Genomic DNA, 72,089 nt, shown 5'->3' with positions numbered 1-72,089 from the left:
CAAGTGAGACCTTATTGTAAAGTGTTACCGATACAACAAATACTATCAAATACTACCATACGTACAAATGTACTCTACAATTTAAATAATAAGGGGATGAAAATACTGCCTTTAATGCAAAAAAAAATGAAAAAATAAAAACCTTCATTTTCTTTATGCAAAATATAAGATTGTGGACATTTCCTGACAGTTCTCACCCATCTAGAATGTCAAATGCATGCTGACATCCGTAACATAACGCAGGGGGTTTGAGTTGGTGCAAGTTTACACTTTTTTAAAGTGTGAATTCGAAACGCTGTACGTGTTCACGCCAAAAACGCCATTTTCATATTAAATTTTTGGCACCAGACAATAAAACATTTTTGTAAAGCACAAAGATGAATCTCGTAAAACATCTTAAATGTGCTGATTTGTCAGTAAAGTCCTCTGCAGATTTATAACAGTCCTCTTGAGAAGTTTACTTGAATGCTAAACTTATTTTTAGTACAATTTCCCTACAAGCAAGGAAAGAAAAACATTTTACGATTGACATTATCAAAACACAAGACCATTGGTCTCTAAACCAACTCTGAGTTGCCCAAGAGAAGGGGATTTTTCCCAGACAGCATAGAAAAATATGAGAGGAGGTACTGGACTTGGTCCAAGCTTAAAACATACAACGTATGTCTTCTGATTTTATAATGCATAATACCTACAGTCCCAAACGTTTAGCTGCCAAGAGCAATGCCTTTATTGTCATAACAGACCAGAAACGTTTAAAGCCAAACCTGTGTGGCCTGAAAGTGCTGTGAAACCATCTTTGGATTTCCCGATTATTCCTTCTCGACTCAACAATGAGTTCAAGAAGAGTAACGCGTGTACTAGAACCTTCCGAAATCGCTGCTGTGTTTTGAGCCTCTATCCACACAGTCTAATACCTTTTGGAATGTTCTCAAAAATTAAACAGACTAACAAACACACACACACACACACACACACACACACACACACACACACACTAAAAAAAAAAATAAGTCAAACCACCGAGAACAGGCGATTTTGCTTGCTTATGCCAAGATTGGGAAAGACTGACCGCAGGACCGGGAGCTCAGATGAGGGAAATGCGAACGGGAACGTTGGGGGAATCGGTCCTTTGCGGCGAGTGTTGACTCACCAGATGTTCTACCACCGTGTGCTTGGACATGTGCTTCATAAGGTAGGTCTCCTGGGAAGGGACGTTATATCACAAGATTAAAGATGTGCATGAAAAACAATGATTGCATATATTGCTAGAAGACTATAAACTGCCTGAACATGTTCACTAGATCCTAAAAGAGTTGATTTAATTGGAAATGACACATCCCGTTGGTTCTCAAACTGTGGTACTGTGGACATTTAAATACATATATTTAAAATACCAATTGTCAAATAATAAATTGTCGCACTTTTTATTTTACATTTCTAATTCTTGATCTATTTAAAAAAAAAAAAAAAAATTAACATCCCAGCGCATCTCAACCTGTGGTACTACTTGGGAAGTTTAAAATAAACTTTAAATAAATAAGATATTTAAATAAATAAAAAACATTTCATTTAAATGGTCACATTTTATTTTACATAATCACATTTCTATTTGTTCTGAAACTGTTAAAATAGCTTTACATTTTTAATAAATAATGATGATAATAAAAATCTCAATCTTATTATATATATATATATATATATGAACTGCATTTACTATAACTGTTCACCATTTCATTTTCCCCCCATCATTTTAATAACCTTTATGCATAGACTTTTTTTTATTTTATTTTTTTTATGATCCTGCATTTTTTAATCTCTCAAATAATGTTAGGTCATAAATGCTGCATGAATATTAATTATAAAAGCATTTTTTGCGCATCCAGCATGTCACATGTTCTTGGTCTGCGAGTTTGAGAACGCTGAAGATGATGAGGAAAGATGATGTACTCACAGAGGTGTAGGCTCGACCGCACATGCTGCAACAGTACGCCTTGGCGTTTTTGATAGCGTGAGCCGACAGGTGGATTTGGAGGGAGGCGGAGTCAGAGTAAGCGCGGTAACAGTTGGAGCACTTGTAAGGCTTGTCTTTATTATGTGATCTCTGGTGGGACTGCAGAAACACAACGCTCTTGTTATACACCAACACACACACACTCACACAGACAGATGAAGGAATCCAGGTGGATTGAGGTCAGGGTAATTATAGTTAAAGTGAGTTCACCTAAAAATTTTAATTCTGTCATTATTTACTCTCCCGAGATCTTTCTGTCCCTCCATTGACAGTTACGCAACTACCACTTTGATGCTTCAAGGGGTTCATAAAGAGATCGTAAAACTAATCCATATGAATTGAGCGGTTTAGTACGAATTTTCTGAAGAGACTCGATCGCTTTATATGATGAACAGATTGAATTTAGGCTTTTATTTACATATAAACATTGATCAGCGGACTTAAACAGAAGCTCAACCGAACCGGCTTGACGCGCAAAAACAAACCTCATTGGTTCTTGCTGAAGCTCAAAAGTGCTGCGTAACACGAGAATGAACCTCATTGGTTCTTGCTGAAGCTCAAAAGTGCTGCGTAACACGAGAATGAACCTCATTGGTTCTTGCTGAAGCTCAAACGTGCTGCGTAACACGAGAATGAACCTCATTGGTTCTTGCTGAAGCTCAAACGTGCTGCGTAACACGAGAATGAACCTCATTGGTTCTTGCTGAAGTTCAAACGTGCTGCGTAACACGAGAATGAACCTCATTGGTTCTTGCTGAAGCTCAAACGTGCTGCGTAACACGAGAATGAACCTCATTGGTTCTTGCTGAAGCTCAAACGTGCTGCGTAACACGAGAATGAACCTCATTGGTTCTTGCTGAAGCTCAAACGTGCTGCGTAACACGAGAATGAACCTCATTGGTTCTTGCTGAAGCTCAAACGTGCTGCGTAACACGAGAATGAACCTCATTGGTTCTTGCTGAAGTTCAAACGTGCTGCGTAACACGAGAATGAACCTCATTGGTTCTTGCTGAAGCTCAAACGTGCTGCGTAACACGAGAATGAACCTCATTGGTTCTTGCTGAAGCTCAAACGTGCTGCGTAACACGAGAATGAACCTCATTGGTTCTTGCTGAAGCTCAAACGTGCTGCGTAACACGAGAATGAACCTCATTGGTTCTTGCTGAAGCTCAAACGTGCTGCGTAACACGAGAATGAACCTCATTGGTTCTTGCTGAAGCTCAAACGTGCTGCGTAACACGAGAATGAACCTCATTGGTTCTTGCTGAAGCTCAAACGTGCTGCGTAACACGAGAATGAACCTCATTGGTTCTTGCTGAAGCTCAAACGTGATGCGTAACACGAGAATGAACCTCATTGGTTCTCTCACATCTAACGAACATGATTGAGCTTCCGTTTACCACAAATGATGTGTGAGTTGATGAGTGTTTATATGTGAATAAAAGTCTAAATTCAATCTGTTCATCATATAAAGTGATCGAGTCTCTTCAGAAATATTTGGATTCAATTCATATGGATTAGTTTTACGATCTCTTTATGAACTTTTTGAAGCGTCAAAATGAAAGATCTTCATTCGTGTTCTGAAGATGAACGAAAGTCTTATGGGTTTGGAGTAATTAATGACAGAATTTTCATTTTTGTGTGAACTATCCCTTTAATGAAGTATGTGAACGATTACAAAAGAAGAGATAGTTGGGTCTTACTTGCAGATTGGAGAGCTGCGTGAAGGCCTTTTCACAGCCTGGATGGAGACATTTATACGGCCGATCACCTGTGTGGATTCTGTAGAATGCAAAACACAAACACAAGGTGATGGAAAATGTAAAAACACAAGATTAAATGTCTTACAATCTCGAAATATCCTTCTGGTAATACCATGCGATCGCTAGTTGTATTTGTACACATCACGCTTGTCAAGCTCTTACAGTACCTGGTGTGCTGCTGTAAGTGGGAGAGCTGGCGGAAGGATTTCTCGCAGTAGGAGCAGTGATAAGGCTTCACTCCCAGGTGAATGCGCAGGTGCTGAGACAGGTAGGACGCGTTGGCGAAGGACTTGGTGCAGTGAGGGCACTTGTGGGGCTTTGCTTCCGTGTGGGACTTGGAGTGTATCTGCATGTCCGACTTGGAGAAGAACGTCAGCGGACACACTTTACATCTGCAAAATGTGGAAAAAAATCTATTATTTTTTTTGAAAATGGTGGTATGTGGGGGACTCAGGAGAATTATTTATGTGGTTAGTACTGTTTGCAAATGGTATAAAAGCAATTTATGGAAGCTAATCTCTATAGATGACATATACTGCAGTTTGGAGCCATATATTACGGTGAAAAGACACTTGCAACGGAAGGGAATTCCATTCAATTTGGATTTGGACCAAGAGATCAAACCAAGATGAGACACACAAAAAATCAATGCTGTTTGATGTTCATCATCGTTATCATTCATCAATATTTACATCTAGGGCTGCAGGATTAAAACGGAATCACGACATTGGCTGATTATCAAATCAGATAAATATTAAATAAATATATGCACTGTGTTCACAGTAAATGCTGATCCACTCAAGCATTTAGCAACACAACATGTGCCAACCATCTTTCCAAACTTATAAACCGGCTGTTGTCAACAAAAGAGAAGCTTTAAGATCGTTCTGACTAAATAAAAGCTTGACGGTTTAACTTTTGAAAATAAAGAAATTAAAACAGCCATACAATTTTGAATTGTAATTTTGCAGTTGTATTGTACAATAGAATTATTATTATTTTTCTTAAATTAATTAAATTCAAATTAATTCATAACCACAAATTATTTGTGCAAAAAGACAACTATTTTAAATCGCTATAACACTGCTATTTAAATAACATTTATGAATTTGGCAGATGCTTTTATCTTTTATTTGCTCTTATTCAAAGTAAGCAATTTATCAGTTCATGCATTCCCTGGGAATCGAACCCATGACTTTGCACCTTTACTGTCTTGATGCACCACATCTCTATGCAAATGAAATGCATGCAATAAATATGAGAGCAATACTAGAGGAGAATATTTTGGGCCGAAGTGTTCCTTTAAACATAAATCATCATGAAATGCACCCTTCAACTTCTACCTGTATGTTTTGCCCTCTTTGGCAGGGATGCCAGATGATTGGTCGACTCCAGAGGCCAGGATCGGGTAGGGAACGACTAAGAGCGGCCCAGAGGAGTTTTCAGCTTTGATCTTTTTGCGACCTCGTCCTATGCTCTTGGGAGGTGGACCCAGCAGTCCTGCCAGTCCTCCGCTGTTTTTGAAAGCCTCCATCCCGGGCCCGCCGGCCAGTCCTGAGATGAGGTTTGGGGAAAGAGTCTGACTGCTGGTGGTTGGAGTGGTCGGGGTGGTCGGAGTCACGCTGTCTGACGTGTTGAGGTTGGCAGTTCGAGAAGACGTCAGTGACAGTCCTGAAAATATATCTCAATTAAAGAGGCCATATTATGCACTTTTACAAAGTCTTGATTTTATTTTTGGGCTCTACTACAACAGGTTTTCATTCTGAATGTTTATTGTTTTCACATATTCTCCATTGTTGCAGCACCTCTTTTCCCAGTCTGTCAGTAACACTCTGTTTAGTTCCTTTCTTTATGAAGCCCCTCCTTCCGAAAAAAGCACAATGTGCTCTGATTGGTCGGCTGGAACAGTGTGTTGTGATTGGTCGGCTGGACCAGACTGGTCAAGTGCTTCAAGTGTGTTTGGAAAATGTCCCGCCCCTTATCATAATCGTGAGTTTCAACACACTACTTACTAACTCAATCAAGCCCCGCCCCTTTAATTTGCATATGCCTCTACGGGAATTATTTGAATGAGGAATATTGTGACGTGTTCGTTCCCGGAAGAGAACTCAAGACTACAGGTTTCAGGGAGTTCAGAAACAGTGACACTGATATAGAGAATAACTCTCGCTGGAGGGACTTTGCAGACCTCAAACAGCAACATTACACACTAAAGAAAGTTGAATATGGAAAAAAAAGCATAATAGGTCCTCTATAAGTATATAATGGCAAAAACATAATTGCATTAAACAATTACAATATTTTACATGCACATACCTGAAAGATGATTGGCTCTGGATGGCTGGTCTATGATTTGCCGCAAATGCCAGTCTTCCCACAATCCCCTTGCTTTAATGGCAGTCTTATCGTCCAGGTTCAAGTTGACGTCACCCAGAATACGACCTGCCCGAGTGAAGAGCACAGTTAGCAGTGCGCACGCGTGTCAGTGAGCAGCTCTGCTCCATGCCGTGAGGGTTTACCTGCGACGGAGCTGGAGGCGGGTCGGGCGTGCAGGGCGATGTCGGGCTGGGAGCTGTTGTGCACGTGGAGTCCTGGCATCTGCTGCAGCTTGGGCGTCGATATATTGTGCTGCCCGCCTTCTGTGGACGTGGGTGGAACCAGCAAGGGCTGCTGGGAAGGGACAGAAGTGGGCGGCAGGTGTGGAGGTCTGATTTTCTCCGCCATCAGCTGTTCTTTGATCTTGTTGATCAGCACGAGATTATCCAGCTGGGAAAAAGTGAGATCAACCTGATGGTCCCGACATGATGAGAAGAACTCATGTTTAACCCCATGTTTAGCCTGCTGTATCATGTTTGATATGCATTTTTTTATGCATATTTTAGGCCTTTAAATGATCAACATAAAAAATCTACTACATGCCTTCTGTCGTCTGATTGATCATTTTTACTTTTTTAGCAAGTAAAACACCTTTTAGTATCATTCTAAAAACTTTTCTGTGAAATCTTTACTGATTCTTATGAAGTAAATGAAAGAATAACTTTTATATTGTTAGTAATATTTCAAGATAAATACCTACTGGACTGAAGAAGCTTAGGTTTACTTGATTATCCATACATCATTGTTTAGAAAATTAGAAAATGTGAATATCAAATATGACTCAGGCTTTTTCATTTGTACATCTCTTAATCATCATTGTATTGCCTTGTATTACATGTTTCCCTCCACAATAAAAACGAAGCATTCAAGTATCATCTTACCAAGACATATTGTGTGTGACAAATGACAAATGATATTTATATGCATTTTATAAAAGTAGTCTTTTATACCGTTATATCAGAATTCATCTTTCTTTTTGGCCACATAAATATCAGCAATTGCATATTTTTGCTCAGTTTGGGCCTTTGAATAAAATGAGGTGTTTTTCCTCCTATGAGCTTCATATATGAGTCATAAAACACTGATGTATCAAATATAATACTTAACAAAAAAATAAAAATTGTACTATTATTTCACACGTCAGTCTTTACGAGGTTAAGAGCATTTGCTGACTAGAGAAAGATCTGACTGTTATATAGTAATCGCACTCTTATCTGTTACTTAAGACAACTAGTAAACAACAATGATTCTGAAGACTGGTTGTCTAGAACTAAAGTAAATGAAAAAATATAAAGACAGGGATTAATTATGTCTGTCCATTGATGCACGTTCATTTTCCTTACCTGACCAGGAATAGAAGGTGGAGGAGGCCAGAAGTATGGATTATTAAATCTAGGTTCTGCCATTCTGAAACACACAAAGTCATGTTTGATTAATGATGCTTTATTTGAAGTCATTCACTATTACTTGCCCAATCCTAGGATAACAACCAACCAAATGGATCCTTTTTGGGATTGCATACATTTTGGACAGATAGATTCCCAGATTATGGCCTGGTTTCACAGACAAGGCTAAAATAGAGCCTTAGTTCAATAAGGACATTTAAGTAACATTACTGGTGTACATCTTGAGACAAAACAATGGCAGTGACATATTTCAAGATATGTCAGTGCAAGTTGCGTTCAGTTGAAACCGCTCAAACATGCATTTTAGTCTGGGACTAGACTTAAACCTTGTCTGTGAAACCAGGGGAAAGACAATACTATGAAAAGCAAACAAGGATTGTGGGATTGTTTACAAAATGTACAAATTCTCACTAAAGGCTCTCGGCTCATATGTGAATGAATGAAACTGAGGCGACTGAAATAAACAGGAAAATATGTATTGTATAGATTAGGTCTGACCTCCCCGGATTCTATATTGATAAGAAATACAGATCTAATCTAAGGAAAAAACTTCAATTAAACAGTATATCAGTTGAGAAACAACATTCACAACCCATTTAACTTCCATAAAGTGTCATATTTGAGAATAAAACAGGATGTTCAAGAAAATACTGATAACAGAACATGACCAGCAGGGACGTATATCAGAGGTTAGTTAAAAGATGTAATTCTGATTTAAATCAAACAGATCAAACACTAGGATCTGGCTTCATGTACAGAGTTATAGTAAAGCTTTATTACAGTGACATGGAATCACTCCCATTGTTCAAAAGATCTTTTTGTTGAAGACTTGCACTAATACTAACACATTAATTGTAGACTGTGCCTTTAAATGCATTGGTACATTACGTCATATTTTTCATGACACAGTGGTATTAATATCATACAACACGGAACAAGTATTTCGGGCAACATCACACTGTTTGTTCACACAGTTCACACACCTATAGCAGATTAATAAATAATGCCTCAACGTGACGCCCATTGGGAAAATCAAACAAATAACTTCTTAATGCAACACTTGAGGATTACGTGTTGGATTGATATGGCAAAATACAAATGCATTACATTTTTTTAGTAAATATGCTTTGCTGTGATGGTGCAAACTTCTTCAGATTATGTTAGTCTTATCACAACAATGTAAAAGATTTCAACCTATTTTAACTTGAAAACTTAAGTTCTGTTGCTGCCTTAAATTGTTAAGTACTCAAAATAGCGGTACAAGTCATTTCAACTTAAATCATATTAAACTAACCTTAAAAATTAAGTTGAGTCTCGTATTATTTAGAAAAAAATAATAAACAAAAAGCACTTTATTAAATCGATCTGAAAACTACATTGACTGCAAAGTGACAAAGAGAAAAGAAAATGATGATATTTGAGTCTCTGAGTGTTAAAACCTAAAAATGTCAACTGCAGCGTCTGATTCATATGGAAAAGTGAAAACTCTACCCCTCAGTTTTAGCAGGAAGTGAAACAGACACCCTTTCAGCATCATTAAGGAAATATTCAGCAGGGTCTGGACATATCGCTTTTATTATTTTTGGCTGCGGTAAATGAATTTCTCTGCAAGGCCCCTTAGTCAAACACTCTCAAGACCCATAAGCACTGCCAAAACATTCATAGCACGGTGTCATAGACGAAATGTATGAAAATGATACGCCTTAAGTAATCACACCGTATGGAAACGTTTCTAAAGGTCCAGAGTTCCCAACGGGCAAAACAGAGCAGGTAAAGATTGGGTTGAGCGGAAGGATGAGCGTCATTGTTCCTGTTTGTTCAATGCAACCACTTGAAGGAATCATTTTTCTATATAAAAATAAATTACTGTGGTGAGACCACGGTACAGTGCTGGATTGTTAGTTGTATGAATACTAGTATAAAGACATTAAAATGCATTGTTTTGTAAAAAAAACTTTCAGATACAAAATGGCTTATCTGCACTAACTAATTTATAATTAATTATTATGAAGATCTCAACTAATGTGGCACTGAAATTCATATCTGACAAGTATTTCCAAAAATATCATGGTATTACCATAGTAAATGTCCACCAAATAACAAACAAACAGGGAAGTACCATGTAACTGTACTTAGATTGGCATTAATCTGAGGTGCATTACAAAAATAGTTTTAAAATTGAGTCGAATGATTCATTTTAGGGTAACACTTTATTTTACAGTGCCATTGTTACAGATATGTTACATGTAGTTACTATAGTAATAATTATAAATTATACTTAATTACATGCAATGCAACTAACCCCATAGTAAGTATTTCGGTAACACTTTATTTTACAGTGTCCTTGTAACATGTACTTACCATAGTAATAACAGTAAATTATGCATAATTACATGCAACTAACCCTAAACCTAACCCTATAGTAAGTACATGTAGTTGATTAATATTACTCAGTACTTAAATGTATAATTACACGGTCACAAAGACACCTTAAAATAAAGTGAAACCCATTTTAGAATTAAATCGCAAAATACAAAGACTTCTTCCTATATCCCCAGTTTTCGTCTCATTTAAATGAAGCTGAGGTGAAGAAGTCTGTGAGTTACAGGCTGCCTATAACATTTAAAACTATTTAATACTCAAATAAGCACCTTTAAACAACATGTAAATATCAAATACACATTTTGGCGAGGAATGACACGCCTCTGAGTCTTTCATATAAACTGAGATAAAACTTACTCAACTTTTTCTTTTATTCTATCGGCATCCTTGAAATCATTCCCAATTAAAGCACGTCGTCTTTGATCAAACATCAAATTAAAAAGATCCGGAAAATCTCGCAAAATCGTGGCTCCAGAAAGTGCAGGTCCCCGGTGTCTGCCTCTCCCGCATTCTCAGACAGTTTTATTAAAAATTTCAGACAAAAGGAAAACAAAAATGGCAGCCTGTCTTATTTTTATAAGGACAGGGCGCCATATTCTGCAGATCCCAAATTTTTTAGCGACAAAAATAAAGCGCGTGAATTCAGATCAAAGGAGCGACGCGTAAAAACGCCGCATTATTTGCATTAAGTGTGTGAATGATTGTTTACTTAGATCTGCAGGTTTGAATAGCCCGGCTGGAGGAGGAAAAAAAAAAACAGAGGAGGAAAAAAAAAAACGAGAGACTTCCTACAACAATCATGCGATGCGAAAAACACACACAAATGGAAACAGACGCGCATCCCTCCCGCGAAAATGTAACATTTCTATCCTGACGTGTTTATGCAGAAGAGCGCAGAGGGAATATTGTTGCAACACGAAACTGCTTTTGATTTTTTTTTTCTTTTATTTGAACTTTTTTGCTCGCTCGAATGACTGTGGTAACTAGCATCGTTTCACTGCATCGTGCAAACGTCAAAAAATTCTATGCATTCGTGAATGTGAAAAGAGACACACAGACATACCTTACAGACCTCGACGGTGGATTTACTAGATTTATAGAAAGGTTGAGATGTTGTTTCGGCTTTGCCTTCGGAGGGAGTTCAGACCTTCCGGGTCGCCTGTCGTTCACTTCTGGTGCTGCAGACACAGCTAGAGGAGAAACCATGTATATGATCAAACATACAGCAGAGCACAAGCCAGAAAATCACACAAAATCAGGACTCGAGAACATTTCGTGTTCATTCCATTCCTCTGAGAAGTCCGGGAAGTGATTTACAGGCACTGAGATATGGATGAGATACTGAGATATGGATTGCCTGACTCATAACAGATCACACAGTCAGTCTCATGACCAACATATAATACGCATTTTTATAACATAATATGCATATACATATAATATCAACATTTATATGCATTAATTTGGGTAGGAACAGAATAGAGATATGATGTGCAGACAAAAACAACACAATATACTCTAATACTACCAGCCAAAAGTTGGATAACATTTACTAGTTATTATTGAGGCTACAATTTTCAACATCTAAATAAAGTCATCAGACCTATGAAATACCATTGTTATGAGAATTATGCAGTGACCTAAACATATGAAACAAACAACAACAAAAATGAAGGCATTTGAGCTTCTTTGTCAAGATTCCAGCTCTGCACACTCTGGATATTTTCTTAAAGGGATAGTACACCCCAAAATAAAACATTATCCCATGATTTACTTTCCCTTAAACCATAGGTGTATATGACTTTCTTCTTTCAGTCAAACACAATCTGAGTTATATTAAATAATATCCCGGCTTTTCCCAGCTTTATAATGGGAGTGAATGTTAGCTTATATTTTGAGGCCCAAAAAAGCGCATCCATCCATCATAAAAGTAATCCATACGGCTCCAGGGGTTAATAAAGACCTTCTGAAGCGAAGCGTTTGTGTAATAAAAATATCCATGTTTATAACTTCATAAACTATAATCACTGGCTTCTAGTAACAGCCGTACCAGAGTCTAGTTCTGGCGGAAGAGTGACCTCTGACCCGACGACACATGATGTATTGACGAACGCGGATTTAGAAATCTAAAATTATTATTTTTTAAAGAGAAATGTTGAAGAAGCTTGAGTTTGTTGCCCAGCTCTATTTGTTTGAGCCACGAGAGGCGTCTATTCTCACCTAAGCTTACACTACTCCTCACTACTCATGCGTCAGGTCAGAGGTCACTCGTCATGCGTCGGGTCAGAGGTCACTCGTCATGCGTCGGGTCAGAGGTCACTCGTCATGCGTCAGGTCAGAGGTCACTCGTCATGCGTCAGGTCAGAGGTCACTCTTCTGCCGGAACTTGACTCGCATACGGCCGTTAACGGAAGCCAGTGATGATAGTTTATAAAGTTACAAATATGGATATGTCTCTTACAAAAACACATCGCTTCTCTTCAGGACTTTATTAACCCCTGGAGCCGTATGGATTACTTTTATGATGGATGGATGCGCTTTTTTGGGCTTCAAAATATAAGCTAACATTCACTCCCATTATAAAGCGTGGAAGAGCCAGGGTATTTTTTTAATAAAACTCTGACTGTGTTCGACTGAAAGAAGGTCATATACACCTAGGATGGCTTGAGGGTGAGTAAATTATGGGATAATTTTCATTTTTGGGTGAATTACCACTTTTTAGGATGTCTTATCTTCATCTGTTCCAACTCATCCTTTTCAAAAAATATAGTTTACACCGTTTATAATCCGTGAACTCGATCTGTAATTGTCTGCAAAACCAATTTCAAGCATTTAAGAAGCACAAGACTTTAGATTAAAAGATTTTTATGATGAAGCGCAACATTGACATTTTTAAAGTAAATTTCCTTTCTTTAGTGTCTTAGTTGATTGTCATTCTCTTAACTGAACGATAGATGGCAGCGGGAGCACAGTCTGCTTCAGTCTGACCGTTCCAGGATTCACGGGTTTTAAAACACCCTTCAGTGTTCTTACAGGAGCTCTTTAGTGTTCGCACGCCGTCAGTGTTTCAAATAAAACTCAATGAACCGTGACGCGTGCTGTCAGTGTCACGAGATCTGCCTCACACATACACATCTGAACACTTGTGTTTGAGGAGGAAGCAGATGGACTGGTTTCTGTGAGATCTAGTCTAGCACTGACACTCCCACTGCACAGACACGTGCTTCTGAGTCCAGGTGAGAGCTTGACTGTTTAGACACGTCCCACCGGGGGGGGAGGGTGAAGAGAAATGCACACACACACTCTGAAAAACTCACAAAGAATGAGTGAGTGCTGCTGTGTTCGGTGTCTCCTAAGTGCCTTGGCTAATGTTCCTCCAGCTCCTTTGCTAGAGCTTCACTGGGATCTGTGGTTTCAGCGCTGCATCACGTGAAGAACCTCAGATCTCACAGGCTTTGCTGCATCACTTCATCTCTGCGTTCTGGTGAGTGAGGAATCAGCTCGGACTGGCCCTGGAATTATGGCATTGCAATTGACCAAATGCTCTTGATTTTATTTAATTATTTAGATATGCATGCTTTTTTTATACTGTTATTTTCATGTATGTACGTATATGTGTGTGTAAAGTATAAAACATGCGTAAACCAGGCCTCACACAAAGATAGTTGTACAAGTACACACACAAAAACACACAGGTTATAGAAGACATTATAGAAGTTGAACATGATAGACATTTCAAACATTTTTGGGGGGAAATAAGATCAGATGCCATTATGGATCCTCCACAATAAGACCAGTTCTGTGTATTAAGAAAACCAATTTTAATGTATCTTGGGCCTGGATAAATTGACTTTCTTGTGCATCATCACCTGACTGGTCTGTTCTGTGCAGATGGAGGGTGTTCTGGATGCTGCGCTCCGTGTGTGTGTGTGTAAACTGATGAGCAGTGTGCTGTTGTGTCCGTCTGTAGTCACACACACCATCACTGCGGTCAGTGTTTGCTGCTGCTGCCTGCTGTTATTCACAGACCTCGCCGTCACCCGTAAGCAGAGCCACACACACACTTTCTCCTCGTTTTCCTTTAACTCATCAGTCTGACGCCTGTTTTCTGTCCCTCCAGTGTTTCTGCTCTGCGTCCGGCTCATGGAGTTCTGGTTGATGCCGTTTAACGTGTCTTCGGATGTCGTCGCCCTTCGATTCCTGCTGTTTCTCTGCCAGGCCTATGGAGTCGTGCTGTTGCTGACGCCGCCTCTGATCGCGGTGGAGTTGCTGGTAAATCTGCTGCGCGCTCAAGACAGGAGAACCACGGGACGCTGGGAGCAAAATTCAATTGGATCTGATTGTCTTTCTAGGACTGTTGGCTGTTTTGGATGTCTCCTAGCATGGATTGTGAGTGGCATCTACTGCAGTCATGACTGGACGCTGGAACGGTTCTCTGTGGAGGCCTGTTTGAGAAGAGGCGGATGCCTCGTTACATGCATTCCCGACATGGATGAGTTATCCTGGGTTCTTCCTGCAATGGTGGTGCTGTTGAGTTTGACGGGGAGCTTGGGTCGGCTCAGGTCCCGAAGTCCGTCTGACTCGTATAGAAACACACAGATGGGTGAGAAAAAGGACTATGGTGTCCTCAGGCAAATGCATATGTCACTTAATCTGGTTGACTCAGATAAAACAGCCAACAGCTGTGGCGTTCACAGGACCGGGTGTGTTTACAGGGAGCAACGATGGTCCTGTCCTGGGAATGATGTCCTGTGTGCTCAGCAAACCGGTTTGGCAGACAATTATAGCCAGAAACAAAAGCCATCAATGTTTGCACAGTCTAAAACCGATCTTCTGCCAGAGGTCACATCATTGGCGGTCAAAACAGAGCAATGTGTTTTTAACAGGTCTGGAGGAAAACGCTGTTGGCTTCCCGAAAGGGAAAGTCCCTGCTTGAGGCAAGAAACGCTCACAGGGTTGGTATGCATGGCTCTGGTTTGCGTTTTTCCCACAGTCGTCAGTGGGAATATTCTCCTTATCTTTAACTTGGAGAACTTGGTGGTGAACACCTTCAAACTTTTATCTCATTCGGTCAACAGACTCCCGGATCTGTAAGTGACGGCGTGTAAAAAGTGTGAACTCTGATAGATGAAAACTGCGAAAGGAGATTGCCTGACCTGTCAATGTCCATGCAAATGCATCTGATGGATCGCCTGTGACAAATGCAAATAAAGGTTGCAGAAACAGATGTGTTAGGAGTTCATGAGGAGCATTTTCTGTGCAAAATAAAGAAACGGTTCATTTTGAGAGCACCAGCTGGTTTCATATGAGATAGTTGTGTTATTTTTAAACCCAAACCAGTTTTTCGCTTCCCTAAAAAAGGAATAGGGCCCGAGGGATGCTGTGCTTCACAGAACAATAGTGACATATGAGCAGTGGCATTTAGAGTTAACATAACAAAATCGAAATGTGCAATAAAGTATTAATGTGTACGGACGTGCTTGAAGGCACTGGTAATTTGTCATGAGCACATTCATCAAACTCTGAAGTTCCTCGCAACTTGCCGAAGATTTACGAAGACGCTTTCATGACCGAACATGTAAAAAGAAGAACAAATCACAAAAGCTGAATGAGAAAACGAACCTGGGCTTGCAGGCTCTTGAAGTCTACATTTCAACACCAGAGGTCTCCCTTCGCTGCACTTGAAACCGTATGCTGAAACCCTAGAAGCTTTTGTAGCTCTAGTTGCAGATCTTTTGGAAAAGCACCACAGGGCAAACGCTACAACTGACGGCACATAAACGTCTCAGACTTGCACAGACACATGCAGTGAATCTCTGTAAACACAGGAGAGCAAACAACTCTGATCAGACCTTCAACATCAGAAAACCGGGTGACAAATGCATTACAAACAGTGTTATTTTACTATTATGTATATACTGTTAGAAAATGTATTAATATTTTGAAGTATTTACAGATTTCGTTTTAATTTGAGTTTGTTTTTAGTAAGGTTGTGTTTTTATTTTATTTTTTAAATACTCCTATTTAATTTATTTATTTGTAAATTTAGTACTTCAACTTAAACAACTTGCCAGGGACACATTTTTAAATTTTCAATTTGTTCAAATATTTCCATCTAATATTTTACTTTATATCAGCTTCAGTTAACAAAAGTTATTTCATTAGTTTTAGTTATTAATAAAAACACTGGTTAGCAGTCGGGTTATTATAGTTAAACTAAAACTATAAAAACATTTTTGTTACTTAAAAAACATTGAAAGCAAATATATATATATATATAGATAGAGATAGATATAGATATAAATAAACTTAAAGCTTATTTTATTTCAGCTATAGCTTCCAAGGCAAAATGTCTTATTTTAATGTTCATTTCAATTAACAAAAACATCTAAAACTATACTATAAAACTATATTTTTACTTTAAATAAACATTAAATGAAATGTAGTAAGTATACAAACACTAAGCTAGTTGCTGAGGCAGCATTATTTCTTATTTTCATTTAGTTTAACGATGTACTAAAATGACAAACTAAACCTGAAAATGAAAATGAATAAAAACTCAAAACACAATTTGAAAATTTTTAAAACGAAAATGGAAAATATATAAAATAAAGCAATAAGCCCCTAGAAGCCGTGATTTACAGTGAATTCAAAAAATAATTCAATATCTCAAAATAATGGTTAGCAATAACAGTTTGGCTTATAAAAACGTCAGCATATTGGACAGTTGGCATTTGTCATGTGATCAAAAAAACTGAAAGGACAGCGAGCAAGACCAACTTGGATAATCAGATACACAAGTGACTGCATCTCGAAACCTATTGAGTCGCCCATCTATACTGATCTTTTGAGTATTAAAGTTGTTTTTGAATGCTTTATGACGCCCAATCATATCTAGGTGTGATATAAACCAGCATATGATGTCCAAGATGCTGCCTAGATAGGTTGCACACTAGGTTTTGAGACACAGCCACGAAGTGTAATGACTTCCCTGAAGCGGAAGCATTGCAGTGACATCCTCTCACGTATATCAAGTGTGTGAGAAAGTGAACATTTCATTAAAACGATGGTGAGGTTTCTCTAAGACAGTGTGACAGCATTCTTTCAGACTTTTGTCTCATTTTAAAGCTAGTATCCCAACTGAAACCTCATCCCACCCACACCTACTGTAGTTATATTGGTATGACAGCATCTATTCTTGCAGAGATGCATTGAACAAAAGAAGTCTATAGGTTTGACAGGACACGTGTCCCGAGGGATACTTACACAATTACACTCTTTGCTTGGTATCCAGCAAATGATGCAGGCGACTGTGTGATAGCGGCTATCGTGTAATAACACAGAAAGCGTGTGCATTGTGAGATCCATAAACAATGTCCCAAGTCTCCAGAGTTTCACTGTGTCTTGTTGGACACAGGTTGATGCAACGATTTCATTAAAAATGCAAGGAAAATCAATTCTTCTCCGCGCACACAAGCCATTTTTCTGCAGTCTGGAGGACTAAGTGCCAAATTGCAATACATTGTTTTCAGACGGCAAGAGCGATTCGTTGCGATGCATCATCAGCAGCCGTTTGGAAAAGAGACGAAAGTTGCAAATCATTTCAAACACTGGTGTATCGGACCAGGACCCAACTCTCTTGCCAATGGTAAACGACATTCGATATTTGATCATTTTGTAAAGAGCTGTGGTTCTGTTCTTTCACAAGCCATTGAATCACTCACAAACCTTTTTTTAAATAGTTTTAGTTTTCAATAACAACACTGATTAGCAACCGAGTTATTATAGTTAAAGGGATAGTTCACTTTGAAATTAATTTTTGGTATGTTTTAGCTTACCTCAAGGGCATCCAAGATGTAGGTGTCTTTTTTTCCGCAGTAGTTTCAATTTTTATATTTTTAGGTCAAACCGTTCTTGTCTGTCAGTCATATAATGCAGGTCGATGGTCACTGTCTCAAAGAGCATGCACAGAGTCCAAATTAAAACAATTCCCCATCGTAAGTACACATTGATGGCCTAAGACACGAAACGAGCGGTTTGTGTGAGAAAACGAACAGTATTTATATCGTTTTTACCTCTTATACACAGCCATGTCCAAGTGATCTGATCTGACGTGTACGCAGACTGGTGCATAGATATATACACTAGATGTCGCCTTGTCTACGGCAGTTCATTGGAACGAATGTCTTTAAGGCGACATCTAGTGTATATATCTATGCACCAGTCTGCGCAAAAAAATAATTTCAAAGTGAACTATCCCTTTAAACTAAAACCATAAAACCATTTGGTTGCACTTTATTTTAAGGTGATGCAGTTACATTTCACTTGCCTCAAATAAGTACTGAGTAATATTAATTAACTACATGTACTTACGTTTGGGTGTTACACTTTATTTTAAGATGTCATTGTTATAGTGTAATTATATATTTAAGTACTGAGTAATATTAAGCAACTACATGTACTTACTATAGAGTTAGGGTAGGGTTTGGTTGAGGGTTAGTTGCATGTCATTATGCATAATTTATTGTTAATATTGTAACAACCGAACATTAATTTCCTCTTAATCATCACAATATTATGGTAAGTACATGTATACATGTAACAAGGACACTGTAAAATAACGTGTTACCCGGTTTGGTTGATGGTTAGTTACTTGTGATTATGCATAATTCACTGTTATTACTATAGTAAGTACATGTAGAAACGTGTAACTACGTCATCTTAAATTAAAGTGTTACCAAACATTTTGTTACTTGAAATAAAATAATCATTACCTAGAAAAAATTTATAAAAAAAATTCAAGAGTCATAATGATAATAATTTCAAATACTGGCCATATTAGACCAAAGTCCAAAATCAACTTTTTTTGCCAACGGTAAATGACATTTGATACACAAGCCAGTATTTCTGTGAAACGTCATTCGAATCAACAATTTTGCTCCACATCAGTGCCGTTTATTTTAATATTTTAACCTTTATTTATTTAATAATTTTTTAAGTAATTTGGCCCTCCATAGCTGTTAAACTATTAAAAATCATTGCTTGAAAAAATAAAATAAAATAAAATAAAATAAAATAAAATAAAATAAAATAAAATAAAATAAAATAAAATAAAATAAAATAAAATAAAATAAAATAAAATAAAATAAAATAAAATAAAATAAAATAAATAAATGAGATGAAAAACTTAAAAATGAGAAATGTTGGCTTGGTAACTAACTGAAATAAAATAAGTTTAAGTACTAAAATGACAAAGTAAAATTGACAATGAATTGATAATTTCATAAATTAAAGCTAAATAGAAACATTAAAATAAAAATGACAAGAAAAAAGAAAAGCTAATGCAAAATATTAATTAATACAGCAGTATATAAATAATACTAAAATAACACTGCTCCAGTTCGTTCACATATTTATGTTTGTGTGGTTTAACGGCCAAAATGTGTCACCACAGTTCTGGAGAATAATTTAAACAAAACAAAACTTCCTATTAGTTGGAAGGCCCTGAAGACTAAATAATTCTTGAACAACTGGATCTCTGGCTAGTAACTTTTCTTTTGTCTCATTTGTCACTTGTCGAGTGTTAATTTTGGCACCTGTGTTGGACTATTAATGAAGTCATTCAAACATAATGAAGAGTCAGAAATGCTTTTGGTTTTACCATGTTTTTAATTGAACATTAAAACACTTTTCCATGAGCCTCCAGCTTCAAGAGCTCAGCAGAGAGCGTTTAGACAATGATGGGTGTAAAGCAGCTTTCATCCAAACACACAAATCATCATCAACACCAACAACAACAATTCTCAGCAATATATATCTATATATCTTAAAGAACCCGTCACCATCATCTAACAATAATAATAATAATCATTGGACTGCCTCATAACACAAGCAACGACCTTGTGTAACACTGACCCCATTGAGGTCTCGGTTATAAATGTCCAACGCCTTTATCCTTTAACAACAAAAATGACAGAACACACAGGTAACATCATAACCAAACAGGAGTGAAGTTCAAGCACAGAATAAAACATGAAATGTATTCCGAACCTGTCCGTCATTCAAGGTAAGATCAGAGAAATTTATTTCGACCAGGTGTATTGATCCATTGACAAGGATTCATGGAGAAACAAGCTATCATCAGGGATCAGGATATAAAATTGAGGCTCGGAAAACATCAATGCACCAAATTGTATCAGTGGCCACATCTGAACAATCAAGCATTCTGAGAGGGTGTAGTGTTTCCATTAAAAATTATATATGTACTATAAAAATACCATGTATGTATGTATGTATGTATGTGTGTATGTATGCGTGCATGTATGTGTGTGTATGTATGTATGCGTGTATGTATGCGTGTATGTATGTGTGCATGTGTGTATGTATGCGTGTATGTATCTATGTATGTGTGCATGTGTGTATGTGTATGTATGTATGTATGTATGCGTGTATGTATCTATGTATGTGTGCATGTGTGTATGTGTATGTGTGTATGTATGCGTGCATGTATGTGTGTGTATGTATGCGTGTATGTATGTGTGCATGTGTGTATGTATGCGTGTATGTATCTATGTATGTGTGCATGTGTGTATGTGTATGTATGCGTGTATGCGTGTATGTATGCGTGTATGTATGTATGTGTATGTATGTATGTATGTATGCGTGTATGTTTGCGTGTATGTATCTATGTATGTGTGCATGTGTGTATGCATGCGTGTATGTATGTTTGTGTATGTATGTGTGCATGTGTGTATGTGTGTGTATGTATGTGTTTATGTATGTATGTATGCGTGTATGTATGTATGTGTATGTATGTATGTATGTATGCGTGTATGTATGCGTGTATGTATCTATGTATACACATGCATGTGTGTATGTATGCATGTATGTGTATGTATGTGTGCATGTGTGTATGTATGCATGTATGTGTATGTATGTGTGCATGTGTGTATGTATGCGTGTATGTATCTATGTGTATGTATGTGTGCATGTGTGTATGTATGCGTGTATGTATCTATGTGTATGTATGTGTGCATGTGTGTATGTATGCGTGTATGTATCTATGTATGTGTGCATGTGTGTATGTATCCATGTATGTGTGCATGTGTGTATGTATGCGTGTATGTATGTATGTGTGCATGTGTGTGTGTATGCGTGTATGTATCTATGTATGTGTGCATGTGTGTATGTATGTGTGCATGTGTGTATGTATGTGTGTATGTATGCGTGTATGTATCTATGTATGTGTGCATGTGTGTATGTATGTGTGCATGTGTGTATGTATGTGTGCATGTGTGTATGTATGCGTGTATGTATGCGTGTATGTATCTATGTATGTATGTATGTGTGTGTATGCGTATATATATATATATATATATATATATATACATATACATACATACACACCCACACACACCCTTTAAAAAAGCCATTGACTCGTTAGGAAAAATACATTTAGACATACATTAGACTCAACACTTTTAAAAAGAGCAACGGATGCAGTTTCTCAGAAATGGAAATGTCTTTAACCATCTCACAGTATTATCACCTGATTTGATGTGACAAAGCTGACAGATGACCCAGCGTCCAATTTAACACTTCGGCCATCCTAATGAGACGTCCCGGGACCGCAAACTCTGGAATGTTCTAGAAAGTAAAATCACAGGATGAATAAATAAAAGCAGTAGCAAGCTAAAGGGAAAAGGAAGGCGCAGAGGACGCACTTTTCACTGAGCAAAGGCAAAGCTGTCCTGCAATATGTACAAATGCGCAAAGTCCCTTTTTTATGATAGCAGCAGATGCGTTAGCGGCATTCGAGCCCCTCTGCCCTAAATCTCGACTAAAAGGGAATAAAAACATACACAAGTCATTCACGCATACAGAAACACGCCGACATCAAACACCATCACCGTCGCAAATAAGCATGACCTGAGGAACACGATATTCCACTCACCGTTCATGCAGTTACAGAAAAATAAAATAAAGTAATAAGTTCGTACAGCACTACTAGTGTCGACTAGCAGTCTGACGCCGGACACACTCCACAAACACACCAAAGCCAATTGCACAAAACGAAACAGGCAACACATTTCTTACTTCTGTCTGCACAACAGATAAGCTCTTTTTTCCAGACTAGAGCCATGAAAGGAGCGTTTGGACCCAGCAGGGGCTGAGGGAACATAAGTCGGGATATTGTGTGCGAGCAGCTGGGAAATCTTGGGCGAGCAAGCCGGCCACGGCAAGATTACAAATGACCAGCAACAGTGAATGTACAAAAAACGCCCATAGGCACCTCTCAGAAAAGTGCAAGGCTCTCCATTTTATTTACCAACTCCAGAGCCTTACGTCACAATCCATCAGTCAGATCGCTTCATTCAGTACAATGTCGGCTACCCACCGAGTGCCCTAAGGTAAGCTGAAAGAAAGAAACTTTATTACACACCCTAGTTTTTTCCAGTTTCTTATTTTTATCCCCCCAAAACTTCTCTGCTGACTCGGTGTCTATAAACGCACGGTGTTAATTCGCAAGGGCTGCACATTTTTTCCATTAGCGTGACTTTGGCCGGGGCTGAAGTATGGAAAAAGTTTGGCTAGAAACTTCTCCCGGTAGGTGTAGAGCCAGGACATGTCGTCGGCGTTGTAGAAAACCAGCAAACCTTTGGGGTAGTCCAAGTAGACGCCCACTTTCTCAAGCTTGCTCTTTACGTTGAGGCGCGTCCAGGGCTCGGTGCAAGCGCTGTATTGGTTACCGTCATGCATGACGATGCAGTAGAAGCCTCGGCTGGGTTGGATCTGAATGCTGCCCTTGCGGTTCACCGTCTCATTGGCCACACCGATCATCCACTGGGTTTTCTCGGACACCATCACTTCCCAATAGTGGACGCCCCCGGAGAAGCCCTCGGCACCCAGCACGGACACCTCGACGTCGAAGCGGCGTGGCGAATCCTGAAGCGGCTGCGGGTGCAGGTTCCCGTACGCAACGATGGTGCAGTCGTCCGACAGTATGAGCCGCTGGTGAGCAGTGATGGGGTCCATGGTTAAAGCAGCAGGCACTGGGAACATAAGGGTGGAGGAAATGAAGATCAGTGCATCCAATAAGCTTGCTCAGACCTATTATATTACATTACATAAAAATAAATAAGCAAATAAATAAATAATATAAGAAACATAAAAGATGAATACATAAAAAATAGGAACAAGTTAATAAAAATACATACATACATACATACATACACACGCCAAAAGTTTGGACACATTACTATTTTTTATGTTTTTGAAAGAAGTTTCTTCTGCTCATCAAGCCTGCATTTATTTGATCTAAAATACAGAAGAAAAAAAATGTAATATTGTGATATATTATTACAATATAAAATAATTGGTTTTCAATTTATTATACTTTAAATTATCATTTATTTCTGTGATGCAAAGCTGAATTTTCAGGATCATTACTCCAGTCTTTAGAAATCATTCTAATATTATGATTTATTATGAGTGTTGGACACAGTTCTGCTGCCTAATATATTTGATGAATAAAAGGTTAAAAAGAACTGCATTTATTCAAAATAAAAAAATATTTTCTAATAATATAAATCTTCTTTACTGTCACTTTTGATCAATTTAACACATCCTTGCTGAATAAAAGTATTGATTTATTTCAAAAAAAGAAAGAAAAAAAAATTACTGACCCCAAATGACTGACCAGTCGTGTATATTGTTGTTACAAAAGATTTCTATTTTTAAAACATTTACTTCTTTTTTTATTTTTTTTTTATTTTTTTTATTCATCAAATATCCTAAAAAAGTATCACAGGTTATGAAAAAATATTAAGCAGCAGAACTGTTTCCAACTTTGATAATGAATCATCATATTAGAATGATTTCTAAAGGATCATGTGATAGACTGGAGTAATGATCCTGAAAATTCAGCTTTGCATCACAGAAATAAATGATAATTTAAAGTATAATAAATTGAAAACCAATTATTTTAAATTGTAATAATATATCACAATATTACATTTTTTTTCTGTATTTTTGATCAAATAAATGCAGGCTTGATGAGCAGAAGAAACTTCTTTCAAAAACATTAAAAATAGTAATGTGTCCAAACTTTTGGCCTGTACACTATATATATATATATATATATATATACACACGAGTAAATTTTTAAAATACACATGCATACATACATATATACATACATATACACATATATACATACACACATGCATATAAACCATACATTATAATTGTATATGCCTTTAATACATACTGAAAGCATGCACTCCACAATCATGTCTGATTACTAGCTTGAGTGTGAATCAGGTTTTCAATAATTCAACAGTCATCGTCAAGTCATCAACTGTTCCTTAACATATCACTCTTCTGTTATTGGTCTTTTATGTGTTGATCTGATAATTTTCCAAAAGACGCTTTCCTAGGAGTTTAGAAAGATGTGCAAGACTGTGGTTTGGGCATCCATGTGGGCATTCATAAGCACATGTGCTCACACTTTGTGGCATGTTATTTCTCTCTCTCTCTCTCTCTCTCTCTCTCTCTCTCTCTCTCTGAGAAAATGTTCAAAAAGGCTAAATAAGCAGCTGGAAATTAATGGTTTTGAAGGTCATTCTTGTCAATCAAAAGCGCTGACACAATCACTACCTGAGCTGGTGGAATAATACTCCTCTGGAACACAAACACACTCCCTCGTCTAATTCATTATAGTCAGGTCATTTCAAGCGAACGCTCCTTTGAGTGCAAACACTTTCAGATGCATTCACCAATCAGAGTAAAGCGTACAGGGCAGTGTGGTTTTCAGTACTGGCCATTGTTTAAGCACTTCTGCCAGGCATTGAGTGCTTGGTTGAAAAAGGATAAATAAACCACCCATCCATCAACCGCTGCCTGGCTAGTAATGCCTCTGGCAGACCGTCTGCAGTGCCCATTATGGTGCCAGCTTGCTGTGGGTTCAATGGCGAGCAAGTGTGCCAAAAGGAATGGACTGAGAGAAGAGCAAACCCTGGAAAAAGAACAAGCTTCCAGCATACAGACACAAAACAATGGACACATGCCACTTAGCGAAAAGAGTCCAAGCTAGCCTGGACCTGAAAAAGAAACCCGAGCCAAGCAGTTGCAGCACATTACGATATGCAGGACGCCAAGATATAATTCTGGAATGAACTATACATCATGTTTATAAGGCATGATGAGGAAATGTGGGGAGAAAATGAAGCTGAGAGAATCTTGGGTAAGCAATGCTTATCTGAAGCGATCGCTTATCAGGCACGTTGTGCATTCTTTTGCACTGAAACGATTCTGTATGTGCATTTTTACGGTTTCGTAAGAAATTAGTGAAAAGTGAAACCATGCTGGCTTGTTTTCCTGCGGCCCATAGATGGGCATGCTATGAGAGGAAGAGTGAAATTTGCTAAATATTTTCATCTTGGCTATTTAAAACCTTCGCCACAAATGGCAGAGCCAGAGGCCAGTCCAGAGGATAGGATGTCCACATTTCCACTCTTTGACATTGGCAGTTTGCGCTTCAGGTAACCTATAAATAATTTAACCTCCGTCGTCTTTGCTTTCGATCAGTCTCTGCCTCTCCTCTCGCTCTCTCTCTCTGAGTCACGCAAACAAAACAAGCACCAGTAACAGGCTTTGGATTCAGAAAGAGACAATATTGCTGTTCAAGTTGGGAGGAAAAACAAATAAGGATAATAGAAATACATTTTAAAAACGCCACTCCAGTACAGAATAAAAGGCGGCGAGTGCAGCAGTGTAGGAAGGAAGGATTTGAACTGGGTTCGTTTCATGTGACAGGCTGAGCGTCGCCCCTTGCCTATTTCTGTCGGTGTAAAAGACGCTGGACAATTGATTGAGAGAGCGAGATATTCCCTGCTGTGTTATTTTAAATAATGCTCTGTGTCAGGTGGGTACTGAGAGGGAATACAGATGAAGGAGGCCTTCAGAGCTTCTCGTCGCAGCTATTAAAATGGGCCACTCGTACAGATCTCAATCAGATGTATATTATCTCATTCACAGGGCTGTAAACATGCAGGTTGTGTTTGTGTTCATTAGATCGTCTCTAATTGGATGCACTAACAAATACACAATAAGTATTAGATCATTGGACATGATTACTATATTAATGTACTACAGATGCACACATAACAACAGGCTATTTAATGAGAATAATAATTGAATGCAATTTCTTTCTAAACAAAATGAGAATAGTGCTTAAAACTCACTGCCATGATGCTAGGTTGTTGCTACTCGATTGCTAAGGTGTTTCTAGGTGGTTACTTTAGTCCCCGGTCAAAAGTTTCAATGATATTCTGGTCTCTAGATTCAGGCTAGCTTCCAGCAATGCAAGTCTATGGGATTTTTATCAAACTGTCTGTCTATGCGCCATCGAGCTAAAAAAATAAAACCCCAAAAATAATTTTTAAAAAGTTAACTGAAATGAAGCTGAAATAAAATATTAATGTTAAATAAAAAAAATAAATAAAAAAAAATAATTGAAAATTAGAAATATTGCCTTTGCTAATATTTGAATCACTTAAATTACTAACTGGAAATGAAAATAAATAATAATATAAAATGAAATGAAAAAATTTATTAAACTTAAAAACAGTAATATTAAAATAAATAAAGACTACAAAAAAACAGCAAAATTACAAAAAACATTCAATTAAAGCTGAAAATACAAAAGCTAATTCAAAATACATTAAAAAAAACTATAATAAATAGTATATAAATAATAATAATATAACACTGGTCTGATCTCTTAGAAAAGTAATAATATACCTCTCCTAGATAAGCTGCACAATTTAAAGGGATAGTTCACCAAAAAAATGAAAATTCTGTCAGTAATTACTCTCCCTCATGTTGTTCCAACCCCGTAAGACTTTCACTCCTCTTCTGAACACAAATTAAGATATTTTTGATTAAATCGGAGAGCTGTCTCACTCCTCCATAGGCTTCTGTGTTATTGACATTTGCCGGCCCAGAAAGTTCCCAGAAGGTTGTGGGCCTCTGAGTGAGTTCACGTAGTGTAACAGCGCAGCGCTTCTGGGTTGTACGTCAGAACGTGATAGTATAATAATAGTGAGTCTATGTTCTGACGTACAACCCAGAAGCGCTGCGCTGTTACACTACGTGAACTCACTCAGGCCCACACAGAAGTTAATGTATAGTTGAATAAAGTTGTTATTTTTGTGTTTATGCACACAAAAAGCATTCTCGTCGCTTGATAAACATATGGTTGAGCCACTGTAGTCACTTGGACTATTTTAAACATTGTCTTTACTAACTTTCTGGGCCGGCAAGTTTCAATAACAGAGAAGCCTATGGAGGAGTGAGACAGCTCTCAGATTTCATCAAAAATATCTCAATTTGTGTTCAGAAGATGAACGAAAGTCTCACGGGGTTGGAACAACATGAGAGTAATTAATTACTGACAGAATTTTCATTTTTGGGTGAACTAACCTTTTAAGGTATCATTAATGTCTGTAGCACAAACAGTGCTGGGTTTGTTTAAATTTGCCAGGCCAAGTGCATACAAGACAGAAGCTAATTGCCCTGTGCTAATTTTAAAGTTTCTTGTAGGAAACCAAGCGACCATAATTTTGACCCACATAGTCTACAATTAGTGATGTAAAATGAGCTCCAACATGACAGCAAATAAGATTGAAATTAGTGTGTGCACTCAATAGAAAGGGCGACACTTCAGTCCTGTAGTGTGTGCTTGGCTGAACCTCAAATATGTGTAAGAGTAATGGTGTAATTTTTGCCTTGGCAAAAAAGTGCTAATGTTAGCATTCAGCTTGAGATGCTGGGAAGTATTTGTTAAACACAAACAAACTAATAGGGCTGGGTATCGATTCAGATGTTCCGATTCAATTTCGATTCTCGATTCTACTCAATGAATATAGATTTAATACAAATCCTATATTTATTAAAACAAGAACAGTGAACATAAGTTTACAAGTGGTTAATTAATAAAAAGAAATTAAGAGCCACAAACCTGTATATTTTATTTTAGGTACACTTGGGTACATTCAAAAAGAACCCTATAAGAACTCTATATTTCAAATGCATGCACTAAAAAGACAGGATTTTGATGCAAGATGAAAAATTGATGCTGAAAATTGGACAAGTCAGAACAGTCGCATGCCTTTATCAAACAGGATCAGGTTATTTTATGTTTAAGATAAAACAAACATAAAATCTCACAGCATTAGCTGTAACATGGAGACTGAAAGCCTATGAACAGTGTAGGAAAACTAATAGTGGCTTTTGGGTAATAGATAAATATGGAAAAACATTTATTCGTGGCCTTTGAGAATCGATCACATTTAAAAAAACGATTCATGGAAAAATAGATTTTTTTGCCCAGCCCTAATAATAGATCAAGGTTTCCCAAGCAGGATTCACAAGGGTATCTCATAAAGCCATCAAATATCCTTCATAAACCCTGTTCGGGAAACCTTGATCTAGTATTTTTGTGCAGATTATTGAATGTGGTTAAACTCCAGGCATAAGCATTCAGAACAGTGAAAAAAAATTAATTTCCTTTATTTGCAGTCATTTGATCAATAATGACACATAGTATGTGCAATACCACAATTTAAAACTTTAGTTATGGAACATTACCTGGCGATATATCCAGAAAAAGGGACTTCCAGATTGTATATTGTAGGGGCCCCATGTATTTGGATGTCGGAAAGTCTTCGTAGGTGAGGTTCGTTTCATGGATCTTTCCCTTTATTCTGTGGAGACACAGGACAACAACTGCATTATTCAGATTCAACACTGGCAACCCACCAAAACCCAAGCAACCGATTCTTCCTCAATGGCTAGATCCTCTTTCCAAACACTCATTTTCGAATCGTACTGTTTTCTACATAGCTTTTCTGCCCCCGCAAAGACAAACAGCTCAAATTCGCCTTTGGGAATGAGGTCAATCTGGGCAACACTGCAGCTCACTTTCATTAGCTCAACCTAAACATTAATCATGCTATTCCTTTCCCATATGGCTAACTCATTCCCCTCTCGTCATTACCTAGAACAACTGCTACACAGCCATTCTGAGAGAACCGCATTTCTAAATGGATAAAACGTACATATTTATGCTGTTTAAGCATCGATGATCTCTCTCTACCCCTTAACTATCTTTACCCTTGTTCTGCAGACTAGTCTCTTTTCCTGACTGGGTTTCTGTGACATACAGCAAAGGGCAATGGTCACATACATAAGTCAAATAACCTGACTTGCCTTGGTAGCTTCCACCAGCAATACCCTCCACGAATCACTTGCTCCCTGACCAGCAGTTACAAGAAAAAAGACAAAACGGTTTAGACCAGAGAATCTCAAACTACCATATAAAACACCCTCAACATACGCGCATCCACTCATCTCCGAGTCACACCGCATCCTTAGTACCTGTCTGACGTCAGGGCTATTCCTTCCAAGAACTCGTGCCGGCTGGTCTCGCTGAGTCGCTCCTGAAGGATCTGGATGCCTTCCTTGACGTCGCGGAGCTGCTGGCTGTAGCGCTGGATCTTTTGCTCGATGTCAGAGAGCGTGCGTGCCGTATCCGCCTCCAGTTCCTCCAGCGTGCTCTTCTGCCGCTCGCGCAGGAAACGGTGCAGTCGCTCAAACGCATCGCCGATGGTGGCACGAAGGCTCTTCGCTGACGACTATAAAGTAGAGAAGAAAGTTAGGACTTCTGGTAGACTGTGAGACACACAGTCTCAAATAAACAACCCTCCACTGTGCATACGCTAATTGAGATGTCAATCAAGCATGTTTGTTTTAAACAAGTCTTGACTCTAGGGCAAATGGACGCGTTAGAAAATCCTCATAATGGCCGAAAGTTTCTCTCATAAATGTATCTGAAAATATATACACCACTGTTCAAAATTGTTTAAGATATGAATAAAGCAAGGATGCATGAAATTACAAAAACATTCTACTTCTAAGAATCCTCATAAGAACACTCATGCATTCATATTCATCAACATATATTGTTAAGTTTTTAACTGTATTTTTGATCAAATACATGGAGCCTTGGTGAATAAAAAGTATTAATTTCTATACTTTAAAAAATCTAACTGGCCAAACTTTTGAATGGCAGTGTACGTGTCTGTTTTTTGACAAGCACAAAATTACTGTTTCATTCTGATCTCATGATTTCAAAAATGTATTTACATAATTTGAACAAGCTGACAATTAATTTGCCTACAGTAAGAGTACATTCTGAGTCGACAGTTTTTATTAAAAAGAACTTCATGCAAGCATTAAAGGCTAAAATAACTAATCATTTATTTAGTAATGTGTCTAAATGAAGCAAACTTCATACATCAAGTTAAATTTGACCATCAATTCTAAAATTGTGATTATGCCTCTGTGTAATGTAAAGATAATGTATGTGCAGTCTGAGAAGTTTAAAAATGTGGTCTAGGTGGCCAATGACAACCAACATTGGGAAAAAAAAAAGGTAGTGTCCTAACCAGGCATGACATGACAATCTGAAATAATGACAGTCTGAAATAAAATATAGCTTGAAGTGACAAAAACACAGACAAACAACATATTTGATTTTTAAACTGTGAAAGTGTGAACTGAAACTAGAGCTACCCGTGACGAGGATAAAGAGAATTTAGTGACTGGAAAAAGTGTCTCATTGTGGATTCGTGAAGACAAAAACACGTAAGAGATGTAAGAGACTTATCTGGTTAGGACAGCAAAAAGCATGCAGTTTCAATAACCGTACTTATATTTAATGTCTCTAAATTAATATTAAATAATTTTTTATATGTACACAAAAATAAAATTTACATATTATATTGAAATTATTTTATAAATTATACATACATTTATTTTTTTATATATAATATTCAATTCAATTCACATTTATTTGACTTTCACAATACATATAGTTTCAAAGTAGCTTGACAGACTACATTACAAATTAGAGTGATTTCTTATCTGAGGTGACTATGTCCCAGTAATGTATTTGAGCAAAGTACATATACAAATCATTTTAAGGCAGAAACAATGAGCTCACTGAAGTATTTTTTTTACGAGTTGTAATTATGATAATTACAATATATGGAAGAATTGGCATAGGTGCATATTGATTCAGAGTTTGGGTTATCTGAAGTCCTCGCAGGAGAGTCATCTCTTCACAGGTGTTAGGGCATATTATAATAATTATACCGGTACTATTTTTTATATGTATTATTATCATTATTATTATTTCTGCAGAGCCTCAGTGAGACGCAATGGACTATGAAGCAAGTGGAAACGGCCTCATATGAATGCATCACTAGAGACACGGTCAGGGACGACAGGGACACGGTCTAATAGTCACTGGAAATGGCAATAGGTTGCTCCTTCCTCAGTCTTCAGGGTTATTGTAGGACAGTCTACATCATTACACATGCAGACGAGCAACGAGATAAAAGCGGAGGGGATGATGCAGAACGTAAAAGAGAATTGCGAAACTAGCTAACAAACCTCGTCATTGACCGTGAAGACGAAAAAAAAAAAAAAGTCAAAGAGAGATAAAACGAGATGTTTGAGGAAGCCGGTCATCTTCAATAAAGCGTAAAGAACATCAGGTTCAGTCGACGGATCAGAGATCTGAAACCTCAAGGTCGAATCGAGGCAGGATAGAATCCGTTCCACTGATGGCCGTCCATACAAACAAGGCAAGCTCGGAAACGTATTATATTTCCATTTCTTTCTTCGCCTATAATAAGAACTGGAAAAATAGACTTCACCGATTACAAGATTACTCCTACTAACAAATACAATAAAGGACTTGTTCCACTTCTGTCTTTCCAAAGGGAAATGTGATTTCCTTGCCACTGGGAAGATGAAATCCTATTAAGATCACGTCTTGCTCTGGTGTTATTTGCATCGGCTGAGTCAGCCCACCTGGCGTCGCATGATGGATGAGTTGGACTCAGTGATGCTGAGGTGGTGTTGGTCTCTTGAAACCATTCTCCCCATGGGCTGCGCTGTCTCACATTGGGTCTATTTAAAGCCAGTAAACACCTCCTATGAGTCTAGCATGAATCGGCCTCCAAGCAGCCCGCTCGCTTCGACATCTGCTAATCAGACACATGTTTCCTTGGGGTCTTCCATTCGGATTCAACATCGGCACTTCAGATGAGAGGCGTCTGTCAGCAAGTCTGCCGCCGAGATAAATCTAGAGCATGCTAGCGGGGAGGTGGCAACAAGTTAAAAAAACAACAAGGTAAACATGAACTAGCGGTATCACTGAGATAAGCTACATGCTCAAGTTTAACTTTTAGGGTTAGAGGTTTGACCGCTCAAAAGTTTAGGGTCAGTAAGATATTTTTCTGAAAAAAATGTATACTTCTATTCAGCAAGTAGGGATGGGACGGTATGAAAATTTCATATCACGATAATAGTGACCAAAATTATCGTGATTATCAATACTATCACGGTTTTGTTAAAAACGAGATGAAAGTGTTCAAAAATAACTGATGCTCACACTGAAAACATTTCAACAAGTTTTATATTTGAAAATCAACAAACAACAAATAAAACAAGCAGCTCTATGCACTTTTTTAAGCAAGATTATATTCTGTGGCATTTCCTTCCTTAAAATGACCGTCGTCAATAACAATGCATTATAACACCGCGCACATCCATGTATCACAACGGACGCGCTCTCTCGTTTCATTCAAACACAACTTGCCGTCTTGCGTCTCCATTTTCGATTGTATTGAAAATGAAATCAGAGTTGATTTATTGTTTACTGAGTTTGATCATATTTTTGTGATCATGTAAGATTCAAAACATTAATCTGCCTTCCGCCATTCCTTCTCGATAAAAAAAAACAACAACATTGCGCGCTGCGCCGGCGTCAGCCTGTTGCTGGCTGGACAGGATTTACAGTGAGTTATTAAAGGGGTGGTAAAATGCCCTTTTCACAAGATGTAAAATATATCTATGATGTCCCCAGAGTGTGTCTGTGAAGTTTTAGCACAAAATACCCCACAGATATTTTTATATAGCAAGTTAAAGTTGTAACGTTTTGAGGGTTTGCAAAAACGCACCGTTTTGTGCCTGGCCCTTTAAATGCAAATGAGCTGCTGTAGAGGGCGGGGTTTCAAGAGCTCGTGTGTGTTAGCAGCTGCTATTACCTCACGCAGACACACTAAAATGACAGAAACTGTTCTGCCTTTAATGTTAAAACGGAGTCAGACAAAGAGGGAGAGAGCTGACTCACAAATGTACTCTTATACAACAACTTTTCCTCTTCTCAACATGGACTGCGTGTTCCCGGGGGCGGGGTTTCTAGGGTTAGTGATATCACTAACCCGGGAGGAATGTCGTGTAGTCCAAACCAGCCGTTTTTTGTAGTCCTTTTCTTTAAAAGCAAATATCTTCCTTTGCTTTGAACTTTGAGTATTGTAACTTTGCAGATGTTGTTTATGATCAAACAGCAACATTACGCACTAACTAAAGTTAGAAAAGTGAAATCATACTCAACCACCCCTTTAAAATCGCGATAATCAAACACGGTTTTAATGATGATTCAATTTTAAATGATAATACTAACCGTCAGTACATTTTATCGTGGTTTATAGTGAAACCGGTAATCGTCCCATCCCTATCAGCAAGGATGCATTAAATTGACCAAAAGTGACAGTAAAGGCATTAATAAAGTTACCCAAAAAAATGTCTAATTAATGTTGTTCTTTTGGTTTCCACAAAAATATTATGTTTTCAAAACAACATTGATAATTCCTACTGAAAATTCTGATCAAATAAATGCAGCCTTGGTGAGCATAAGATACTTTTTTTCAAATACATTAAAACATCGACAGTAGTGTATGAGCAATAATAATAGATAAGTTATATTTAGCTCTAGTGATCTGATAAAGTTACTTTACAAGATCAAAGGTCTAACAAAGAATTGAATTAGCCAGGTTTTTAAGAGTTAAGAATTGGCCCACTTTATTATCGTTTGGAAGCAATGAGCCCACTTTATTTATGGTTTACTCCATAAATCTACTTCTCTAAAGGTTGTGCTGTGACAGCTCTCTTGAGACAGCGAATGTAAAATAACCTTCCGTCCTCTTATCTCTACAGGAAAGTCTGGGATGCAGGAGGCATTTTGCAATGATGGTCCTGAATGTCAATGTCAAGCGTCTGGCTCTTCGTAAGCATCTTAAATCACTGCATAAATGAATCCACACAGGATCCCACTGGCTGGTGTCAATGTTATATCTACATTTTCCTGGGAAAGAACTGAAAGATGCTTTCAAGATAAATACGCAATCTGTAAAATCAATGAGACGAAAACATGGTATGCTTCCAGAAAATGCAATCACAGGGATACAAGTCTGAGTTTAACTCGACTTAAGAGACTACAAGGAAAATTCAACATGTAACAGGGTCTGCAATCCATTGTACCTTCGCAATATAAGGCCTCGTTTACACTGTCAGTGAAATGTGACCCAATTTTGATTTGTGGGGTCTTCCATTCGGATTCAACATCGGCACTTCAGATGAGAGGCGTCTGTCAGCAAGTCTGCCGTCGAGATAAATCTAGAGCATGCTAGCGGGGAGGTGGCAACAAGTACAAAACCAACAAGGTAAACATGAACTAGCGGTATCACTGACATAAGCTACATGCTCAAGTTTAACTTTTAGGGTTAGAGGTTTGACCGCATATGTGACACAGATCAGATGTGTTCTATGACCGTGTAAACAGGAAAAAAACGCATGCATTCGGATATTTCGAGATCTGTTTCAGGCCTCGTTCATATGTGGAAATAAATCAGATATAAACCTGATATGTGCCAATGCGACTGTCATGTAAACAGGCAGGTTCGGATTTTCTGAGGCATTAGGCTACATATCCATCATGTCGTCATAGGAGAGGAATGTGGACACACGTTGACATAACATATCAAAGGTTGGCTAAGCTTGCTCATCCTAAAATTTCAGACCCACTGCTCCTCGTTAAAGCCAATATTTGAACACAATATGCTCCCACCTGTCCTGAGATCTCTCTCGCACACAATAACTGAAGCATATTCGCAGGCTGTAATGATGGCACTTTTTGTCCTCCTCCGCCTCAAAATCATGGCTTCCCAAATAGATGGCTTTCCCTTATAGATTCAAATGATTCAAATTATATTTTACCTCTAAACTCCATTTAAAAAAATAAATGAATAAAATGTATGGATTAAGAAAATAAAATATTTTTCAAATAAATAAATAGATAAAAACAGATAAATAAAAAATATAGATAAATAAATACATCAAAATAAAGTATATAGTATATATAAAATACAGACAGACAGATAAAATAAAGATGAATAAATACAGATAACTAACATAAAATAAAATCCATAAATAAAACAAAAACATTACAAAAAATATATATATTTCATACCACACACACACACAAACACACCAGTGTTGCAGACACTGTGTGTAGGCTAAAGATTAACTGCCGAACAATAAGACCGACACCAGAGATCCACACAGTGTCACAAAGCTCTTTCTCTGCATTAGTCCCCAATCCCAAACAGACGGATAATTAAAAAAAGTGGGCGAAGAAACAGTGGGCGCAGGGAGACGGACAAAGTTGCATTATTGACTGTGGAGTCTCTCTCCGTTGATTAAAACAAGGTGTCGAGATTAAAGACCTGTTCAATAAACCAATTTGCTAGTTGGGAATTCAATGTCAACAGAATATATATAGAGAGAGAGAGAGAGAGAGAGAGAGAGAGAGAGAGAGAGAGAGAGAGAGAGATGAGCAACGGACAGAGTGAGAGATCTGCCATGAATCTGTAATGGTGGGCACAGTATGAGCGGTTTGTCAGCTCCATTTCTATTTTTATGCGTCCTGATTCCAGATGTGGTTTAATAGAGTCCCATCAGAGGTGAAATGTCAATGTGGTGGTGATTTGAATCACAGTGATTTTAATCAATCTGCCAAATATGTGGATAAATATAAATATAAATCACTGTTGGTCCATCAATCTAGAATCGATCCTCCGGCTTAAAACATTTAGTAGCAAACAGTTCTATTACTATTGCAAATCATAACGTGAATCTGATTACAAGGGAGTGGAGGAGCATTCAAAATGACAGCAGCAAACAGTAGGGCTGGGTATTGACAAATTTCACAATTCGATTCGATTTCGATTCGATTTTGATTATTTTGGACATCAGGTTCAATACATGGCAAATTTTCTCAAGGAAAACAAATCTCTTAACTAATGTTGTAAACTATGGGAGTCAGTTGTAGCCGACTAGGCTTCATTAGCCTACTATAATATTGAAGGTAAAAATGAACTGATTTGTGTACAAACACTTAAATTACACTTATTTATTTTTATAATAATAAAAGTTAAATGAAATATAAACATTTAAATAGTGGCTGTCACAAAAACTTGCCAGATTTATTCAAACATGCATTAAATATTGAAGAACATTATAAATTATAATGAATATGTAATATGGTGCATATATTTAGCAAAATGCTCCTCTCTAGAGTTAATTTTTCTAGCTGACTGACGAGTTTATGATCACTGGATATGGTTTTTCTGAGGTAAATGTGACGTTACGTGACATTGTTTACAAGCTGTTTTACTGACGTCTTTCCACGGTTGAAACACTGATTGAGCGACTCCATGTGACATGATACGGAGTTGTACTCTATCTTTTAACACACTTTCAGAAGCTCATTCATGTTTATTTCGCACTGTAACTGGTATTATTAAGGCGGAAGAGAAGATCATCGCTGCTTCTTCTCTTGAGCTGCCCCAGAGCGATCTCACGCCACAGCGCCAAAACAGTATTTATGTTTTTGAATTTCATAAGAAAATGGACGTAACTTGAAATCTCAGACTTTGTTTCATATCAATAGTAACAAAGCACAAAGATTATTGTGATTTATTGGATGGGATGCGCGTTACAGTGTTCCACTCATTCATCAACTGAAAACAGGATGACTAGCTAATCGATTCTTTGGATTTAGGAATCAATATCGGTTTGTAAAAATGAGAATCGATTAAAATTGATATTCTTTACCCAGCCCTAGCAAACAGCATTCACTTTAATCGTTATATGGCTTGGGTTGCCCCTTTGATGGACGTCCAAGGGAAAACTGATCTATGGAGCAGCAGACTAAATCAGTTTTTTTTCTCTTCAGAATAATATACACTGATAAATAGTTTACCTTGGTTTCGGTGAGCTGCCTCTGCAGTAGCTGCAAAGCCTCTGTATGACCCTTCTCGCTGTCCTGTAGAGTCACCAGCTGCTCCTTCATCTCCCTCTGTAAGAAAACCACAGCGCAACACATCATGTCATTTATTGCCCATTAATCTGGCAACCTCTAACCCAAAGTAATTACTCTGAACCACTTCCAAAGCCTTCCTAAGAGAGATACCACAACTCTGATAAGCAGTAATTGTGATACTATTGTGATGGCTTTCCTGTATCTCAAACAGTAGAGCGTTGGCACTTGCGACGCCAAGGTCATGGGTTCGATTCCCAGGGAAAGCAAGAACTGATGAGAATGTAAATGTGTGCCTTGAAATGCAATGGAAGTCGCTTTGGATAAAAGCGTCTGCCAAATGCATAAATGTAAGACGAATGCACAGACCCAATGTAATGATACACATCCGTTTTGCGTTCCTGTAGCTCAAACAGTAGAGCGTTGGCGCTTGCAACGACAAGATCATGGGTTCGTTTCCCAGGGAAAGCAAGAACTGATAAGAATGTAAATGTGTGCTTTGAAATGCAATGGAAGTCGCTTTGGATAAAAGCGTCTGCCAAATGCATAAATGTAAGACGAATGCACAGACCCAATGTAATGATACACATCCGTTTTGCTTTCCTGTAGCTCAAACAGTAGAGCGTTGGCACTTGCGACGCCAAGGTCATGGGTTCGATTCCCAGGGAAAGCAAGAACTGATGAGAATGTAAATGTGTAACTTTAAATGCAATGTAAGTCGCTTTGGATAAAAGCGTCTGCCAAATGCATAAATGTAAACACTACTGACACTACACACAATCCTTCACTGGATGATCACCCAAAATAAAAATCATTGGGCAACTCAGACATAAGATTGAAAGTGCACTTTTCTTTGCAACTGGGGTCCTATCTTCAGTATACCGGAGTGTTAGAATGGAAATGAGCTCCATTAAGACCTTAACAATGAGAATGATTTCAATTTGATTCAACATTGACTTCATATCTTCAACTTCTATGAAGCTTCCTAAATGCTGATATCTGATTAAAAAAAACTTTTATGACTGAAATAACCTATATTACTATAATTCAATCTCTTCATGCATGGTTTTGATCTAGACTGGAAGTTTCAAATTGTAAGAAAGGTACAGAGAATGGTGGTTTTTATAGTTACAAAAAAAAAAAAAAAAAAAAGAGCAGATATTAATAAATAAACAGTGAGTTTCCAGAGAGGTCTGTGTCAGGGAAAGTGGGTCTCTGCTGCAGTGGACGTGGCAGAACTGGGACGACGGGCCATGTTTGCTCGCCTGGAGGCAGAATAAGAACAGGCAAAATGCACCAGCCCCTTTACAATACACCAGAGCTCATCTGAATAATATACATATATTAATATATAACATAGGGCTGCACAATTTGGGGAAAAAATATCATATTGTAATTCATATATCGATGTGGCTTTAAAATAATAATAATAATAATTAGGGATGCACCGAAATTTCGGCTACTGAAAATCTTCGGTTTCGAGCCAAAATGTTTTCGGAGGGCCGCAATCAGTGCCTGAAACAGATGTTTAATTAGTGCTTCTCCAATGGCACGTTTTGACTGTGTTTAGTGTCTGTTTCATGCAAAACGTGGATAAGCTACAACAGTTAAACATGTCAGCTGTGTGGACACTAGCTCTGGTTTGACAATCTTAATTTCTTGATTTTAATCGGTAACATGGTTTCTTAAAATCTAAAATCTTTTAGTCTGTGCGGTTTTCTGTTAATGCTCAGCATGAACAAAACATCACTAAACATTTGTAGCGAGCCATCCAATAAAATCACAAAAAGCTTTGTGCTTTGTTACTTTTAATATGAAAAATGTTTAATAAAAAATGTCGAAAAAAATTTTATTATGAAATTCAAATAATAAATGTAATTTTGGGGCTCTTTAATACGAGGGCCATTACACAGTGAAGTTTAATACGTACGGTTAGGGATTTGACTCTAATGCTAAAGTGTGTTAGCAATACTTGATGCTAGCCTCAAGAAACACCACTAACTCATGCTCTTATTGTTCCAGATGGAAATAAGCACCAATGAGTCCAGGCCACATATTTTATAAACAAGATTATCCTGAAAAACATATTCATCTGACATTCCAGCACCATGTTGTTTTGATAGAGGTGATTCATTGAAAATGAACAATATGACTATGAAATGCTGTTGGAATCCATTTCTCACACTGTATTTTAACGACCCAGTTCACAAAAAAAAAAACAATATGGTCGGCAGTATTATCTGACAGCTATTAGACTCAAATACATGTGAGCATTGAAATAGTTCCCAATTATATCCAGGACGAGGAGCAGAGAATACAATTACTTTCTTTATAAAGCTCATTACTTCAGGGAAATGCTGTCTGTGCTCTACAAGTATCTAAATGCCCTTCCCAGCATCCAAACCGCCTGGTTACAGTATGCATACCTGATAGATGAGAGAAGTCTTTATTGCATCAAGTTAAAGCAACATAACCAGCCGGTGCACTTCAGGAGTAAACCGCAAATGGTTATCGGATCATTATAGAGCATATATTTTGTATGTGCCATTTACCTCTACCTTTAAAAAGTGTATTCAGAGAACTAACAACTTCTTTTAAAAAAAAATGTGTTTCTAATGTTTCGGCACAGAGCCTGCAACTGAATCATTTTAGCAGCAAATCAAGTTAGCACACACTCAAAATGTCTGAACAAAGGACTGAGTGTGCTGGTTTTAGCTGCATGGAGAGCACAGAGCACTGGAGGTCAGAGGCGGCCCACGTTTATATCAGTCTGAGCGGGCGAGAGGAAGTCTGACATGACATTTCCCCAGGATTCCACACAGCAGGGGGAAGAGGTTCATTGAAGGCCGATTGCAAGGCTAAAACTTATTTCACTCAGGCTTGACTCATCTTTGCATTTGAGCTGCATATTCAAAAGAAAATGGACGTCATTTAATTATATAATATTTTTTCATTTTCTTCACATGCATTTCAGAAAGACACCAATCCAACAACTCTGAATTAAAGGGATACTCCACTTTTTTTGGAAATAGGCTCATTTTACAACTTTTTTTCGTATTTTTACAACTCCCCCAGAGTTAAACAGTTGAGTTTTACCGTTTTCGAATCCATTCAGCCGATCTCCGGGTCTGGCGGTACCACTTTTAGCATAGCTTAGCATAGATCATTGAATCGGACAGGACCATTAGCATCTCTCTCAAAAAAAATGACCAAAGAGTTTAGATATTTTTCCTATTTAAAACTTCAGAGTCTACAGACTCTTCTGTAGTTACATCGTGTACTAAGACCGACGGAAAATGAAAAGTTGCGATTTTCTAGGCTGATATGGCTATGAACTATACTCTCATTCCTGCGTAATAATCAAGAAACTTTGCTGCCGTACCATGAGTCCAGCAGGCGTAATGATATGACGCAGCGCCTGAAAATAAGTCTAATAGGTTAGACAAACTTAGTCCCGGTCACGTTGGAAGTTACCGAGCTGGGGACTATTTTCAGGCGCTGCGTCATATCATTACGCCTGCTGGACCCATGGTACGGCAGCAAAGTTTCTTGCTTACTTTTCATTTTCCGTCGGTCTTAGTACACGATGTAACTACAGAAGAGTCAAGTTTTAAATAGGAAAAATATCGAAACTCTTTGGTAATTTTTTTGAGAGAGATGCTAATGGTCCTGTCCGATTCAATGATCTATGCTAAGCTATGCTAAAAGTGGTACCGCCAGACCCGGAGATCGGCTGAATGGATTCAAAAACGGTAAAACTCAACTGTTTAACTCTGGGGGAGTTGTAAAATGAGCCTATGAGTATCCCTTTAATTATATATATGAGACAAAGCCAAACATATTTGAAAATCAGAACAAAACTATGTAAATCTCCAAATCATTTACTTATCCTCATGTCGTTCATGACCTTAATGGCTTGGAACAAAAACAGGATGTTCATGATGCCATTTACCATGTAATGAAAATGAATGGTGACCACTAACCATGGCTGTTGTTGGTCCATATCCACTTTCATTGTATGATTTTTGGATGTTCTGTCCCTTTAAGAAAGAATGAATGAACTACTCTTCCCCTCAATCAGATAATGTTATCTAGCCAGTCCACGCTACCCAGCGAAAACTCACCACAAACCTAATTTGCAAAGCTTTTGATTTCCATTCCAACCGCGACAGCAACCTCTCTGACTGGAAAACTGGCAAGCAAACAAATACAAAGACTTTAGTGGAAGTATATAACATCTATCTTCTAAAGTTTAGCTGTTATTACAAAGAAGCTTTCGCAAGAGATTTTGAATTGCGTTTTAGCTTCAGAAACCCTACAGTTGAGCTCCATTGTACGTTCAATAAACTTCCTCAAAGGTTCATTAAACCACCACCTGCCTATGAGCTAAAGATACGTTCTAACTGCTGGCACTGATGAGAGTGAAGGAGATAATCAAGGGTGCATAAATTATGAAATGCGGCAGGCGTGCTCGAGATACTTCACGCATCCCTTCAAACCTTGAGAACAAATGCATTCCAAGTATAGCAGTTTGAAGTCATTATTGATGAACCTCGAGTGAAAACCAAGAAACTTGCACAGGGTCATCAGATGGTAGGGCTGCTCAATTATGGAAAAAATCATAATCACGATTATTTTGGTCACTATTGAAATCACCATTATGTAACGCGATTATTTCACATGACTTTGGGAACGTGTTGCATTTATTAAAAAGACACCTTTCAACAATTCTTGAACATTGATTGTATTTTTTTAACTATTAAAATAAATAATATAACAGATAATACTTCAATGAGTATATTAATAATTCCCGCAGGTCTACCATTTATAATGCGGAAAATTCCCCCGCAAACATTGATTCACTTTAGCATGTAGATTGTATGAGTAGCCTAAATTAATCCACACAGATTATAAAATCAAATCAATCATTTTAAAATGCGGCGCCGCGTCTTCTCTCTCTCGGTCTCTCAAAATGGGTTGGACAAAGCAAGCGTTGAAACTACACTCTCGCGTTTAGGATTCGGGACATGACGGAATTGTCACTTGCACAATCAGGCCAGCATTGCATCGTAACTAAAGTTGATCATTTTAACTTCTTTTTAAGTCTTATCAGTTTAAACATTAAAGCTGAGAGAGTTTATGGCTCCGGGAGGGGCGGATGTGCGCGTGTCATTCAGAACACAAGACAAAATTAGAGCGTTCTTTCAAAACAGAACATGGCAAAATAATCGTTTTACTCGATTGTACTATTTTGGTGATCGTTGGGAGCCAAAATCGAAATCGAAATCGAAATTCAATTAATTGCACAGCCCTATAAGATGGTGAACATCTTTTCATTCCTGAAAAACACCTCCATCACTCAAGATGACACAAAATGCAGAACCACTGACTCACACGGCAACTTGATGCCATGAGGAAATAGTTTGCCAAATAATCCAACTACAGCACTCATCAGCCCGAAGGGTACACAATCAAGGACACTTTGGCCTAACCTTGTACGCGCTGGTGTCATAATTCTGCAAGGCAGCAGGATCCGAAGTAATAAACAGCCTGGGTGGACAAGGCTGGTTCTGTCATCCCTCTTTATGACTCGTGTGTAAATCACATCTGAAGAGGACAGCAAATGTGTCATCTGCACTCCTTCTTTAACAGGGTCCAATCAAACCAACTCAACCACATATAACAAACATGAATCATAAGCATAGTGGCCACATGTGAGTCATTTGGCCATCACCATGAATAACTTGCAAGGACAAAACATGTCTGTTTGCTAGACATCACTACAAGTTGTTTCTGATGTCAACTCAAGATATCTGAATTAATAAATAAAAAACACCCATCAACATGAAACCTTCTCCTACTAAAAAGGGTGTTCTTACTCAATAGATGTGTCTGTGTCTGTCAGTCTTGGCCAGGACGCTCTTGTAAAAGAGATTCTTAATCTCAATGTGCTTCTTTCCTGGTAAAATAAAGGTTATAATAAATGTGGTGCTAGAGTATCCTTGGCTTGCACTGTAACGTAACCACCAAGAGTAATTCATGTGGTGTGATTTCTGCTCAATTCGCCAGCATTAGTGTCCCAGACATTCTATTGTTTATCAGTAAATGATTAAGTGTTTCTTAATTTATTAAAATTCATTAAGTCTCTATAGGAAAGCTACTGTTGAGTATTTACTCATTGCATCCAAAACCTACAAATGCAAATACAAACAGTTCCATGATCAATCCCTGTGTTTCAGAGTCCTTCGTCTGAGTCAGTCAAATGGTTTTAAGAACAACAACAAATCAGACTTTCACACCAAATTTACAATTGGCTTCAAAGGGATATTTCACCGCTGTAAAGATGAATGTGTATTTAAATTGGGTCATTTATGTAGTAGAAATGTGAAATAATTTTAGAAGTTGGTGCCTTCTAGACTGAGAAAAGCCGGAAAATGTATTTTTGGCTCATGTGGATGAAAGACAACAACTCCCAGAATGCACTTGCTTCGCTGCTTTACGAGGCCACTCCCAAACCACGCCTACCGGTTACAGAGGGCCGTATCGGGAGAAATGATACAACTAGGCTACTAGTGACTCGGAACTGAAAAGACGGCGTTTTATATCGTGAGATCCCCCTATGGGCGGGTTGAAAACATGCGGAATGAGCTCCTCCTACTGGCTGGAGTCTCTCGCCTCTGGACAAAAAAGCCTCTGATGATGAAGCTAAATTACGATTTTTGAGTCATCTGAGTTTTTTTTCCAGACACACAATACAGAAATCTCTCGTCTCAGGGGGACATGAGGGAGGGAAGCACAGTCATTCGAAAATACCACCGGGTTTCTACTGATACAAAGCTTAATGCTAATCGGTGAAGTATCCCTTTAAGGACGTTTTCAGACCTGTAGACTGTTTGCTTTGTTCCGAAACAGGGAACCGAACTGCTCCAGAGTTCGTTTTCAATCGGGCCAAGATCACCTTGTTCAGGCGATCTTGGAGCGATTGTTTTGGTGTGCATACGAGCGCAATTGCCGTGTTCATATATGTCTAATCAAACGAACCAAGGGAGAAAACACACCAGGTTCCGAACAAACTCTCAAAACGAGCCAGGCGTGACAACGCCAGGTGTGAAAAGATCCAAACCAATGAGCTCAAAAGTCTAAGACAATCTTTAAATCATGTTCTATCCAAACAAAATATGAAGAAGAGAGAGTTAGAACAACTTGTTATATAAATGGATGTTATTCACGTTTCCAGGGTTCTCGGCAGAAGTCGTCACAGTTGAGCAAACTTCTATAGTGGTGAATTGAAAACATAGCCTATATGGTTTATGTGTTCACATTTGATCCAATAGCAAAAGATAAAATCCATAATAGGGTTTTTATCTCTTACCAAACGTGGAAAAATAGTAATCGAGAGCTCGATTGCAGTGGTCAGAACAAAAAAAAGATGCTGAATTTCTACCGTTGCTCCCTCAGCCTTTGTGTTAGAAACACTCGTTAATTTGGGGTTTTTTTATAATGTAATGCCAAGGTCACAAAGTATTGTCTTACAAATGTACTTTTTTTTTTCTTCAAAATTTTTGAAGTTGCTAGATTTATAATGTTAATAAATGTAGAACGGTGTCATCGGTCTGTGAAAAGGACCCATAATCCATAATTATTCTTACGGATGCATTCGAGAGGATTCTGACTCATAACTGAGATACTTCATTAAAGTATTCTGCTGTTTGCAAAACTGCAGTATCACACCGTATAATTTTGCAAACTTAGTTTGTGTTTATTATGCAAGTAGCGGGTGATTCAGCTGCACTTGCTCTCTATGCTGTTCATTACTGTGGTAATGGTGAGATCTCAGGAAAGATCATCCCCGCTGTGCTCACCTGGGGAATAAAATGGTTCAGCGGATACGAGTACCCATGAAAACAAAAAAATAAAAAGCAATATGTCTGTGCGTAAATCGGGCAGCCGAGTGAATCCAAAGAGATCTCACAGCCTTTCATCCTCTTTTCTACATATGAAAATGCTCAAACTGTGCCACAAATGCTTCTGACTGATTCCTCCCGGTCTCAGCAGAGACCACAGGCTGTGTGAGAGGAGGGAGGGCTGTACCCTGCAGTCTAAGCACGTCATCTTTGCCACAGCACACTGACACAGCTTGCAGCAGCATGACAATGCAGTGGAGATGCAGATCATTTATGGTGGATGCATCGTAGCTTTCATACAGCAAATCGGGCGAGAACTCAAGTCTGGAAAAGATAAATGTGTCTGCGTGATTTGCATACATTCAACTGGTTTCTCAAAACAGTGTTGAATCCTTCAATTGCAAGTACAGGTTGTGTGGTTGCACCTGGTGCTGCCGCCATGAAAAGACTTGCCCCAAGTGCTTTTGTGTTATAACGTCAATGCAAAAGCACCAACAAATACAGTCAAGCACAAAGGCGAACTTTGTTTAAAACTCAGCCGCAATTGCACAAACCGTTGACAGTACGGTTGGTGTCTATCACTGTCATGACTTCCAGCCTGAGAAAGTTTGTGCTACACGTTAGATGCCGATAACAAACAAAGCGACGGCATACAACTGACAAATCTGACCTTTATCCTGCTGATCCAGCCCTCCCATTCAGTCCAGTGCATTGAGGAAAATGAATGCCTGCAGGTTTGATGGATGTCACAGCTATGTGGATCAAAGAAGTGGCCACCAGGAAAAGCTGGCAGCAAAAGTGGTTTGAATTATTGCTTTGACTCACAAAAACAGTGCAGGAATTGTTTACAATGCACAATAATTTGAATAAATCAGTGGAATTGGGAATAAAGCGTAATCGTATAGGAAGTCAGGCAGTGCAGAAGCAATCGGCAAGCTGTCACTGTCACCTCGATGGAGGCTGCCTCACCGAAAGCTGTTTTAGATCTACCTCATAAATTTCCCTTGCGGGTAAACAAGTGACTCAGAATTGAGTAAACCCTGAGCTTTAAAAAAAAAAAAAAAATTCTGTCATTATAGTTGAGAATGAACAGTGTTTTGAGGAAACCGGCTTCAAAATATGATGCAAGGTAAAAATGCTAATGAGGGAAGTGGGTTGTATCGAGCAGAGTTTCCTCTCTAGAGGTTAGAATATAGGACAAGTCGTGTGAATGATGAATGCAGCGACCTCCTCTAAACACGGTGTGTGCAAACTCTCCCCATCCCTCCCGTCTGGACCATGACAAAATGGATATGCAATGGCATTCCAGTATCAAGAAAGGTGGCTCTTCAGAGATTTGCCCTCGCAGAACTGAGACCTCGATTTAAGACTTGGCACATTTTTTAAATCGCTTTGCGAACATTATAGTCTACCCTGCAAACTTCCACCGATGGACTCTTTCAGTGGCTGGCGGAGTAGTTTTCTGCCTGATGGCGGATATTTTAAAATTGCACCGCTGCATGACAGAAAACTCTTAGATGGGCAATGTTTAATAAATAAATAAACATTTTAAAAAACTATAATAAATAAAATATATTTATTATATACAATGTAATTATTAAAAATATTATTGTATTGTAATTGTAGTAATAATATGTGTAAAAAAAATACCTACAATTTAGAAAGAATAATAAATAAATAAACATTTTTTAAAACTATATATATATATATATATATATAAATAAACGAAATATATCTAAAATATATTTTTTATATACAATGTAATTATAAAAAATTGTATTGTATTGTAATTGAAGTAATATGTAGATGCCGATGTGTAAAAAAACCTACAATTTAGAAAGAATAATAAATAAATAAAATTACATGTCATTTTTTAAAAAGTATTCATCATTTAAATATGTATATAATTTTTAATAATTATAAATACATTTCATAAAATAAATAAAAATGATACTATAATTAAAAATTAAATAAATTAATAATGTAAATAGTAGATGCCCAGTGTATAATATTATAATATATATTTGTTTTAAAGTAGAATAAATGTAAAATGTATGTTTTATGAAATAATATATATATGTATACATTTTATTACAATTATTAAGAATTTAAATATTTAAGAAATATTATCAAGTCACTAAAATACTACGCAATATATAAAACATTTTGAGGTTGAATTTCCTGCCCAAAAAATAACTATATCGTGATATAAACCATAACCAAAAAAAAAAAAAAAAAGCCACCCCACCTGCATTTATCCATCAATAAAAAAAGCACTGAATATGGTGGTTATGAGGGGAGTCTTGTTGATTTGCCACATTAGGCAGAATCCTGTGTTTTGGCAGGCACTGCGTGTATCGCCTGCTGCTTCTGCTGAACGCCGCCAAAAGGACTTGTTGAAGCCACGAAGGCCTTTAAGAGCGAGAAAAACACAGAGCTCCGAGCGGTTTGAACTTGCTGTGCCGGGAACAAGGAATAAAACAGAAAATTAGGCAGAACTGACACATCACTTAGGCACTTCATTCAAAAGCAATAGGGGTATGGAACAACCCACACGTCGTCGTCTTGCATGGTGTGCTGTCAAACTACACAGACAGTATTCAAGCCATCTATATTAGATACCATCTATATTAGATCATCTAGAGTGGTTTGCTCAAACATGCCCTCTCTCTTCAACAGATGTATCCCAGCACTCCACAGGGACAGGGAGAGGCTTCCTTCACTGTTGGCAGGAACTGAAGGATAGAGAAAGGGAGGTCGCCGGATGAGATGTAGTGAGTTGGAAAACACTGGCTGAGGGGGATGTAAACTGTCCACTAGACTGTTTAGCAGCATTACCTTAGAAAGAGAAGACACCTCTGGTTTATTCATTTTGGCTCAGACTGATGGTACTTTAGCCAAAATACATTAGGCCTTTTTTTCACCCTAATTGTCTCTCCAGTAACTGTGAAAACTGAGTTTGTTTTAAAGCAACACGAGCCTGCATGAAAACTGAAACTAAAAATATATTTTACTGGGGAGATTATGGCAAAGCCCAATATATAACCATGTCATCTTAAAAAAAGCTTCTTAGGATTAAATAAAAACCTCTGATACTCGGCTTGTTGCTTATTTAAAAAGCAGCAATGCTATTATATATATGTACTGTATATATATAAATATGAAAAAACACAAATGGTGTAAGACTTAATGTCTTTAATGAGAATATGAACTAAGCATCCCATCAAGTATTGCAAATGATGTAATCACATGAAATGTTACAATTTTACCAAAAAAACAACAACATTACATTGATTATTAGTGGAAAATGTTATATATATTGTGTTGTTTGATTGTGTAAAGATACTGACTATTTTGCAATTTGCAATGCTTCATGGGATTGGGCACTGCAAGTCATTTCCATGGTAACAGCAGCTTCTCTGATTGGAGGATTTCTCTTCAGGATTGGCTAGTGTACTTCCAGGAATTGGCTATAGCAAACGATTTATTTTTTTTAATGAAATTTGAAAACACACTGACTTTATGGCATGTATGAATTTAGTACTGTCGATATTCTTAAGGATAGTGCACTAGTGACTCATTTCTGAAGCATTTAATAAGAGAACATTTTGCCCATTGTTGTCAACACAAAAATAAAATTCAGTTTAGGAGAAAGTGTGTGGGATTTTTTACTTGAAGAACCTTACTATTGCACTCGACGACCACTTTGTCCATCTAAATCTAACTTTTCGCATTTAGAAAGCATTAACACATGGTCACAAGTAGAACCAAAACAACTAACATTTGAACCCAATCTTGATTCAACAATCTTAAATGGCCTCCGTTTCCAAGTGTCCTCTTCCAGCTCCCAGTAGAGTCATCTCATTCTGGTCCTACAGCGGACAAAGCGAACACTGTTTGACAATAAATGGCTTCAGGCAGTGGATGTCAAAGGCAGTTGAACAGAGCTGAACACAGCACTCAAACAAACATCAAAATGGACGAGCAGCTTCTGTTTACTGAGCTGCTGAAAGACTCTAATGTGTCCAATGAGCCTTGCAGTCACTAACAGCTCCATCTAAGGCTGGTTGCAGAATGAAGAAAAACCCTAAATTGGTTCTTCAAGGTGAACCATGTAATTTCTCCAGTAGCGGCACCAAACAAAATGACATCCTTCACCCTTGAGGACAGTTATTAACGTCATGCATCATGGATTAACATCACGCTGTGTTGAAATCAAAACAGCCTTTGAAATGTTTTAGCTGTGAATCCATTTCCCAGTAGGGAACTTGCGTCAACACCAATTGTGCTAACACCACGAGTGTGTGGGGGGGGGGGGTATTTTACGGTATATAATTTGCAGGCATCTGGGAGCCGCTATCAATATGTGGGCTCAAGAGTATACTTTTTGAGAATTTCTCAATAATTGTAGCCTGACGTCGTCATACTCAGATTCTGATACTGATAGATTCTGTTTCAACCGAACCAGGAAAGAAAATGTCTCTGCACTCAATTGGATAGACCTGCTACAACCAATCAGAGCAACGGAGTAAGTGACGTATGTTCTTCATTCATCTTTCCGATCGACAAATGCCTTGATCGCGGTTCTCTGTTCCTCTTTTAAAATGAATGCGCTGTCGATATCTTCTATAACAGATATGTGCGATGGCGGAATCTACACATCTCAATTCTCCAGCGGCAGCCATCTTTTTTGTAAATGAATTAAACCCAAGCGCTCTTTGGTGACGTGGATGATTACGTTACTGTTGATCATCTGTCCATCATCGTATAAAGCCCACCCTGACAATTTGATTGGTCCGAACAGCTCTGGTTCGAGCATAGTTGCTCCACAACGGATCAAGTCCAGACCGAACTTCCCGACCTCAAATGTTGTAGGCGGGGCTAAGTTCGGCTGGCATCCAGGCTACATCATGAATCTGACCCCTGAACATGAGGATGAAGACATTTAGAGATCTCAGATTAGCGTTCGACAAAATCAGCTTGTTAAAGGATTAGTTCACTTTCAAAAACAAAATTTGCTGATAATTTACTCACCCTGATGTCATCTAAGATATCCATGTCTTTCTCTCTTCAGTCAAAAAGAAATTAAGGTTTTTGAGGAAAACATTCCAGGATTTTTCTACACAGAATGGACTTCAATTGCACCCAACTATTCCAATGTTCAAAGAAGGTTCAAATGTCCATCTCAATGCAGCTTCAAAGTCTCGACACGATCCCAGTCAAGAAATAAGGGTCTTATCTCGCGAAATGATCTGTCATTTTCAACAACAAAATTGTGTGTATATATTTTTTTTTTTTTTTTTTTTTGACCGATCGTTTCGCGAGATAAGACCCTTATTTCTCGACTGGGATCGTGTCGAGACTTTGAAGCTGCATTGAGATGGACATTTGAACCTTCTTTGAACATTGGAATAGTTGGGTGCAATTGAAGTCCATTCTGTGTAGAAAAATCCTGGAATGTTTTCCTCAAAAACCTTAATTTCTTTTCGACTGAAGAGAGAAAGACATGGATATCATGGATGACATCGGGGTTAGTAAATTATCCGTAAAAAAAAAAAATGTTTGAAAGTGAACTAATCCTTTAAAAGAGTAAAGATTCTCAAATGCTGTAAACATTTGCAAAAAGCGCAAGGTGCAATCCAACCCTTTTCTTCCTACTAAGGTCATGCTTTATTGAATGGTGGGACATTTCTCTAGAGTCTCAGCGGTGGACTTTCAGCTATTGAACAGATCACCTCAATCTGAAATTGAAAATAGGCTCAGGCTCCTCACGGACCAAATGGATGCCAAAGCACAGTGCAGAGCGATGAAGGGGTTCAGCTGGGGCACAGATGAAGCGCACAGAGCCTGTAGCTCGCCACAGGCCGTCTGGCATGATTTCCCTGTGGCAGGAACGCTTCACCCAACCCAAACAGCAACGTAAAAGGTCCTTTACTGAGGGCAACACACATCGCTTCATTCCAGTACCCATCTGCCAGGCAGGGTCGTGGCAAAGTTGTGTAGCAAACATATGTCAGCACAGAGATGCTCTGATGTACAGTGCTAATGAACGTCCATCACCAGGCCATCTAATTGAGTCCTTTGGAGCTAATCACGGGCAGGAATTAGAGGAGATTACATCCTAGTCTAGCGCTGGCCTCAGAACAATGGTCAGTAATCTCTGCTAATTCTCAAACCCAATCAGGGGTGAGGAGCTCTACAGATCCGGGTTTAGGAGAGGGCCAGCGTCTGTCTGTCATGACCAATAGCCAAAGCTCGATGTGCAGGAAAAACATGCATGAAGAAAGCTGGGTCTAGACACTAATAACATGGCTCAATAAGGATAAATATAACGACTAAAAAGCGGATGCATAACCATACACAATAAAAAGAAGTGTTTATGTAGTAAGTATATAATTTACAGCCATTATAGCAAATTAAACGCCTAAAAACATATAGATATTAAATAAAAAAAACACCTTTTAAGAATAGGTTTAATGTTAAAATGTGGTTCGAAAAGAAAAAAAACAGTAACAGTTTACAGGGAAAGTAAAATCCTGAACTACAGGGACGACCTGGCCATTTAAAAAAAATTTGTTTTTAAATAATAATATTAATAATAATAAAATGTAAGGAACAAACTGCACAATCATCAGGCTAATCAAGGGCACTTTGGGGCACAAGGGGACTCACTAAAATGCTTATTCACTATTGTGCAAAGACAGTACATTTCTTACGCTTATGCCGATAATGTCCCATGACATTTTTGTTACATTAAGAAGATAACATTGATTCTGATAAACCTATAAAAAGATTAATGAGGGAAAAGTGTGGTCTTATCTCAGCTGAACTAGCGGCAGGTTGTAATAGTTTTCGTAAAGCACCTGTCCTCATGAACCAATCCCATATCTGAGGATCAGCATAAGAAGGCGTTTAAAGACTTCAAAAGGTTTAGGAGGTTTAGAGGACCACTTTCACTTCCTCTATCAGATGACATACAAATCCGCTTCGTTCAGGATGTGCAGGAAGGGAATCTCCAAAGAATTAAATTCCACTGCAAACAAAGAAATTTCCTGTGCTGTTAAACCATGTGACGGTTACAGTGAACGTGAAGCTCAAATAAAAGCATGCACTTGAGTTTAAACATTCAATCATTTATAAATCTAATTAGCACACAAATATGCAGTCATTTAGGATGGTGCCATGCAGAAAGAAGGTAAAGCTACTGTAGCATGGGACTATCTGTAAAAATGTGTTTCTAAAAGAAACTGATACCATTCATAAAACACATTAGTAGTAAATTAGATCAATATCCAAGTAAATTAGCTAATATTAGCTAAAGGGAATTATTCATCCTTATGTCACATCATTCCTTTATTATGGGTTCGGAATGATATGAGGAATTATCAGAATGTTAATTTTTCGGTGAAGTTTTACTTCAATAGAGGCCCATTGTGTTTATATCCAATAATACAGGCAAAATATGTAACTAACCCCAGCTTGTTCTCTGTTCAAGGTTGCATCAGGTCACAATCTCTCCTACTGTCGTCATGCAAAGCAGCCAGCTTGAGAGAATGTTACGCTGTATGCTTTGTCACTGTGTATTAGCCTTCCGACAAACACGTAAAGCCTGTAATGTGTCTAATGCAACATGACCGTTGTGCCGTTCGCTATGGCTGTGATTCCGTGTGAAGACTGTGAACGTGACAACTCCTCAACGACCACCCGCTGCCTTTTCATTTGTTAGCATACCTGAGGGGAAATAAATCACTTGGTAACAATCTCAGAAGCCTCTTAAAAAAAATCTGGTGTTTCTCAAAAGGAAGTCGTGAGATGCCGTCGAAGCAGAGAGAAAATTGTGATGAAACGGTTCAAAGAGAAAGAGAGCAAAAGGTATTGAGGTTGATCACAGGTTATCTTTAAACTGCATGACAGCAAGGGACAAAAAAACAAAGATCAAAAACAGATCTTAGAGATATAGCTAGAATTTGTTTTTTTTTACAGTATGTTTTTCAGCCGTTTGGTGAATAACGTTAAACATCTCGATATTTAAGTGAAATATTGCTGTCAAACTGATACAAAATGTTTAATGCAAGAAGCAATGTCATGTTTTCCACACTGATTCACCAAATGAAGAAATTATATTTAAAATCTACTTACAGTATATGCACCAATACAACGAATATTGACCAACATAGGCCATATATTGACAACAAAATGATGGTGAATGTTCAATATACGATCTAGCCCTTCCAGCACTCAACTTAGGAATGACAACGATGTGAGTTTTGGCCTCTTTTTTGGACAGGAATTGTCCAGATTATCTGAAATTCCTGAAGTCAGCGCCTGTTGACAGCATATAGTTTTGATCACAAAACTGCCTCAAGCTGATGTTTCAAGCTGATTTCCATAAGATGACTCACTATTACTCATTTTAGATTCACTCGCTTGCTAGCACCACGCACACACCTACAAAACACACATTGTATCAAGTAAAAAGGGTCTCGGGGTTATAGGAGACAAAGAACAAACAGACCTGCCATAGGCATCTCAAATTAACCCACCCCCAACAGACTCTCTAGGGTTCACTTATTAGGGCCTCAGCAACAAGTAAAAGCCATTTTTGTAAGGCAGTCGGCTCCCTTACAACATTTTCAACCCACACGTCTTCAAAGCTTAGATCCAAATTAAAGACTAGATCCTTCGTTGCAGAAAAAAGAAAATGAAACATTCAAACAAGCTATTATTTTGGGGCCCATATGACAAAGGACTATTCAGATTAAAAATATTTACTTCAAAACAATTAAAAAACGCTGAGTGTATTAACTAATACTCTTACTGGTAGTGGCAAGCATCATACAATTTTACTAAATATTTAAAAACACAAGAAAATTCATCTTATTGTGGAATAGTGCATGAGTTGTGCATGGAAATTCAAATACTGTGTGGTTAATTATCTAAAACTTTTCAATTCATGTTGAGACCAGCTATATATACACATATCCGCATGATGTCTGCATGAGGATAACAGGAAGAGACATGGTTATGTGACAGAACACTGTTTTTAGGATAGAGGTGCAGGAAACACGGCATTACCATCCGCAAAGCAATGCTTTGAATAGAGCAAAGTGCGTCTACAGAGTTTAATCCACTATAGCCTCACCTCAAACGGATAATTTAGAAGACTTTACAGCAAAAATAACAATTATTTTGCACTGAAGTATTTATGCAATTTAGAATATATGCCAGTGACTTTGATACGCATGCAGTTTTTGAATTCACCAAAGCAATGTACGGGGACACATTATTGATCAAAAGTGACGGTAAAGACATTTATAATGCTACAAAAGTTTACTCCAAATAAATTCTGTTCTTTTGAACTTTCTATTCATCAGAGAATCATGAAAAAAAAAAGGTTTACAGAAGAAAAAAAATTGTGTTTTCTTGAGCAGAAAATCATCATATTAGAATGATTTCTGAAGGATCATGTGACACTGAAGACTTGAGTAATGATGCTGAAATTTTTTATAATATTTCACAATATTACTGTTTTTACCAACCCCAAACTTTTAGGCAAGAAGTGTAAGAAATACACTTCCGATTAAATCGAAACATTTGCAAAGGTCAAAACTCCTGTTTAATAAACGGTTTACAGGGAAACAAGAAACGGCACAAAAACAGACGAGAGAGCGCAAGTGCTGGCGATTGTTGATGGCCCACATCAAGGACATTAAGAAAAGCCTTGTCCCCTTCAGGGCTAAGAGTGCATTAGTTTGCAGTGAAATCCCACTTTCCCCGGAAGCAAACACTAGAGCTCTAAACAAATCCATTCCTATCCTCTACATTAAAACACACAGAGAGCATGTTGAAGAGGGTTGGCTGCCGCTGGGCCGGTCGATGTTCAAGTGCATTAGGAATGTAACATTATCACCTGGGAGGAGATTGAGAACGAAAGGACGGAGAAGAGTGGCATGAGCAGAGTAAACGTCCATCAACAGATGCTGTTGCCATGTCTGATAGGTCAAAGGGGTGAGACATGCGAAGTTAAGTAGATTACACAAACATTCTGCGGCAAGCATAAACTGCAACAGGCAAAATCCAAATCTCACAGCGTTGTGTGGCCCAGCAGAGAGAGCCGACATATGTTTATCGCTCGACACGAGCTCGCCGGGCAGCTGAAAAAAAAAAACCGCTCCAATTAGACCTGCCTGCAACAGAATCCTTGATTACGTACTTTGTGAAAAGCTCACTGGCACAACAACATCACGAAAGCAGCATTAATAAGTCTGTTGAGACTGCGTGGACTACAAATGAGAGGAGAACAAGGATGGGAATCATAAACAATTTAACGAAGCGGTTCCAGTTATTTAATGATTCCATTAATAATTATTTTTGTACTACTTTTTGTTGAGTATATACACAACAATGATTTAAACATTTTGTTCATGAGTTAGTCTGCACGGGTCACACTTTATGACATTTGCAATAGTCTATCTTTTTCAGGTAATCTTTCTCAACTTCACTTAACAAATCAGCAGAAACGTTCCCATCCCCTGTAACAGTTCGTTTATGCAATTTAGTACGATTGCGTACATATCAGAGCAGTGAACCGTACAAGAGATGACATGAACCGTACCCCCAAACCACCCTTTTAAAAAGGGTAACTCTCGCCAAAATTTAACATAGGCTCTTTTTGTTAATCTACCCGAGTCAAACTTTTGTGTAAAAGCATAATTAGAATGGAAACGCCACTTTTAAGATTGACCGTATTTTCGTTTTAGGTCAAAATGCCTTTTGAATGGGAGTGCATGGGGCGTAGGGCTGTCAAAATTGCTCAAAAATGACGTTCGAATATTCCCTCTAAAAAACATACGAATATTCGAACTATTCGAACATCTGGTTGCGCATTTTGTCAATGCATTACATCAATAACAGGACAAATTAATACAAAGACACATACATACATTTGTATAGGTAGTTCATTTAAGTTTAAACATATTTGACAATGTATTACCAACACAAAACCAAGTAAATAAACTAATGGCCAAGACCGCAGACCTCAGTCTCGCTCACTCGCAGGCACTCTTTCTCTCTCTCTCTCGCGCCCTCGCGCTCACGCTCTCTCTGCGCATAACGGTTTAAATTAACAACAATAAGCACATGTTGAGTGCTGATCAAGAGTTTTGTGCAAGCAATTTAAGGTCGCGACTCTTGTCCCAAATATAGCAGGCTTCATTCAGTGATTGAAACAAATTTATTAACATTCATTTAAGTTTTACAGTATAGAACCGACATTGAACGCTCCGAGCGAGCTGTGGTAAACATGGAACATTTCTGTTTAACGTTAAATAAAATGAGGCACACAATTCCGAGAAATGTGACAACAAAGAACTTTTACCCTGAGGTTCATAAAAAATAAAGCGCTATTAAAAAAGAAAAAGGCTACTTACATTATTGGTGCTTGTATTAAAAAAAGGAAAAACTGACTGCAATTTATTCCAGCGACTCGTGTGACCTGTCCCTCAGGCAACGCGCGCGCCCACTCGCAAAACAGACAGCCGCGCGCCTCTGCTTCCGCGGCCGTGTTTTTCCATATTCGAAATTCACATTTGAATATTAATTTTAACGTTCGAATTTCTGTTTTTTAAAACTATTCGAATATATATTCGAATTTAGAATATTCGTTGACAGCCCTAATGGGGCGCTTCTATGATAGCATCAAAATCGCTATTTTTAAAACACTAAGAAGGCTCGACACAACATGAAACTGTGCTGGAAGTATCACCAGGGGCTCTACACATGAACTCCAGCATTGACTACATTGTTTGTGTACACAAAGTTTACTAAAAAGAAAGGTTTTGTACGACTCACTTTATCAGTTAAGTGTTTCCGGTGGCTGAAATTTTGTTGTGTGAAAAAGTAAGTAAGTAGTCAAAAGTAGTCAATCGCCGAATGAATTTGCCTGTTAAAAGTATAACATTTAAAGCCACTTAAATGAACGAAATGACTCAGAAAAAAGATTCGTTCATTTACATGAACGAGATCAAACAAGAGAGTCAGTAAAATTATCCGAACTTCCCTCCATCACTAATGCGCACCCAAGTTCAGAAAACAGCATTCACATCACCCAAACAATCCGAACTCTCATCAATCGAACTCGGATGAAAGCACCATTAATCTCGACATTAACTATGTATTTTTATAGGGATGCACCGATTGGGAAATTCTGGGCCGATACCGATACCGATGTTTAACATAACAACTTGGCCGATGGCCGATGCCGATGTTTTTTCTTTTTGTTATTTATTCCTTCTTTTGTGCCACGGAAACATACAAGTCTTTCGGCTCTTGATCACACTATCCTAGAATGAGCACAAATTCAATCAGACCAATTTATGAAACAAAAAAAACCTTTAATGTCACTTTCTGGTTGACAGTTATAACCTTATTTATAAGTTCTTTTTCAGTTGTTATGAAGAGCAATATGAGAGAGAAATTTGGTAATCATTGTCTGACCCAACAAAAAAAACATTATAATATTCATTTTATTTTTCGTGTTCGCATTTATGAGGGAAAAAACACGGGTGAATGTTCATACCAAAATATTACATTTTAAGCGCGCACGCGCTCTTCTGCGAGAGAGAGAGAGAGAGAGAGAGAGAGAGAGAGAGAGAGAGAGAGAGAGAGCCCCGACCGCGCGCGCGCTCTCACTCACTATTCGGTTGTTAAGCCGTGACGTAACCACTCTCCGATAATACTCTTTCCGGGTCCAAAGTCCAGGTCCTCTCTACCGCTTTCGCTAGTGTTTTGGTTATTATTGAGTGTTTTTACAATGCCGCAGTGCTGTGTCCCGTGTCCAGAGCTAACTCACTTCAACCTCGTAAATCTTCTTTTTCATTGATGCCTGGACTCTACCCTTAATTATGCCACCTGAGTGATGAGCTTCACTAACCACTCTGTTGGTGTTAAAGGAATTTAAACCCTTTTTGACCGCCAAGGGTGCCTCACTAAGAAGGACGTGATCGTAAATAAATTTACAGGTTCCACCATTGTTATTTCTGGACGAGAGGAGCGCTTGGACCCGGAAAAGGCTAAACGTCACACGTGACGTCAGACTTAACAATCGGATTCAGAGCGGTCAAGCTTCCCCGTACTTTTTGACAAGAGTCCTTGACAGGGAGGCCAGAGTTTCTTTGCAGCTCAAGTCGGCGGCGGTGTGTACAGTTAACGCTCTATCTGTTGACGGCGCTGAGGGAAAAGCTCCCGCCACTGGAAGAAGCAGTCGCCGCCCATTTGTGTCCTCCTGCGCACCCATCAAAGCCGTGCAGAACGTCTTCAGCACTCGCGGATCGTGCATACTCCGCCGCTTCTTCTGCTACACACCATGGTCGTTCTTTTCTCGAGAAAAGGAGTTTTCTCATAGAAAATAAATAAATAAATGCGTCATTGTACCCAGCACTTCTGAAAATGCACTTCCGAATGCGTCTCTGTCCCCAGCATATCAAACCAAACTGACGCCCATGTGACATCGGCGAATGTCATTTTTATTTCCCGATGGCCGATGGCAGTTAACGAGGCAAATATCGGCCGTTACCGATGTTCAGCCGATGCATCGGTGCATCCCTATATTTTTATTGACTAACATTATAGGGGTGATGAACTGAGAAATCACATTTTCCTTGAGCTTTTGACATATAAGAGGTCATCATACTATAAGAATATCTTGTAAGTTTCAGAACTGAAAACTTCCTTGTTAGTCCAATAAAAGCTTTTATTGACACCAGACACAGCGAACGACAGGTTTTTCAAAGTGGGGATCTATGAGGTCAAAGGGTATCAAACCCCGCCTCCGCAGAAGAAGATCAACGCCTACTTCAACACTGCCGGTTTAGCCCCGCCCACCGATTCGCGCATTACATGAAGCTCATTATAATATGCAAAACTGTTATCCAATCATAGCAGTGGGCGTTTACTTCCAAGTCTTCAATGCGGCACGCCCATAAAAAACCGAGCGTTTCAGGAGCTAGGCTCAAAACCAGGCTAGAAAATAGCCTATTACTTATTCATTTTTATGTTTTTGAATGTAAAAACCAAGCGAATGTCATAAGTTGACCTCAGACAACAATATAAAAAAAAAATTAAAAAGCCAGTTCATGACCCCTTTAACAAATGTGCATTAACTAATAACTAACATTAATAATGCATTAAAGGTAGGGTAGGCCATTTTTTTCATAAACACTTTTTTTGGGGTGGCAGTGGCTCAGTGGTTCATGTAGGTTGTCTACAAATCGGAAGGTTGGTGGTTCAATCCCCGGTTCCAACTGACCAAGTGTCGAGGTGTCCATGAGCAAGACACCTAACTCCAGCTGCTCCCGACGAGCTGGATGGAGCCTTGCATGGCTGACACCGCCGTCGGTGTATGAATGAGTGTGTGAATGGGTGAATGTGAGGCTATGTAAAGCGCTTTGGTGGCCATAGGTCTATGAAAGCGCTATATAAAAGGAACAAAAAAATGTTCTTCCAATCATTGCATTCGATCTGATCATCAATCATCACACATCATCAGCGCGATGAAGAGTTGAAGACACACAGTCACGGGGCGCCGTAAACAAACTACAGCAGCCCTTTACAGTTCCTCCTGAACCAAAACAATGAGCTTATGCTGCGTTCACGCCATGTCATAACCGTAATTACGAGATGGCAACCAGTGATGTTCACGTCCTCAGACTCAGATTTTTGCATTTCTGTGTCAACACCATCAACGCCGAAATGAATCTGCAGAAGTCAAGTCGGAGCTCTGTAAGTAGTTTACGTTCAATTTTTATACCAGTTGCAACTATTCCAGTGGTAAAACAAAGTTAATGTGCAATGAGAAGCAGCATCGTGTCAAAACTGCATGACATAAAACGAGAAACCTGCATGGTCATTCCGCCTAAGTAACTGTTCCTCATCTGGCACGGGTCTGGGGAGCTGATGGAACAGGAATACCCGCACTGAATGTTTTGTTGCCTTCCCAGCAGCCCATTTCCCTCAGCCTCTACTCAATCTCTGGCTGAAACAGAGGCGTCTGAACTCGAAAGGTGTCATTACAACATGAGAGATGAGGCATGAATAAGAGAAACAACAACAAAAATGTGCAAAAAAATCAGCCAAGACTATGAGAGAGAGGGAGACTGATGAAGTATGAGAAAAGAGACTTATAGACACAACTAAAGGAACAAAGGGATGAGAACAAGAAAATCGAACAAGAGAAGATCTATACATATCATCATACAATGTAATAATGATCTAATTAGCCAAAGAAATCAGCCAACGGCAATAATTTGCTCTAAAAGAGACTACATTATAATCAAAGTTCCTGTGCGGACATCTGCAGACAGTCGACTATTTATTCAATCTAATAAAAGCACTGAACAGTGACACTTCAAATAAAAAATGACCCCTTGAGTCTGTTTCAGTACAATAAGCTTTCTATATTCTCACAGGCTCAGTATAAGTGGAGAGATGAATTGGCAACTTAGCAGGCTAAGTCATTTGTTGATTGAGGTTCAGATCTGTGCCGCCTGTGTATGATTTTCTTTAAACCAGAAATCTACTAATTCACTAGTTCACCAAAAATAGTGTTGTGTAAAACCAGAGACATCTGGAAGCCGGAAACAGCCGACTATAAACAACAACAACAAAGATACATGAGCTTAAAAAGCATTATATTTTCCCAGAAGCTCATAAGAGCAAAAGGAAAAAATTGCTTATTGAAAAAAAGAAAAGAAAAATAAGTCATATATAAAAAAAATATACAAGGCCAGATAATATCAAATGTAAAAAAAAATGTGGTTTACTTTTTTTTTATTCTGATCAAATATAGATTTACTGTTGTGTAGTGTGAATTATTTCTGTAAAATTTACCAAATTCCATCAATTTCCCAATGACTAACTTGCACAATCAACACTAGTCAATGTCTATCATTGACACTGCTTATGAGTACATCAACATGCATAATTTAGCACAAAACAAAAGTTATCAAATAAAACGCTGTTTCAGAAAGAAATAAGCTTTACAACTACAGCTTTTCCATGTTAGTGCTAACTACATAAACCTTACAAGGGCTTTATTGATTCACATGTACTGCCACATCTTATGAATCCCCATCCAGCACATTACCTCATTCAGCCAAAGGGCTTTGTTGAGGATAAACAGTTTCATTTGCACCCAAGAGCTGCCCAGGAATTCCCTAGCAATTTTCTCTTTGTTGTGTTAAAAGAGTAAACTGCAGAAAAACATGCGTATGAAGTACACACACTTGGCATTAGCGAGTGTGCAGTTTCTCAATGTTCATGACGGAGGCGTTCGGTGTGTATCTCTGAGCCATTTAAAGCGCTTAACCCTCAAACCGTAATCTGGACAAATGTGGGCAAAATAATTTGTATTAATTTTTTAAAAATACTTTCCTTAATCTGAGCGGTACAAGACTTGGCAACTTTTCCTAAGTTTGCCACCTGAACACACAAAAAAAAATTTGACTCGATTCAAGAATGTTAAGTGGGTGAAAAAAAAAAACTCCTTAATCTCGCTTTTGTGGACAAAAATGGGCACCCATAGGAATGAATGGGAAAAACTGTAATTCAGAGCGTTTTTTTTTTTTTTGTCAAAAAAAAATCAATAGATCCAACACAATGCATATCATACATACACACAAATGAAGGGGTGATCCTGTACAACAATCTCATTGTGGCAAACACTCACACTCACACACACACACACACAAAAACACACACAAACACACAGACACACACAAAGAAAGCATTCAATGAGCCAATAACAGAGCGGTTTTTTTTTTGTTTTTTTTTATAAAAAGTCACTCACACATATAAAAACAAAGAATTGAATGAGCCAATGACTGAATTTGTATTTTATTTTCTAAAATCACCTGTGCACACGCACACACATGCGCACAAGTGCATGAACACATTATAACTATGATTATTGTTTGTTCTTACCTGTTTATTCTTACTTAACACTTACTTTTTTGAGTTATTGTTGTTAATTCTTACCTGTTTGGTACCAATTAGTTTTTTGAGTTATTGAAATTTGATGTTTTTGTGTAAAATAAATGATAAATGATCAACTACTTTGTATTTTCCTTATAGCATCATATTTGATGGGTCATATTTGTCTAAGCATATTTTGGTATCTTTGTACAGTCTCACCTAACAAAGATATATATTATATATATTATTACAATTTTAACTTGTGATAAAGTCAAAAACTTGGTGGTTAAATTCATAATAACAGTGTTTTATAGAGTTATAGAGCCTACATGCAGCCCTTTAGTAGAGCCATCTAGTGGCTATTGATATTATTTATTTTTAATTAATTTTTTGTTAATTTTATACCAACATAAGACACCAGATGTCACCAAAGTAATTTATTCTTTTCAGTTTTGTACCAATACATTTTTTTTATATTTTTAAATTTGATGTTTTTTGTTTAAAATAAACAATAAATGATCTACTACTTATTTGTCATATTTGGTCATATTTGTCTAAGCATATTTTGCATTTTTGTATTGTCTCACCTAACACAGATATATATATTTTTTTTAAATTACAGTTTTAACTTGTGATAAAGTCAAAAACTTACATTTATTATAACAGTTTTATAGAGTTCAGCCTATATGCAGCCATTGAGTACTAAAGCCATATTTACTATTGAAATAATTGATATTATTGCTTTTTTTGTAAATTTTATACCAACATAAGACACCAGATGTCACCAAAGTCACCACATTTTTTAAGTTTTAGCTATCTGAATTGAATGAAATGATGTTTTTGACTGAAGTTAAAGAAATATTAAATATAACATAAAAATAAGCATATTTTAAATAGAAAATATGGTATTATTAATTTAAATAAATTCAAAAATACCCCAAAAATAAAAAAAAAACACCATAAATGGATAGTTTTTATTTTATCGAAGATAGTGATATAACATTTATTTAAAAAAAATTGTTGGATCACACCTGAGACCTCCGTGCCCACATTTGTCCACAATTACGGAATTAAGGGCTGTAATGTGAATACGGTTTGAGGGTTAAGAGAAGATACCTCTTGTATTTGTCCCGAAAGACATGGACCGGAATAAAGTCTGTCCCTCGAGAGTGTCTCTAAAGAGACCGCTGCTAATTGTCTGACAACTGCAGCATGTTGCGCTTATTAATTCCCCAACAGAAGCGTTTCACCCTTCTATAGCGCTGACTGCAGAAAGTTAGGCTGAAATTACTCCGAACCATCCCTTTAAAGGACTCTGATAGAGGTCCAATTTGACCAAAATATTATGCTGTTATGATTCAAAATATGCAAAACAGCACATAAACTTAAAGAAAGTAAGACGTGCAAAAGTGATTTCGGCACGGATAAAATACGCCATGTTATTTATGATGTCATCTCAACAAAGTTCTTAAGTTTTTCTATGTTAGCTCGTGTATAAAACAATCTGTTCCACTCAAACACTTCGCTTGTCTTAATGACATCCGTGTAAATGCTGTTTTCTATCTGTTTCTCAAGTACTTTCTCACTTCCAGACAATTAAACAGTCCTATTCAGATAAGGCCAAGTTGCACTATATTGCAAGTGTCACTTTTAGCCACCTCTGATGTGTGTTATCAGACAATAGGAGTAGGTGCCGAATGACCAATATGTCAAACTATAGAGTCAGTTGAGATAAAGAGCCGGTCTATTTATGTCAGGGAACAGCCATGCAATTACTAACTTATTGCAATCCTTGGTAACACTTTATTTTACAGTGTCCTGATTACATACAGTACTGTGCAAAAGTCTTAGGCATGTTAATAGCCTTCCTGAAAAGCTACCTGAAGAACTATGCGCAAGTGTACCTGGACAAAAGCCGTTTTAAATGCAAAGGGTCGTTACACCATCTATTGATTTGAATTAGTTAATAGAAGTTAAATCATAAATAAATTCAATTTGTGATTTTATTTTTTAAATAATATTAACATGCCTAAGACTTTTGCACAGTACTGTATGTAATCAGGACACTGTAAAGTAAAGTGTTACCAAGGATTGCAATAAGTTAGTAATTGCATGGCTGTTGCACAGTACTGTATGTTACATGTACTTACCATAGAAATAACAGTAAATTATGTATAATTACATGCAACTAACCCTCAACCAAATCCTAATCCTACCCTAACCCTATTGTAAGTACATGTAGTTGCTTAATATTACTCAGTACTTAAATATATAATTACACTGTAACAATGACACCTTAAAATAAAGTGTAACCCAATCTTCTAACCATGCATTATTTCATGCACTAACAAAGAAAAAACGTAGAGGCTCACAGTAATGTGTATTAGGACCAGATAAATGTTTCAGATAAATGTAAATATCAAATTATACCCTTAATCGTGCAAAAAAAAAAAAAAAAACATACATTTGAAAGATTAAAATGTAAAAAAAATGAATATATATCACTCAATACAACAAAAAGCAAATATGCATCTTTACCACAAACATTAACAGCCAGTCAATGTAAACTTATTAATTCTAATAATTCAGCATACATGACAAAAAAATATTCTCAAGTAGAAAAAGGTTATGCATTGAGTAGATCTCCTTAATGAGGTGCACAGCTCATGATGCTTGTGTAATATGAAATGAAATGTAATGAACCAGAAAATGAAAATGTCCAGCTCAACATGTACACTGGCACAGTGCAACAAAGCACATGAATAACAAAAACGGACATCTTTAAACAAATATGATGCATTAAGCTTCAAAGAGAAAGAATATAGGAAAGGTTTATAATGTGAGTTGACCCATTCTTGGCCGTCTTTCAAGGCATGGTACTTTTGAGAACAGTGCTTACTTACAACATCCATGTACTGTAGGCAATGTTCGGTTGTAAAGACCAGGAAGTATGGTGAATAAAGAGAAGCTAACAAAGAGGCCTGCGTCGACCAAATAAGTTACATGAAAAGCATTCGAGGCAAGAAACCTCTTAAACGACCTAAAACTAAAACTGAATCACTAAAACAGTGGAACAGTGAGGAGGAAAAGTACATTTTCAAAAGCATTTCCAAGGCCGTAAAGTAAATAAATGGGACGTGCTTCATTAATATCTCACCAGAACAGCTGTTTGGATTAAACAAACAGATATTACTGGCTTCTACTCAAATGGCAATAACATATTTCTGCACTAATTTTCCTTTGCATCTCAAAACAGAGATGGAGAAACTAAATATGCTCTGAACATACACCAACTGTTCAGATTAACTGAACAGAAAAAGCTAACAATGTTTATACCGCTGGAATTTCAAGGTTTAGAGCGTGTTTATGAGACTCATGGACAAAAGACTTATTAATCAATGACCTACTGAAGAGCTTCGACAATTTTAAAGGAATGCAACGTGGGTTTGGACACCGATTCCACACGTCATTCTTGATCAGAAACCCTCCCAATGACAACAGCAAGATTTCAGATTCTCAACACTTCGAATTATGTTTATTGCGATAAATACTGTTACCGCCTAACCCAACTAGCCTAAGAAGAACTGACCTTCCTCAAAGCCTGGCACCTTGTTTATTTCATTACATTTTAATTGATCTTTACAACCTGTAAGAAAACCGTAAAATTGCGGTTCACGTAATCACATAATACGCCAATGGAAACAATAAGAGCTTTCATGGTGAAAAAATAAATAAATAAATAAATAAATAAAACAGACCTGTATTTCCTCATAGGCTTCGTCGACGGAGGTGACTTGGTGCTGTTCGTGTAAGGCGGGCTCATCACAGAAGAAGCACACCAAGCTCTTGTCACTCAAGCAGAAGAGCTTGACCTTTTCATGGTCCTTGCATGGGTACGAGTTCCTCTGGGCGTTGAGGATGGCGTCCAGAGGGAAAGCGGCGTACCTCTCCACGATGTTGGAGAGCTTGAGGCTCGGGGACAAAAGGGGATCCGTGAAGGTCCTCCTGCACTCCGGGCAGTCTCGTGTGCTGTGACGCTCCTGTCTGCTCCAGTGCTCAGTGATGCACTTACGACAGAAGTAGTGCTCGCAGCCGAAACTGACTGGGTCTTGATAAATGCTCAGACAAATGGAACACAAGAGCTCGTCCTTCAGACAGCAAGCCATTTGAATCTATGGAGGGGTCACCGGTCATGCACTGTGCAGGTACCAGGATGCACGAACCCGGAGTTTATAAACCAGATGGGCCTTCCTAAATGAGTCTTGAAAATGTTCCTCGACTGAATTAGATGAAATGTTCTAGAAAGGAAAAGCTGAAACAGAGAGAATAAGCAAAGACATTTAAAAGATTCTGCAACAGGTACACTAAGTTTAACATTTAGAGTCTCGGATGACCAGGTATAAATGCTTCAGACATGGACTTTGCCCTAAATGATCATGCATTGATGAGCGAATGCAGATTTATCTTCTACTGACTGAAAGCGGACAAGAATATGTTGATATTCCTTAATTAAAAGAGACTCGCCTGAAAATCTGATTATTTACTGCCCTCATTCTGCAGGATTCAATAGGACCTTATCAAGCCCATTAAAAATATAATTACATTTTCACTTAAGAATCGGAAACTATATTCCCAGGCTAATTAAAGACATTCATTTTGGTTTCTTTCTTTCTTTCTTTTGCAGACTGTCACTCAGTCACCATTCACTTTACCAGGATACAAAGGAATCTTGAATGGAGGCCCAAACCTGCAGAAATTAATTTTAATAATAATAATAATAATAAAAGAACAAACTTTACTTTTATTATTTTTATTTATTTTCCTATAATTACATTAATTATTTTTAGCAGGTTTGGAATTCCATAATCTTGTCAAGTCCATTAGAACAAATCAAATTATTAAAATTATTGCATTTTTCAATTTCTAAAACTATTTAAAATGACATTCCCTCGCTACCGGCTAATTAAAGACACTGAATTATAAAACAGGTTCATTTATACAAGCTGTCACTCAGTCACTAAACACTTTTCAATAAGACCTTTTCAACTAACTTAAATGTAAAGAATGTAATATATAAACAACTGAAATCATCAAAATAAATCCCCAAATGGTAATGAAACACTTCGAATCACACATAGATAATGTCACACAGATTGCCACCACACTTCAACTGAAGATAATATGGATGTTATCAAGTCCATTTAAATCAGCGGTATATAAATCAGAAAGCTCCTGTACTGTATACATCATGGCAATTTCACAAAAGTTATGAGCATCACTGTTATGTTCCAAAAACAGCTTTTAAACAATTTATCCTCCCTTTTTTCCATTTGTTCATCTTGTTGTTTATCAAAGCCGGCTGCTAAATAATTAGCCAGCTAGCAGGATGTGTAAACAGGTTTTCCATGTATTCAATCCTCTGGAAAAAAAAACTGGCATTATCAGTTCATTCACTTACCCCAAACGGTCCTGACGCGTTATACACTAGAAACAACCGACTGTCACATAATTAGAAGAACTGCTCGTTGTTTTAATTAGACATTTTCATCATGTCGGAGCCTTCAAAGCTGAAGCGACCGACCGCACGCGCAGCTCTTCACAATCCCAAAGCTCTAAACTCGCTCCAGAGGCGCACAGCAACGGAACGAACCAACTCCACACAGGGGGGGGAGACACAAATAAATGACACGCTAATACAGCTCTCTCTTGACTTTTATTCGCGCTGTAAGGAAATTAAGAAAATGACATACTTTAATTTGTGTTTATCATCTGGGCTGGATTCGTGAAGTATATAGGACATTTGTACACGGATGTAGGGTGAATCCCTCCCGCTGCTGTGATGGTACAGCCCCGGCTTCCTCATCACAGGCATATGATAATATCAGAGTGATTGCTCGCACTCTGCTGGCGTGTATTTGTAAGTCGATGCAAAAATTTGCAAGTTTATATACAATGAGTTCAACATAGTATTTAGTTATTTAAATTAAAGAAAGTTTGAAGTCTATTCAAAAATCCAGATTTCAAAGCAAATCATTTAGTTTATTGTTTTCATAATTTATTGTATTATAAATTGTCATATATTCTCAGTGCAACTTGGAAAAAGTGCATTACGATTTTACATAATTGCCAATAATCTCATGAAGCCTGTTCCAGTGTGGTAATAATAATATTGTGTAAAGAAGACAGAAGAAGATTGCTGCAATTAATGCAAAAGTACATCATGGAAGAATTTGTCCTGCTTTGCTTATTCATTTCCCCAAGGAAAATACATTTTTAAATACATTTATATTGAACATAGATATAGAAACAAGTCTTTTAAGGCCCGTTCACACCAAAGACGATAACTAAAACGATAACAATAAAGATGTAGATCTAAAAATTATTCTAAATATAAAAGAATAGCAGAGTTCTCGTACAAACTATCACGATAACGGCAAAGAGAAACTATATCGTTGGAATCACTTTTAGAACGATTTTTCCAGCGGATGACCGATATAAACAGTAACAGCCAATCAGAATCAGTTTCGCTTTGAAGAGCTCGAGCATTTCATCCTTTACTCTCCCTCAAGTTGTTCCAAACCTATATGAGTTTCTTTCTTCAGCTGAACACAAAAGAAGATATTTTGAAGAATATGGGTAACCAGACATGGACCCCATATTTTCTCCATACATTATTCAAAATATCTTGCCGTGTGTGTGTGTGTGTGTGTGTGTGTGTGTGTGTGTGTGTGTGTGTGTGTGTGTGTGTGTGTGTGTGTGTGTGTGTGTGTGTGTGTGTGTGTGTGTGTGTGTGTGTGTGTGTGTGTGTGCGTGTGTCTCACACGGTGTGTCTGTGTTGGTGTAGAATAGGTCAACATTCGGGTATTTCTCCACTGGAACGTGTTAACGTAAACGTGTAAGTTTCACGTTTGAGGGGGTTAAACCGTGACATCTACACGTTCGTGTGTGTGTGTGTGTGTGTGTGTGTGTGTGTGTGTGTGTGTGTGTGTGTGTGTGTGTGTGTGTGTGCGTGTATTATTGTAGGCCATACAAAGGCCTCAGGTTAGCAGAACAAGTGTTGTGCAAAACTACAAGTCAACTGCCTGACTAAATTATTGTCCTTATTATTGTCAAAAGCTCTTTCCAAAGAATGCCAATGTAATTGTGTTTTCACTTTTCACGCACCCACATTTCTCGACACTGGCCTCACACTTCTCACTTCAGAAGCTGACCTTTGACCACCAACCCTCTCGCTGAGTTATTCTGGTGCTCGTGGTTTGACTTGTGCCAAGACACATTTAACAACACTTACTGTATAACTAAAAGAAATAAGGATGCCTTCCTCACCTGTCCCCACTTTACAGGAAGAAAGAGAATTTATGAATCAGCAGTTTATGAGGTTGATAGACATCAGTGCAAACCTTCTTTATCTCTCTAGTTTCGGTGTGAAAATCTGAGGTCCTGTGGTTTACATTCATTGCTTGCATCTCAGTTGCACCGCGGTCCGTATCTTCAGTGCAACACACTGTGTTCATTATGAAAGCGTGCAACAAAGTACTATCAGAATTCATTCATAGCTTGCATTGCATTTGAGAAACGGCGTGCTGTTAATGGGTAGGCCATCGGTTTGCTTCCCTGCCTCAAATTGATGTCAGGAAATCCTGTCACAGAGTAAAGCGCAAACAAGCCATTTCCCACAAACAACTCTATCTCTGTTGTCTGCTTACTCATAATCATAATGCTGTGGTTTCACAACAGGGATGGATTAGAATGGAGAACAGCTTACTAAAATGACTCACCTTGAACACCTAAAGGCTTTCTGCAAACTGTGAACTTTTAGAAAACAAACCTTCACACTATTTATTTTGTTCAACAGTGGCCTTTCATGCGTTACAGGAAAATGCTGTATTTTTTTTTTCTTTCTCAACACAATCTCATTTCCAATATCACATTGCAATTTATCATTTATTCTGTGATGGAAAGGATGCACTAAACTGAGGGATGTAATCTGTGTAAAAAAATGGATTTACACAAAATAAATTTAGATTTATGCTAAATGTATCGAAAGTGACATACATTGCCTTACAGCTGTAGATCTAAAGAAATTTGATCATGCATTACCTGGGAATTTAACCCATAAACTTACAGTTGTCAGCATAATGCTCTACTTCTTGGATTTTCATATTGCAAAACTGAAAGGCTGGGTCTGTGACGAGGGTAAAACAAGATGCATAAAAAAAATAGACATTGAAAATAAAACAGAAATAAACAATAACAAAATAAAATTTGAACATAACATTTTTAAATATAGCCTATATAATAAAAAGTTAATTAATTTGTATTTTTTAGCTACAGGAATCACAGCAAATACTGAAATCATTCATATAGATGACCATAATTTTTATGCGTGTGTGTTATATATATATAACACACACGCATAAAAATTATGGTCATCTATATGAATGATTTCAGTATTTGCTAATATATATATATATATATATATATATATATATATATATACAGCGGGGGAAATAAGTATTGAACAAGTCATCATTTTTCTCAGTAAATATATTTCCAAAGGTGCTATTGACATGACATTTTCACCAGATGTTGGTAACAACCCAAGTAAGTCATACATACAAAGAAACAAACCAAAATAAGTTCAGAAACTAAGTTATGTGTAATAATGTGAAATGACACAGGGAAAAAGTATTGAACACATGAAGAAAGGGAGGCGCAAAAAGGCATGGAAAGCCAAGACAACTGCTGAAAACTTACAGTAATTAAAAAGCAATCCAGCCCTCTGTCAGTGGAAATTAATAACAGCTGGTTCAGTCCCAAATGATGGCCTACAAAAAGGTCTCATTGCCAAGGTGTCACACAAGACACATCTCATGATGGGTAAAAGCAAAGTGCTGTCTCAAGACCTTCGCAACCTAATAGTTGCAAAACATAATGATGGCATTGGTTATAGGTGCCCTTCTAAGCTTCTGAATGGTCCAGTGAGCACTTTTGGGGCCATAATACGGAAGTGGAAAGACAATAATTTCACCATAAATTTGCCTCGACCAGGTGCTCCTCGCAAGATTTCTGATAGAGGAGTGAAAAGAATAATCAGAAGAGTTGTCCAAGAGCCAACACCAAGTTGTATGGTGTTTTTAGGGTAATGTGCACTGCCATTTCTCCTCCAAATATGGTGTGTATTATGGCATCCAAACAGTTCAATTTTGCTCTCATGTGACCACACTATATTCTCCCAGTATTTCACTGGCTTTTCCAAATGTTGTGCAGCAAACTTTAAATGAGCTTCAACATGCTTTTTTTTCAGTAATGGAGTCTTGCGTGGTGAGCGTGCGTACAGGCCATGGCGGTGGAGTGCATTACTTACTGTTTTCTTTGAGATTACAGTACCTGCTATCTGCAGGTCTTTTTGAAGCTCTCCACAAGTGATCCTTGGCTCTTGGGCAACTCTTCTGATTATTCTTTTCACTCCTCTATCAGAAATCTTGCGAGGAGCACTGGTCGAGGCAAATTTATGGTGAAATTATTGTCTTTCCACTTCCGTATTATGGCCCCAAAAGTGCTCACTGGACCATTCAGAAGCTTAGAAGGGCGCCTATAACCAATGCCATCATTATGTTTTGCAACTATTAGGTTGCGAAGGTCTTGAGACAGCTCTTTGCTTTTACCCATCATGAGATGTGTCTTGTGTGACACCTTGGCAATGAGACCTTTTTGTAGGCCATCATTTGGGACTGAACCAGCTGTTATTAATTTCCACTGACAGAGGGCTGGATTGCTTTTTAATTACTGTAAGTTTTCAGCAGTTGTCTTGGCTTTCCATGCCTTTTTGCGCCTCCCTTTCTTCATGTGTTCAATACTTTTTCCCTGTGTCATTTCACATTATTACACATAACTTAATTTCTGAACTTAGTTTTGTTTGTTTCTTTGTATGTATGGCTTACTTGGGTTGTTACCAACATCTGGTGAAAACTTCATGTC

At 37.9% G+C, this 72,089-nt stretch overlaps 5 protein-coding genes and 1 long non-coding RNA gene across 19 annotated transcripts in view; 3 read left to right on the top strand and 3 right to left on the bottom strand.

Annotated features, from left to right (window-relative positions):
- The window catches only part of LOC309487883 (coiled-coil domain-containing protein 30), a 62,370-nt gene extending 61,387 nt beyond the window's left edge, over nt 1-983 (top strand). For all 6 annotated transcript variants that reach the window (XM_082155828.1, XM_082155829.1, XM_082155827.1 and 3 more), the window contains one exon: nt 1-983. This exon is cut by the window's left edge and continues 1,739 nt beyond it. The gene's annotated coding sequence lies outside the window, so the exon portion shown is untranslated.
- The window catches only part of znf362a (zinc finger protein 362a), a 17,406-nt gene extending 1,370 nt beyond the window's left edge, over nt 1-16,036 (bottom strand). Inside the window, exons 1-10 of one of the 7 annotated variants that reach the window (XM_082155872.1) lie at nt 15,564-16,036; nt 11,005-11,131; nt 7,497-7,560; nt 6,297-6,564; nt 6,094-6,219; nt 5,121-5,448; nt 3,945-4,169; nt 3,718-3,796; nt 1,955-2,113; nt 1-1,204 (exon numbers count right to left, since the gene is read on the bottom strand). The exon at nt 1-1,204 is cut by the window's left edge and continues 1,370 nt beyond it. In XM_082155872.1, the coding sequence (XP_082011998.1) occupies nt 1,088-1,204; nt 1,955-2,113; nt 3,718-3,796; nt 3,945-4,169; nt 5,121-5,448; nt 6,094-6,219; nt 6,297-6,564; nt 7,497-7,559 (1,365 nt within the window). In that variant the 5' untranslated portion in view covers nt 7,560; nt 11,005-11,131; nt 15,564-16,036 and the 3' untranslated portion in view covers nt 1-1,087. Of the gene's footprint in view, nt 1,205-1,954; nt 2,114-3,717; nt 3,797-3,944; nt 4,170-5,120; nt 5,449-6,093; nt 6,220-6,296; nt 6,565-7,496; nt 7,561-10,298; nt 10,982-11,004; nt 11,132-11,555; nt 11,771-15,563 lie in introns of those variants that run through there. The other 6 variants (XM_082155869.1, XM_082155868.1, XM_082155871.1 and 3 more) reach the window with 6 other exon arrangements.
- On the bottom strand, nt 2,263-3,705 carry LOC309487961 (uncharacterized protein). The gene is made up of 2 exons (XM_082155972.1): nt 3,292-3,705; nt 2,263-3,233 (listed from the first exon to the last, which is right to left on the bottom strand). Exon 2 carries the CDS (start codon nt 3,216-3,218, stop codon nt 2,295-2,297), a length of 924 nt encoding a protein of 307 aa, XP_082012098.1. The 5' UTR covers nt 3,219-3,233; nt 3,292-3,705; the 3' UTR covers nt 2,263-2,294.
- On the top strand, nt 6,571-7,025 carry LOC309488038. The gene is made up of 2 exons (XR_014201986.1): nt 6,571-6,735; nt 6,800-7,025. It is a non-coding gene; the product is annotated as an uncharacterized lncRNA (long non-coding RNA).
- On the top strand, nt 11,905-15,232 carry LOC309487943 (uncharacterized protein). 3 transcript variants are annotated; one of them, XM_082155948.1, is made up of 3 exons: nt 11,905-13,425; nt 13,912-13,983; nt 14,062-15,232. In XM_082155948.1, exon 3 carries the CDS (start codon nt 14,085-14,087, stop codon nt 15,033-15,035), a length of 951 nt encoding a protein of 316 aa, XP_082012074.1. In that variant the 5' UTR covers nt 11,905-13,425; nt 13,912-13,983; nt 14,062-14,084; the 3' UTR covers nt 15,036-15,232. The 3 variants fall into 3 exon arrangements, with proteins under 3 accessions (XP_082012074.1, XP_082012073.1, XP_082012075.1); XM_082155947.1 differs by having other exon boundaries at nt 13,833-13,983; XM_082155949.1 differs by lacking the exon at nt 13,912-13,983.
- Nucleotides 16,037-19,590: 3,554 nt separating the features above from the next.
- trim62.1 (tripartite motif containing 62, tandem duplicate 1) lies at nt 19,591-67,705 on the bottom strand. Its single transcript, XM_082155908.1, has 6 exons — nt 67,567-67,705; nt 65,867-66,420; nt 37,180-37,275; nt 29,382-29,638; nt 28,593-28,708; nt 19,591-22,993 (listed from the first exon to the last, which is right to left on the bottom strand). Exons 2-6 carry the CDS (start codon nt 66,272-66,274, stop codon nt 22,443-22,445), a joined length of 1,428 nt encoding a protein of 475 aa, XP_082012034.1. The 5' UTR covers nt 66,275-66,420; nt 67,567-67,705; the 3' UTR covers nt 19,591-22,442.
- Between the last annotated feature and the right edge of the window lie 4,384 nt (nt 67,706-72,089).

The sequence above is a fragment of the Leuciscus leuciscus genome (assembly GCF_965113295.1).
Source record: "Leuciscus leuciscus genome assembly, chromosome: 23".
Classification (NCBI taxonomy): Eukaryota; Metazoa; Chordata; class Actinopteri; order Cypriniformes; family Leuciscidae; genus Leuciscus; species Leuciscus leuciscus.
The sequence above is the reverse complement of the archived record's forward strand: the minus strand, read 5'-3'. Positions and strand labels throughout refer to the sequence as shown.

What these genes read in the sequence shown, in the direction of transcription:
- LOC309487943 (XM_082155947.1), top strand. Translation starts at nt 13,833, where the DNA reads ATGGAGGGTGTTCTGGATGCTGCGCTCCGTGTGTGTGTGTGTAAACTG. An exon ending in CACAGACCTCGCCGTCACCC is followed by an intron (nt 13,984 to 14,061) that starts GTAAGCAGAGCC and finishes CTGTCCCTCCAG; the next exon opens with TGTTTCTGCTCTGCGTCCGG.
- LOC309487961 (XM_082155972.1), bottom strand. Translation starts at nt 3,218, where the DNA reads ATGAGGTTCATTCTCGTGTTACGCAGCACGTTTGAGCTTCAGCAAGAA.
- trim62.1 (XM_082155908.1), bottom strand. Translation starts at nt 66,274, where the DNA reads ATGGCTTGCTGTCTGAAGGACGAGCTCTTGTGTTCCATTTGTCTGAGC. An exon ending in AAGCCTATGAGGAAATACAG is followed by an intron (nt 37,276 to 65,866) that starts GTCTGTTTTATT and finishes GTTTTCTTACAG; the next exon opens with AGGGAGATGAAGGAGCAGCT. An exon ending in GGCAGCTCACCGAAACCAAG is followed by an intron (nt 29,639 to 37,179) that starts GTAAACTATTTA and finishes TCTACTTTATAG; the next exon opens with TCGTCAGCGAAGAGCCTTCG.